The sequence below is a fragment of the Rosa chinensis genome, chromosome 3 (assembly GCF_002994745.2).
Source record: "Rosa chinensis cultivar Old Blush chromosome 3, RchiOBHm-V2, whole genome shotgun sequence".
In the NCBI taxonomy this organism is placed as follows: Eukaryota; Viridiplantae; Streptophyta; class Magnoliopsida; order Rosales; family Rosaceae; genus Rosa; species Rosa chinensis.
In genome coordinates, this window is record NC_037090.1 from 8737319 (window position 1) to 8809407 (window position 72089).

At 38.2% G+C, this 72089-nt stretch overlaps 5 protein-coding genes across 21 annotated transcripts in view; 2 read left to right on the top strand and 3 right to left on the bottom strand.

Annotated features, from left to right (window-relative positions):
- Window positions 1–11200: 11200 nt before the first annotated feature.
- LOC112195256 (protein DETOXIFICATION 53) lies at window positions 11201–15362 on the bottom strand. 2 transcript variants are annotated; one of them, XM_024335628.2, is made up of 3 exons: window positions 15235–15362; window positions 14804–15046; window positions 11201–12761 (listed from the first exon to the last, which is right to left on the bottom strand). In XM_024335628.2, the coding sequence occupies exons 2-3, from the start codon at window positions 15032–15034 to the stop codon at window positions 11340–11342; spliced, it is 1653 nt and encodes a 550-aa protein (XP_024191396.1). In that variant the 5' UTR covers window positions 15035–15046; window positions 15235–15362; the 3' UTR covers window positions 11201–11339. The 2 variants fall into 2 exon arrangements, with proteins under 2 accessions (XP_024191396.1, XP_040371790.1); XM_040515856.1 differs by lacking the exon at window positions 15235–15362 and having other exon boundaries at window positions 14804–15102.
- A 10029-nt stretch (window positions 15363–25391) lies between these two features.
- LOC112191870 lies at window positions 25392–31491 on the bottom strand. 16 transcript variants are annotated; one of them, XR_005807798.1, is made up of 8 exons: window positions 31098–31491; window positions 30166–30316; window positions 28557–28739; window positions 27992–28104; window positions 27577–27736; window positions 27260–27366; window positions 26638–26705; window positions 25392–25657 (listed from the first exon to the last, which is right to left on the bottom strand). XR_005807798.1 is itself a non-coding variant. In XM_024331342.2 (4 exons), exons 1-4 carry the CDS (start codon window positions 31109–31111, stop codon window positions 28058–28060), a joined length of 381 nt encoding a protein of 126 aa, XP_024187110.1. In that variant the 5' UTR covers window positions 31112–31491; the 3' UTR covers window positions 27744–28057. The 16 variants fall into 16 exon arrangements, 3 of the variants coding, with proteins under 3 accessions (XP_024187110.1, XP_040371799.1, XP_040371800.1); XR_005807791.1 differs by having other exon boundaries at window positions 25392–26514; XR_005807795.1 differs by adding an exon at window positions 26409–26514 and having other exon boundaries at window positions 26638–27366.
- A 16525-nt stretch (window positions 31492–48016) lies between these two features.
- On the top strand, window positions 48017–48619 carry LOC112194059. The gene has a single exon (XM_024334321.1). It carries the CDS (start codon window positions 48017–48019, stop codon window positions 48617–48619), a length of 603 nt encoding a protein of 200 aa, XP_024190089.1.
- Window positions 48620–59713: 11094 nt separating this feature from the next.
- Window positions 59714–62980, bottom strand: LOC112192827. Its single transcript, XM_024332711.2, has 9 exons — window positions 62758–62980; window positions 62597–62659; window positions 62446–62501; window positions 61988–62081; window positions 61770–61830; window positions 61367–61448; window positions 60654–60709; window positions 60393–60456; window positions 59714–60252 (listed from the first exon to the last, which is right to left on the bottom strand). The coding sequence occupies exons 1-9, from the start codon at window positions 62890–62892 to the stop codon at window positions 60189–60191; spliced, it is 675 nt and encodes a 224-aa protein (XP_024188479.1). The 5' UTR covers window positions 62893–62980; the 3' UTR covers window positions 59714–60188.
- A 3589-nt stretch (window positions 62981–66569) lies between these two features.
- The window catches only part of LOC112192453, a 5960-nt gene continuing 440 nt past the window's right edge, over window positions 66570–72089 (top strand). The window contains exons 1-8 of the mRNA XM_024332207.2: window positions 66570–67223; window positions 67683–67868; window positions 69072–69164; window positions 69416–69598; window positions 69677–69779; window positions 69860–70045; window positions 70294–71465; window positions 71623–72020. Coding sequence (XP_024187975.1) covers window positions 66984–67223; window positions 67683–67868; window positions 69072–69164; window positions 69416–69598; window positions 69677–69779; window positions 69860–70045; window positions 70294–71465; window positions 71623–72020 — 2561 coding nt within the window. The 5' untranslated portion in view covers window positions 66570–66983. The remainder of the gene's footprint in view (window positions 67224–67682; window positions 67869–69071; window positions 69165–69415; window positions 69599–69676; window positions 69780–69859; window positions 70046–70293; window positions 71466–71622; window positions 72021–72089) is intronic.

Here is a 72089-nt window from a genome sequence, read left to right on the forward strand (position 1 = left end):
TTCCTCTGCTTCTTTCTTCTTCTTCAAGCTTTTCTTCTTCAAGCTTTCATGACATCAAGAGCCAGGTTCGATCAGGATCTGCTTTGTTTTTTGGCGACCTAATATTACATTTCCCAGTATTCTATTCTACTTATTGAGTACTTTTTCATCTGCAATTTAGCTGGGTAATCTCATTCACTCTGTTCATCTAGATCTGGAAATTTTGACATCACATTGTTGAAGATTTGTTCTAGTTTACTGGTGTATCATTTCTCTGAAGCTGTGTCACTATATTTGCTACTTGATATCTCTGGAAAGTTTGTTACCATGATGATGATGAAGTTAAAACCCCAGATCTGATAGAAATTGTTGATGTTCATGCTCGATACTGATAATTACGGATACTCAGTTTATGATTTATGCTACTCAAGTGGTCTAAGTTGATTATTGCTGCTCTAGTTAATTTGGAGCTCTGTATGTTACTGCTACAAATTTGATTCAATTCTCTTGCATCGAAGCCTTGCTTTCACATTTAAGTAGTTGTTCATCAATTTTTTTTGTTTATAAAATTGCTAAATCTGGAAATTATAGTCTCAAACCCTAAATCTTGCAATCGAAACTCGGTTTTGTGCTGTGATACTAATTGAATTCTCGATATATCCTACTGTGCGAAATTTTTCATCAAAACCTTAAAATTCAAGATGTTCAGATTATCATCAAGGACACCAATCAAGGTTTCAACTTGCTCTTCGTGGAAATCAGAATTATGGTTTGATTGAAGACTAACCTTCTTGAAATTTTGGGATAATTCTCTTTGATTATGCATTTGGGGTTTGTTGGATCAATTGGTTTTCAATGAAGATAATAATGAGAAATCTCCTCTTCTGTGGTTGACAAAGGATGAAGTTTGCTGATATTTGATTCTTGGGATGCATTTGATTTTTGGAATAGCTAAAGACCGATGCATCACATAGAGCATAGTTTGCGAGCATCATAACCTTCACATAAGGATGTTTTTCGCTGCCCATAGTTCTTTGCATGATGGAAAGCCTTTTTTAGTACAGTGTCATCATCCTCTCGTTCCAAAAAAAAGACTGATTATTGCTTGCTAGCAGAGATCTCTTCAATTATTATCTGAAGTTTGTTGTCTCTCATTGATCTTGTCTTAATCACTTGAAGGAGAGACATTGGTACTTTTCTTACCCTTTAGTCATGAATTGTTACAATCAACCACTCATCTATATGCTTTCAAGCATTTACAACTTACAGCCTGTGAAACTGGATGATAGCAATTACCTTGTATGGTTATTTCAAATGCAAAATATGCTCAAAAGTCTTGGTTTAGAGGGATATATTGATGGTTCATGTTCTTGTCCGCCTCAATTATTAGTATCTGATGATGGGATAAATGCTGGAGTTACAAGGGAGTTTCAAGAATGGGAAAAGAATGATAAAGCATTGATGACTCTTATCTCTGCCACTTTATCTAGTGAAGCATTATCATTTGTGGTTGGAAGCCATAATTCATGTGAAGTTTGGAAAAATTTGAGAGTAAGATATGGTGTCTCTTCTAGATCAGCCGCTATGCAACTCCAAACAAACCTGTATGTAATTCAGAAAGGTAATGACACAATAGACAAGTATTTTCAGCGTATCAAGGACATTACTGATCAATTAGCTTATGTTGGCCTTCATATTCCCAATGAAGAGATTATTATCATTGTTGTCGATCAATGGTCTTCGCTCTGAGTACATGACTATCAAAATCGTGATCAAAGCTCAGATCACAACTATGTCAATGAACATATTGCATTCTCTTTTACTTGATGAGGAGTCTACTATAGATCAATCTCTAAAGTCTACGCAGGTTCCTTGCTCAACAACTATTGTTACAGGGAATGATGATCAATCTAAAAAGCCTATACATGTTCCTCACTCAACAGAAATTGTTACGGGGAATGATTATTGTCACAATAAAAATGCCGCAATGCCTATACAGGTTCCTTACACAGTTGCAATGGTTCCTACATACTTGGCTTCTGGTATAACACAATAACATGGTGGTCTTCAATCACAAGTCAATACTGGACTTGCTACCTCTAATCGTGAAGTGTAGTATAATAAGAGGTTCTTTCAACCCTACAATGGCTTTCATTCTGAGTTTCTTAATGGTTTACCTAAAAGGGGTGGACAGAGAGATAAGTTCAATCTAGGTGGTGGCATGTACTCACATAGAAGTTCTCAGGGTTTTGGTACCTATGGTAACTTTGGTATTTTTGCTCCATATCAGTATCATCATAACTATGCATACCGGAATTCAAATACTGGTTATGTGAAATCTAGAGGATTTATTAATCGGCGTGGAAACTTACACAATTTTATCATTGATGGTGGATTTCAAAGCAACAACAGTACTCTTGACAATTCTAGAAATGGTTGCAGTGGTCAATTAGGACAAGCTGGTGGATTTTGCAACTTCAATAACAGATTCACTCAAAGTGTTTCATCTTCTTGTGAAGTTTGCCAAATATGCTCACAACTTGGACATCTCGCTAAAAGTTGTCCCCAAAGGTCTGCTCCTTGGCAAGTTGTTGCAATTGGTTTTTCTTTACAATGTCAAATTTGCTTTAAGAGGGGTCACAGTGCAGCAGAATGTTTCCATAGGCATCACTATGTTTTTCAACCCCAAATTTATGCGAAACATCAGTCTATGACTACTTACTCCTCTTAACCCAAGTCATTATCCATTGCTGCTCAACCAAGTCCTTGTATGTCCATGCCACTCATTCCTCCTGGTTGAAGCATCTGGTCACAAAAGTCTCTGTCCTTCGCATCATCCTTACTCTTTGCAGCAGCTTGATGCTCCAAATCTCCTATCAAGCTGAGGGTGTTAACAGAAAATAGTAAAAATTTATAGCCTTCTTACCAAATATACTGCTATTGTACACGTGTCCAAAGCTATATAATCCTACTGCTTGTAACCTTTTACTATATTCGATCAATACAACAGCATAGCCTCGCTATTTTCCTCTGCTTCTTTCTTCTTCTTCAAGCTTTCAGAAACTTCTCTGACATTTGTCTAAATCATCATTTAACACAAATCACTTCTCTTTACAAAACCTCGCAAAATGAAATGAAAGATCAATATTTTATTCCTTCATGACTTGAGTTTTGGTCTTTCATGTATGCATTGCTAACGAGTACTTAGTCTGCTGATAAGACATTTTTCTGCAACAAATACCCAATCGATATCTCCAATTGTTATGAAAACAAAAATTAGGAAGCTAAACTCTCAATTTTGAAATTCACAATTTAAGATCCGTCCATCAAAAAATGAATAGTCAAATAAAAAATTTAAGTTATTAACTAGTTGTTATCAAGCAAACATGAGAACACAATCAATCAATAATTAAGCAAATTGTGAAAGGAGTCGGCTTTTTCTCTCTCTGCTAGGGTTTCTCTCTGGCTGAGAATTTGACTGAGTTTTTGTGTGATGACAGCGGTGTCATCTAGGATGTCGTTACTGGAAGGAGTGGCAGAGGCCGTAAGCTTTCTTGGGGGCTACGAAGCAATCCAGGACCCTTTCTTTTACCTGTGTGGCCACTTTCTCTCTCCGAAGAAACCCATTGTGATCTCGTCACTCGCAGTGGTAGTCTCTGGGATATGGGGGCTTAAGGAGCGGATCTTGATCTGGGAGGAGGGAGATGGAGTCTTTGTCTTCCAATTCAAGGATGAGGAGGTGAAGAACCATGTCCTTAATGGCAGACCATGGTTTTACAATAGCTCGATGTTGGTGCTGGCAGATTACGACGGTATCAGTTCGTTGGAGGCGGTGTCTCTCTAGCATCTGGAGGTTTGGGTAGCGGTGAAGGGGCTGTGAATGGCCATGAGGAATGAGCGTGCTCTAAACCTCCTCAAAAATGATTTGGGGGTTTTGGTTCGGGTGGATATGACGGCAGTGCAGCTCAAGGATTCGGTCCAGAGGGTCCAGGTGATCCACGATGTACGCAGGAGAATTTGGGCCCGATGGCTATATAGCTTTTCGTCGGAGGTTTCGGTTCATTTAGAATTCCGGTATCAAAAGTGTCATGGCATATGTTCGGAGTGCGGGTTTTTTGGCCATGGAGGTGGGGTGTTACGTCCCAAACATAAATTTATTGGTTTACTAATCATTTAGGAGGTAAACATGCTTTACTTTCAGTTTTTACTTCGTTTCGATATTTTTAGTGGCCCTAAAAGGTTGACTTTTTGTTCGGTCAGTTTTTGAGAAAATTTTCTTCATGAAAGTTGTAGAGGACTTTAAACTGCGGGCATGTATATGTGGTACGTAAAAATCGGATGTATGCGAAAGTTATGAGTGAAATACGGAAGTTACTGTTTATGATAAATGGGTTATAATATTGAAATTTTACTGTGGTAGGTTTCCAAATCCGGAAACCCACCTTTCTCTCTCCTCTCCCCCGAGCTCTCTCCCTTTCCTTTCGGTCTTCTTCTTCTTCCCCTCAATTCACCGCCTTTAGGCCACCAACCGGTGTGTAACCGACCATCACAGGAGCGCCTCTTCCTCCTCTACACCCTAGTGACCATGGGTTATGGCGATTTGGCCAGTAAACCCCAAATCAAAGCAAAAATTATCACTATTGCAGTTGGAAGTTTTCCGGAGATTCCTCTATTTTCGGCTATCCCCGACCATCAAACCGGGTCTAGTAGGAGCGCCTTGAGCCATTGACCAATTGCCCTTAAGCTATTAGCTCCAATTCACAGCGTGGAGGATGCATCGAAGAAATTTTCGATTCTAGGGTTTGGAATTTATGGGTTTCTCTTCACCGGCCAGTTTCGACTTTTTCAAGGTAAAATTGAAACTTATTGTAGTTGAGAAAAATGTTTGCCTTGTTGAGATATTGTTACACATGAAATTTGGTGACCGGAGGTGGAGGTGGCCCAAGCGCCGCCACTGTGGGTGGCGCGTGGTAGTGTGTGTGGTAGGTTTTTAACTTCGGTTGTTTAGCTAGATAATTATTTGTGCGTTGTAGATTCTGTGAATGTGTTTTTGGGTAGAATTGGAGAAGCGTGGATATCGATTTCGATTTTTCCAAAGTGTGGAATTTGTTAATTGAATTATGAAAAATCCGTTCATTGGATTTTTCTTGATTCTGCCCTAAAATCCTTAAATTAATGAATCGACGTTAGTGGTGAAGATTGGAGGTTTTGGGGCATAAAGGCAATGATAGGTTTTTGTTTTTAATTACTGTGAATTTAATTTTCTGTCCTGTAATTATTGGTTTACAAACGTTATATTGTACATGACGTGAGGGGGATTCCCACGAGGAGGGTTTGGATCGACGGCAGGCTTAGCCGTATACTGTGAGTGGACGTTTGATTTTAAATAATGCATGCAATTATTTTTCTTAAGCAAGAATTTGTTTAAATTTATCAATTTAATTATTGAGCATTTTAATTTGGTTTTTCTTATTTGACATATGACTTGGACTTTTGAATTGAGATTTATTATGCTCAATTTGAGGCTTATAGTTTATATCGAAAATTTTGGTTGAGTTATTATTCCAAGGTAATTTTTAGAAAGAGAAGTTTTAAATACACACCCCTAATTACTTAATACACACTCCATACTTAATACACCACCCATTTAATTTCTCATTCTAATAATTTACTAAATACACAACCCAAAGTACCTAAAATACCCTTAATCTCAAAAATCATGAAATATCCTACTTTTTGACTATATTAAGGTTACTATTTAATATGATTAGTATATTCTAGTATATTGACATTTTATAAATGACCATATTGATTACTTGTGTTAGTTATTGAGAAATCCATAAAGATTTATTATTTATCTCTTTAAATAGATGCATATAAATAGGCTTTGTGTTATTTGAGCTCTCATCCATCAAACACCATGTTAATCAAGCATAAAATTATGAGTTGAACATTCAACCAAAACTATACCAGTAGTTTCTCCATAGTGGCAGAACTTAATAGTTGTCATTAGAGGGGCCAAACAAATTAACAATTACAAAGTTTTTTCACCTGTGATGTTTTATATTAGAAAATAAATTGATTAATCATAACTCTTAGAACAAAAAAGGAAATTAACTAAAAATGGGAGTAAAGCGATATGTTTTAAAAATATTTAATGCCATTGATTTTGAAATTCTAAATATTATGGTCTCTAACCTCATCTAATTACAATTTATTTAAGGAAAAATTAAATTAGATAGTTTCTAACTTTATTCTTGTATTAAATTGGGAGGCCATGTATAGAAATTTGTTGTGTTTATCTAACTATTATATGTAAATAGAATAATATAAGGAAAATATGACTATTTTTTCTTCTTCTAATGCATAGATGTCTGTTTTGGTAATTTAACCTACCTACAAAATCTAATTTGAAATATAAAATAATAGGGATGTGTATTAAGTGATTAGGCGTGTGTATTTAAAATTTCTCTTTTAGAAATTTTTATTATTAATTGATTAGCAATTCTTGAGATTTTAAGAGAAATTCGGAAATGGTATTCTTCGAGAGAATTATGTATATTTTATTTCCGCTTAATTATTTTTGAATTGTGAATATTTTTGGGTGTGCGGGGTCACACCATTAGCTTTTATACTTCTAATTTCCGATTTTGTTTCATGGTTTTAACCCACCATACCTGGGTCGATATATTTTTATTGCTAGCTAGCCTATTAGTACTCCTCCCCGCTTACTATGTGTTTGGGGGTGAGTTGAGCAAAGAGCATGGGATGCTCAAGAGTGTGGGACACTCCGACCCGAGCCTGGGAGGCTTCCTTTTTATAGTATGGTGATAACGGTTTCCCCATATTCTTTAATTATCTTTGACTAGCGGGGCTAGTCATGTTTTTCCTTAACTAGCGGGGCTGGCTTGGCTTTGCGAGATTCTTGATTTTAAGGATAAATGTCTTTACCATTTTTTCATGCATTGGACTTTCAAAGGAATACATGTGGGAAAGTATGAAATTTCTTTTATGTTAATTACTTATTCTTTTATCCACTCACACTAACGTTTTATTACTTACTTTCCTCTGGGCCCTTTGATTTTAAATGCCCAGTTCGCAGGGTAGCTATCGGGCTTAGGAGTTGAGGCTTAGCACCATCACTGCTATCCATCATTTGAAGGTTACTAGCCAACCTACTTTGTGTATTATATTTTATTGTCTTTAGACTGCTCTGATAACCGTGAAACTTTTGTATTATTGGTTGAAACTTTGAGTGGTTGTGAACTTGTTACATCTAGACAATTTGTAAATCTAAATTATGGAGTTGAAGCAGGGTGGCTCTTTGAGTTTAAGATTAATTGTTTAGAAGAATAATTTTGTTTCAACAAGTTTTGGGTTGTCCACTTTTAGGGGAAGTTCTGTCGACTTTTCCCAAAAAGTGGGCCCCGCAGGTCCATCTTGGAGTTTAGGGGGAAATACCGGGGTGGGTCCTGACATGGGTTTTATGATAAGGGCTTGTGACTGTGGCGCAGGCGGGTCCGGCACCGGTGGAGAGCCTACTAGTTACTGCGGTGGGGACGAAGCTGACTGGGAAGGTGCAGGTGCAGCATGGGTCTGAGCAGAATGGCTTGGTGTTGCCGGAAGCGGAGCTAGCGGTGAGGCAGGCCAGCTTGGAGGCGGCCCCGACTCTTTCAACGGGAAACCCTAAATTGAATTTAGGGTTGACCGTTAGGTTAGGTTTGACTGGGTTGAAGGAAGTTGGGCCAGGTTTTGTGACGGATTATGGGCCCATTACTGAGGGCTGGAGTCCAACTACTGCATTGAGTGTGCGCAAGACTCGCAACATTAAGCTGATCCAAGATGGGAAGCGACTCTGTTTTTTTTAGGGGGTTTGGTGGAGATTCATGTTACTACTGTTGAGAAGGCTCCAATGAAAAAAGGTCGTCCTCGTGGTCAATGAAACAAACCCAAGCACGTGAGTGTGGCTCATATTACTAAGGAGTTGGAGGAGGTTCCCTTACCCCATGAGGGTTAGGGAGGGTTTCTTTTTTATTGCTTTGAATAAGAGAGTGTCTGCTTGGCCCTTGCTCCATGTTCCTTGCCCTTGATCGTTGCAGTTGCTAGTTGATAAGTAGCAATGTACACCATGAGGGTCTTAGGCGTCAACGCTCGTCATATTGGTTGCTTTGATTTAGGGTTGGTTTGCTGTAGGGGTTTTTAGTTTAGCTTTTTCTTTTTCAGGTTGTTTTCTTGTTTTTCCTATTTTTGCTTTGCGTTGTGCAGACTATCTTGTGCATTGAGATGTATTATGAGGGATTTTCAAATCCTTCTACCTTAACCGAGTGAGGTCGTTAATATTATTAATGAAACATGATTCCGTTGCCCTTAAAAAAAAAAAAACATGAGAACACAATCAAAATTTAAATTTCGTAACAATAGTGAAATGGATTTGTTATCAAGCAAACATGAGAACACAATCAAAATTTAAATTTCATAATAATAGTGAAATAGATTTGTTATCGAGCAAACATCAGAACACAATCAAAATTTAAATTTCGTAACAATAATGAAAGTGGATGTATGATTTCTTATTTAAATAATTCCTTCAGGACACCTGAGAAATAAATTAATAGATTGGATCATGTTAGTTTTTGCATAATGAACAGTAGAGCTTCTACCCCAGTGGGAACTTGGAAGGGATTGTTGATAAATGCCATTCACGTACATCTAGGAGTTAGGACTTGCCACTTGGGACAGTGCATCTTCTCGGAATTCCATCTCATTTTCTCGACTTCAACTTCTTGTACTTCTTTACCAAAAAAGTAGTTCTTGTACTACTGCTTTTTTGTTTTTTTAACATTCTTGTACTTGTCTACCAAACAAATTTTATGATCAGATTCAACTTCTTCTTCTTCTTCTTTTCTTCTGGCCAAAATACATTTCAACTTCTGGTACATCTCAATATTTGTTACCAGTTTTGAAAAAAAAGAAGAAAAAAAGAACAGCCTCGGCTTTCAAACCGAACCTTTTGATATTGTTAGGTTGAATTGTTGATCGAAAACCTCATCACAAAATATATATATACATATATATAAGCAACGTTATTCGATTTTAATCACACAAGATTTTGATTATGAAACAAAAAAATAAAAGTGGATAATAAGGCTCCGTTTGGGATTGAGTTTTTTTGACTAAATCCTGCTTTTTCTCACCATTTATGACTCATAGCATGTTTGGTAACTATTTTAAATCTGCGTTCATTTAACAATCGAGGCCTAAAACAGCAAAAATCAGAAGCAGCAGAGGACCTGCTTTTTCATATTTGCGTTTTGTGAAGTGAATCGAATAATCGGTACCTTGATGAAATTCCAGAAACATCCCAACTGAATTCAAAAATTTACCTCAGAATTTCCCGTTCTCTTCTTCTGGGTTTCTTGCGATTTTTTGCTCTCTTTTCAGCTCCTCACCCCCTTGCCTTCATTGCTCTCTCTCTTCACAACTTTTCACTTCTCCTTTGATAAAGCAGTCGTTAGGAATGGTAGAACGCAAGTAGGTCTCGCATATGGTGCCATATTAATAATCAATTTGCTCATGTTCATTCTTCCCCTCTTTCTTCAAATCTAGGTTTTTGCCAATTTATTTCTTAAAATTAGTCATGAATTTGCGAAATGTTTCTTATTTTTGTTCACTGCAGTCCTCTCAGGCCTAGTAAAGTAATCATCATCTCAATTCTTTTGGTACAATTTTCTATGCTTCTTCCATCAAAGTATAGGAGTGGGTTTACCCAGAATTGAGGTTTCCCAGAATTGGGTTTAATCTATTGTTCCATACGAGTAAGATTACCCAGAATTATTATATCCTTGATATAAGCATGTTTATCAAAAATGAAAAATAAGTAAAATGATCGATGTCCATTTTAGAAATTTTATGCTTTTAACATAAACTTTACCAAACACTCTTGCAGTACTTTTTTTTCACTTTAACACTTTTAAATATATGATTTACCAAACACTACACTGAGGTTTTTGCCAGTGGATTATTTCTACAACTGAGTTATTTTAAAGCTAAGTATTCCTACCGCAATACCAAACTAAGCCTAAGTAAACTAAATTCATCATAATATATATATATATATATATATATATATTTTATCCAGAGCGAGGTCTCACTTTGTAATTTCAGAGTGAGGTTAGGGTTTAGGGTCACTTTTTGGTCTCATATCTACATCTCGACCGTTCAGTTTTTAGGTACTAATGTATAGATCATCTATGCAAAATTTCAGCTAAATTGATGATCTTTGAGGTATCTAACTCACTTAAACCAGTGGATGAACTGAATCTGTCCAACCTAAATTGAACTAGCTTTAAGGCAGTTATTAATGCCTTAACGATCATCAATTTAGTTGAAATTTTGCAGAGATGATCTATACATAAGTGGCTAAAACCTGAACGGTCGATATGTGGAAATGCGACCGAAAAGTGACCATAAACCTTAACCTCGCTATGAAATTTCAGAGCAAAGCATAGCTCGAGATAGGATCTTATATATATTTTTTTTTTTTTTGGTTTTTTCTTTTTGTAGATTTGTTCATGAGGGGGAAGTTTCCCTCTCTTTTATTTCGTGGTTAATTGTGTTTTATCTCTTGGACGATGTTTTATTCTTCTTTATTTTAATAAATTGAGTTGGGGGACGGGCGGTGGGTTCCCAGAGTGGGGCAGACCCTTCACCTTCGGGTTTGAGGGTGGGACTTGTGCCCTACATTGTCTGTCTCCGAGGAACTAATATCGCCTAATCCCTTTCTCTTAAAAAAAAAAAAAAAAAAAAAAAAAAAAGGATCTTATATATATATATATATATATAGACACACAATCAATGTTATTCGATTTTAACCACACATGATTTTGATTATAAATAAAAATAAAAGTGGATAATAAGTAACCAGTTCTTCTCGTTATGTGTTGGTGTAATTCCAAAAAGAAGCACTAAAATATAATTTATTTAGCATCACTCTTCTTTGGTGTGTTCATAAACAATTTTGGAGGTATGAAATTGAAAAAGGCCGTTACTTTTAAATATTTGAGTGGAGTGGCTGCAGGCCGACTTTGGTGAGTATTAATTTAAGACGCTCAGAGATAACTAGCTAATTAATATACAGCTAGTCATCTGTTATTTCTGAAACTCTCCAGCAGGAACAAACTACTGGGAACCATGAAGCTAGCAAAAATGATATATTGACAGTACATTGATAAAATAATGACCAAGTAATTTGAATTTTTTCTTTTCTTTCCAATGCCGTAAACAAAAAAAAATTGCGATTTCTTGACCGAAAGACTAATTTGTACTTGGTTAACTATGTAAATTATCCTCTGAAATTTGGGTCATGTCAGCTCAGAGATAGAAGGAGTTAGCGGGCCACTTTCTTCATCATCGTTCTCTTCAATATTAGTCTCTACTACAGCCAGAGTAAGCTCCTCAGCTCTTCTAGTTTGGTGCTTCCAATCTGTGTGAACCAGTGTGTACACCATCATACAAACACAAGAAGCCTGTGCTGATAGTAACCCAAGCCACAGCCCCAAAAACCCAACTTCATATGTAAAAGTTGCAATAATAGCAACTGGCAATCCAATAAGGTAAAATGAATACAAGTTAATTCTCGCTCCAAGCTTAGGTCGTGCAGTACCTGTCAAGACTCCACATGCAGCTGTTTGAGGAGTGTTGCCAAGTTCACATAGCCCCAAGATTGGAAGTGCCGTTGAAATCAGTTCAAGAATTTGTGGTTCATTTGTGAACATAGTCCCCCACACATTTCTCACAGAAGTCATGAAAACAAATGCGAAGAGCCCAAAAGCAAACGCGACAAGAAGACCGATTAGGGCAGCCCATCGGGCTCGGCTGGGTTGGCCCGCCCCCAAGGAATGTCCAACCCTAGTTGACAAGGCGGCACTTAACGAAATTGGAAAGATGTATAACATTCCGGTTGTTTGAATTAGGATACCCATTGCTGCAACACTAGCTTGTGGGTTACTCAAAATGCCACAGAGGAACAACATAATTTCATACCACCACCATTCCAAGCACACTGAAACGCAACTGGGTAGTGCTAAACTTAGCAACGGTCTCCATCCTTGAAATGTAGAGACAATTGTGAGCCCACTCCAAGGTTTCAATGCTCTATTTGAGATAGCTAGATAAATCACCAATCCCACATTCAAATTCCAAGTGTTCCAAGCAAGTCCCAAAGCAACACCTTCCACCCCCAAATTCAAGTAAGAGACTAAAAAATAGTTGATGGGTAAGTGCATGAGGGCCGAGAAACATGCAGCTAAAGTAAGTGGGGCGGTAAGGCCTTGAGTTCTTAAGAAGACTCTCAATGGGTTGAGGTGAGCTTGAGCTAGCAATTCAGGGATTGAGCAAACCATGTAAACCCTAGCAACTCTTGTAATCTGTGGGTCTTGACCTAACCATAGGAAAATTGGCTCAATATTGAGCCAAGCGAATGAGATGGGTATGGAAACTAATAGAAGGAGACAAAGGGTTTTCTGGAAGGTTTGGCTGAGAACTGTCCATCTTTGAGCTCCATAAGCTTGGCAACAGATTGGGTCCATACCAGTACATAGCCCTCTGAGGATTGAGATGCCTGTAATATTCCCAAACCCAAGTGCTAATGAGCCTCCGGCCAACTCTGCTTTTCCAAGACGACCTAAGAAGAGCATTGAAATTACAGACCTTGAATATATAAGTAGGGATGTTATCACTATTGGACCTCCAATCTTTATCAGCGACCGTAACTCTTCTCCTATCTACAAGGATTCAACAATATGAACAGAAAGTAAGAAAACTGGAATTGCATTACTGAAACTCAGAGAAGTTGGGGGAATTTTTCAACGTCTTGCATTTTATTTTATCTCTAATCACATGCAATTACCATAAAATTGTGATACATGTGACATTCAATTTCAAGAAATAAATTGACTGTAAAACTTTAGAGTAAATAGACATTCCTTCCAATTTAGAGGCATCAAAAGAGTAAAAAAAACTCAAATAACAAGTGAGTTTTGTATTATGGTTACTCTTCTTGAAATAGTACACCTATAAGTTGAATCTTTGATCTAAGTTTAAATCATTCTTTCATTTTTCTGTTTACCGTTGTGCTTTTGCAAGAGAGGTTTTGACACTCTTGGTTGCGGCCGCTTGGCAAGGTCCGCTCACCAATCATAATTCATCTTTTTAATTTTGTACTTATAATATCTCTAAAATTCGGATTCAAATTTGCTCACCATTTTTATTTTGTGGTAATATCACCACCCAATTAAAATTTGTCACGTCATGTAGAATTAATTTAATACTTAAAATTTATTTGTTTAATAAAATATTATGATTAACTATAATTATATTTTATAACACATAACAGTTTTATATTGAGTAGTGGTATCACCGTCAAAGTATTGGTGGTGAGCAAATTTGAATCCCTAAAATTCTAGTGAAACTTTAAAACTACCATTCCCACCTTATTCCTGTGCTCCTTTTAGTTATACCATCCACGTGGCGTAACAACTATTCTGAAGTTCTTTCCGTGCATTCTTTTTTGTATTTTTTTTTTCTCAATGACATGTAATAAATAAGCTAAAAAAAAATTGTATTATGGTTCTACCTCGTGGAAAACAATAATTCCAGTCACTGCTATAAGTCTGAAGGACCCAACATAATGTATACATTATTTTTGCTATTTGGCAATCAACTTTTGGGACTTTTTATTCATTAGAAAAACTGCAAGTGGCAAAAGGTGAAGTGGTAAGGTATCTAACAAAAAATTCAGAGCATCGGTTTGTCTTGCAAAGTTAAAAGCGAAGCTAATAAAAAAAAATGTCAACGTGCGCCAAAATAATATGGGGTTGCCATATAATTGATTCTATTTGGTGCAGACTGCAGACTTTTTTTTATCATATCTCCCATGAATTGGTTTTTGTTTTTGTCAAAGTGTTTGAAATTGTGAATATATAGGAAAAGAAAATGTCCATAAGGATTAGTTTTAGTACGTTGTCTAAGTTGGAAATCTAAATTCATTAATGAAGCAAAGAAAGCAATTGGAGCTGGCCTAGCTACATTCAATACCTGAATTTATGTAAGTAAACAAAGTCCTTAACAGAGTAAACTAATTTTTTTTTTAATAACTTAAAGTTATCATGCAATTAAAGTGGGACTTAGATGAATGCAAACAGTAACAAGAAAAGAAAAAAAAAAACACATATTGTTTTCAATAAGATACCTAAGAACCCATTTTAAAATATATGCATATATATAACTTACTTTCCCAAATGAGAGTGAATCTAAAAGTTGTGTTTACACAAAATGACATGAAGAAGCTAGTCGTTTCCCTTAAACTGAGTACTTACGAGCTGAATAATATGCAAAGCCCCAGTTGAATTCCTTCTGACTTCTAGTACTGAAATTTGTCAAAAGAGAGTATTTTACTCAAAATCATTTGTTACCTCCATTAATATTCCTAGCACGTCATTAATGTCATAATGAAATTAAAAATCAATAACCAAAACAAAACAGACCATTCCCATCGTATTGCCTATGAGTTACATGACATGATGTTCGAGACCCCAGAAACTTAAGCTTTCACTGCACCCTACACCATGCAAACTAAGAAAGAAATGAAGAAGTTTGAGGTTGCGAAAAAAGAACCTCCAATTTTTCGAGACTTGATACCATATTAGGAAATTCTTAACCCAAAACCTTAAGTTATCGGAAAAGAGGCGTCCACCAATGTTGCATGTGTGTGAAAGAGGGAGAAAGAGTTGGGGTTGGGGGGGGGGGGTTGTTGGGTCAAAAGTACCTCGGTTAGTGGCAGCCGTCCGAGAAGCCCATTTGTGGGAAGCTGCTGCTGTAGCCGTTGACGGAGGTTTTGTACGAAGCTAGTGCTGCTGCTGCGGCCACCTTCGCTTCTATCTGACCTCATTGTCATGTACTCTTCTTCATTGTTATAGTCTCCTCCTCCATCTAGCTTCGGAATCAGAGGGTCGTGACCATTTATAATTCCTCGAGATTCAGTACCAGGAAGGCACATGTTTATCCGACTCTGCAAAGGGACACAGATCAAAAAACAAACCATTTGAAGTACGACCACGGACCACTTCCAGACATCAGATAACGTATTAATTACTACTCTTTCTCATCTTGAATTTCATATATTCATACTGCTGCATAGCCATTCCTAAGTCATGTGGTCGAAGTTTTAATTTTAAAAAATGAGGTATGATTACAGACCTTGGTATTTCAGAGGCCCAAAGCTGTATGCTGTCTGCCACTTTTGGGAAGCCGGCCCTGTTGGTCTTTTGCAGCCACTTCTCTCTCCGCCCTCGGATTATTATCGCAAAGAAGATGGAGGAACTATAACGATAAAATGGCGGTGCATTGAAACATGTAGCGAACAAAGCTTTGAATTATATAGTAGTATGAGAAATAGTTTAAGCATGCGCAGTAAGCCAGTACTATGTCCACCCAAATTTTGGCTGTATCCAAGAAATTCTATTATCACATTAATCATGTAATTAAATACTAAACTGGGTTGGTTAGTGTATATATAGCAGACTGATATGCTCAATATGCTCAATGATATACATAAACTAAAGTCTCTGTAAATAAGAGGGTTTCTAATTTCTTTAATTATCAAGTATCAACTAAACAAAATGTACAAGACAATGCTGCAGCACTGAAATATATAAATTATGATCCAAGATTGTCAATCGCTAATTAAGCAGCTACAAATGGTTCATTTATTACTTAAGCAGCTATTCAATTCAAACTCCAACTTAACAGGGTTGGGAATGAGGTGTTATATGTGTTCAAGTAATTAGTATTCGTGTCCGGATCACCAAATAATACTAGGAAATAACAAGTTTTTTTTTTTTTTTTACAAAAAGAGGTCAGCCCATTATATATATTCAGCAAGCAGTATAAAAATAAAACACCCCCATGGGGTGGACAAAAAGAATCGTTCATTAGGGAACCCTAAAACATATTCTAAAACAAGAATAAGACCCAGGAAACCCCCTAATATACCCACCTTTTAGGAAATCCACGCACCATTATTTCAAACAAAAACCTAGATACTCCGAAGCAGGTAAATTAAAATGATCCTCAGAGCAACTGGTTTTTGTGACCTAAGAAAAAATTAAGCAGTACTCTGGGCCATAGAGACCCAATCCATGCAACCCCCTAGCGAAGAGGTAGTCCAAGCCTTGTATAACCTCAATCCAAGCCCAAGAATGAGGCCCACAGTCCAGTTCGAGGCCCAAATGGCCCAAACACTCCAAGCCATCAACTAAATAGGAAACCCTAGAATCCCTAGTTTCCATGCAGTCCACCACGTTGCTGACCAAAGTGTCGCCGTTACGAACACAGACTCCTGCTCCGCCCCACGGAGGACGCCCTCTGCCAGCCCATTATAGTTAGTCACACCTTCACCAGCACCGCAGCCAAGTGTCGTTGGAGACCCATCACAACCACCAACACTCGAAAAAGAAAACCTACTTCAACCGCAGTCAAACCAGTCCGCCTTAAGAGCTCAAAAAAGGGTCTCGTCGGCATCCCATTTCTGACTTGCAGCCAAAAGGATCCAATCAAATCCACCCTTCGACATCCAGTACAGTTCCAATCTAACTCTATCAGCAGCAACCCAACCCCGAATAAAGTAATCGGGATCCAACCGCTTATCCCCAATCCTCAACTTCCAACATCTCAGATGCGGCGGCCCGTCAAAGACTTCACCACCCCAGCCTAACAGTAAAAGCCAGTCAGCCTGCTCAAAGGCACTAGCAAAAATCATCCTTGGGTTCACCGAAACCCCAATACCAGGGAACAAGAAGAGGAGGAGAAGCAGCAAGCCAAAGCCTACAGTTTTATCCATGAAAATGGAGAAGATGTAGGAGGTACGGACGGCGGCTCTTAAAATTCCTAGCAGAGCTAGCGCTAGAAAATAACAAGTTGGTTAGCTTTTAACATTTTCAGTTTATTTATATATTTGATACAATTATATGATTAAACGATGTATATTCAAAGTTAATTCTTACATGACTAACTAAATGTATTATATTAATCTTATGTTTTCACACATGATTATATAGTTAGAATTACGAAACTAAATGTAGAAATTAAATATGTTAATTGTTATGAACTTACGAATTGTTCTTTTGAAAATACTTGCATAATTTGGAGAGCACTTTTATCTAGTGTGCTCAAATTGTTAAATACACATGACCTAACTATGACCTAATTTTAATTCATGGAAAAAAATTATCTCTCGGTACTTGGTAGTTAGTAGTTACGTACAAAGTAAGTAAATAAGTTCATGTGGCATTAGGTCTGCTTGCACCATTTTAGTACCTAGGGACAAATCGAGATTTTTTTTTTATGACAAAATAAAAGTTACAAAACAAAACCACGACACATTCCCCTTCTCAGCTGATCTAAATGGAACGCTGGAGACATAGAAAGGGGAATACAAGAAAACCAAACGTCAGGACAATCATTATTATAAGCAAGAGAAGCTAAGTGATCAGCAACGAAGTTTGCCTCACGATAGATGTGTATGAAGATGATATCTTGGAAGTTTGAAGCCAAGCTTCTGAAATCCTTAAGCAACACTTGAATTCTCCAAGGAACACTTGCTTTCCCAGCAACACAGTCAATAAGAAGCTTTGAATCTCCTTCAACAATAATATGTGTAATCTTCTGAAGAAAAGCTGTATGCAAACCTTCACGAAGAGTCAACTAAAATATTAGTACAACCAAGCTGCAATGAAATGGACAGACCGAGATTTTTGATCAGGTCGTGAACAATAAAACAAATTACATGTGTTTAATCAGGTTAATTAATGTGAATAATCTCCATAACATGCATGCACCATTTAACCTTTAAAGCAATTAGCTAGGGCCTAGTTCTTGTCGTAACACGATAATTATAAACATCACAAAAGTCAAAATGCCATAATTAAGTTTTTTGTTTTTCTTCCACTTTAATATGTAAATAATATGGTATATATATACAAGATCATCACTAGACAATGGTTAGGCAACTGGCGATACAATATCATAGATATTTATAGTTATGCGACCTTGGAAGGCGTTTTATTTATCTTAAGCGAGAATTATTCCACTTTGCTTAAGGTTAAATAAAGCTAAAGGCACCTACCCGCATAGAGGGACAGAAATTAGGACACTTATACTTCCAAATAATGGGACATTCCCCTCTACCAATAAGGTTGAGAAATTTGTGTAGAACGAGTTGCACTATTGAATATTTTATTATTTTCCGAACAATTCTTGTCATTTTTGAAGTTTATTTAGGTATGAATTAATAAATTAATATACCGGTATCAACTTAGTATTAAGGACCCTAATTGGTGCATAGAATAATTTCAGTTAGTTAGATTTAAGATTTTCGTCAAAAAATGTGAAAGAGCGCTCAAACAAGTACTACAATCATTCATATATTTTCTCACGTTTTTTAAATCACACAATTCTTGTCATTTTTGAAGTTTATTTAGGTATGAATTAACAAATTAATATACCGGTATCAACTTAGTATTAAGGACCCTAATTGGTGCATAGAATAATTTCAGTTAGTTATATTTAAGATTTTCGTCAAAAAATGTGAAAGAGCGCTCAAACAAGTACTACAATCATTCATATATTTTCTCACGTTTTTTAAATCACACAATTAACTTGAGAAAATATCTGACATTAGAGTAAGTTCACCCGTTGGGTCACCAAGTCACTTACTATTCACTACTTTTTATGTTTATTTCCACCATCTGGGTCACGGGCACAGTTTCCAAACTAACCTAGTGACCTGCAAACTAATACGGTGACCCAGATTAGTTTGGAAACTGTGCCGTGACCTAAAAGGTGGAAACAAACACTAAAAAATATTAAATAGTAACTGACACAATGACCTAACGGGTGAACTTATGGTGGGAATATCATATAGTGATAACTTTAAACCGTAGCTTTACTTCTCAACAACTTTTTGTATAAGGCTATAAAGCATTTGTCTTCAAAAGTTCAAAGTTAAATTTCATACTCTTGCCTCTTGGTCACTCAATGGGCCATTTCAATGCTTTACAACAAAGGCTCCACCACAAAGCAACGGGTTTTAGATCCTTCTTAGCTGTGCCATATACAGTTTCTTTTCTATTTGGGGATTCATTTGACTGCACTGACTAAAATTGGAACAAAATTTTCTTTTCAACTTCAAGTCATTTCTCTTTTTCTGACTTCATTTTTTATATATATCAATTCTATTTAATATACTTCTTCCACTTAATGGGCAGCACCATGGTTAGTGAACAATAAAAATCATTAAGTGGAACACTAAGAGGCAATCTGTCCTTTCAAATTAAAGCTTTTCAATGCTTTAAACCTTTTTAGTACTCTCAAATCAAACTTAATTAAGACAGAATCATATTGGCAGCTTTTAAAGTAATATTTATTGATAATGCACCAATTAGTCTCTATATTTCCTTGGACATGGACATATTTCCTTTCTTTCCACTTGGACATGCATGTCTTCCCTTTCTTTGGTCTCTTTTTTTTCTTTTTTAGTAAGATATTTAATTAGCACTAAACTGTCCACTAAGAAAGCTTTACAAAACTAATAATATTGATGCCTAGCTAGTACGTAGTTCATTAACTATCTGCGTTTAACTTTTCGCCTTGTCATTGGTTCTCATAACTTCAATTATTTGTGGTTGCTGAACAAAATGATGGATGTCCATGCCCATGTCTCCTTTCCCCACACATTTACCTGAATTTTTAGGTTCAAAAAAAGAGTTCCAAGTCTATTAGTTAATTAGTTGTTTTCAGAGAGACAGCTGCAATACGACATTCAATTGGTCTGAGGTCAATCCTCATTATAAGAAACATATATAATGCAAAACAGGCCATGCAAGGGTCAATTATGATGTCAACAGGTCTTATTGCGTCCCTTTAATGTTAATTAGGCAGATTGGACCACGAGAGATTATTGATCAGTATAAGCTATCGTAGCAACCATGTGAGTATGTGACAGAAAGCCATGCTTATTGTCATCTTGATATGACAAGTACTGGCTTGTTCTTATCATGCTCCACGGAACTTTCTTATACAGGATTTGGGAGGAAAAATCCGAAACGGAGCGGGGATATGGATGAGAAATTTTTCTGTCACCTTAAAATGGGAAATGAGATGACGAAGATGGGGACTGATTGCGGGAATAGGATGGTAACCAGAAATGGGGTCAAAGAAAAGGCAAGATGAATTCTAAGTGTGAAAAATAATCTCAAGTAATAGTAATATTGGAGTATTAGCTTCCAAGCCAGACTTCGACTTGAATTGATTCTTGTCTGGTACTCACATCTATATGGTTAGGTCCTTGAAAAAATTACTAATTAGTTTTATCTTATTATTGATGGTGCTTTACAGCCGAAAGCTAGCTAATCCATCTCCACCGCCTTTGGCTTCAACTTGGAAGCTAATGAAATTAATGAGCTCGGAACCTAAACCCTAATAACTCAAAACTTGATAGGTTCATGCATTTCAAAGGATGCGCATTGCAACTTTAGCCATTTGTCATATAATTAATTAAATTACTTAATTTTATGTGCAATTACAAGGGAAAGGTTGATGCATAGGTTAAGTAAACCGTACACTGGTTAAGAAAGAAAGGCAAGCGTGATATCTGAGAATCACATAGCACGTTGCCAATCCGTTGGGACCAGCACAAATGGAGACCCTTCACTGGTACGAAGATGCCCGATCGAACCAACCAAAGCTTCAGCATATGGACTTCACCAGTTTTGAAACACCAGAAATCAGTTTGTCATGAAGTTCAGCTTCACTATATACTTTGGAATTAAATCTATGAAGTTTGGTGGTTTCTTTTTCTTTCTTTTTGTGTTTTGGATTGGATATGCGCGTGTAGTAGTACTTAAGTAACTTTGGTTCATGAAAAGGAGTAGTCTGAGGCAATAATTTAGCAGACCATGAAATAGTTATATTATCATTGTACTTGAAAAGGAAGAGAACACGTTGAAACAAGGTAATTAATCTCCAATTTGGATTCTATGTAATAATGCATAGCACTATTTGGTACAAGTTACAACCATTGGTTGATTGTACTGCTAGCTCTTATGATGGCGGAGGAAAATCTATAATATCTACATCTACATACGTACATTAATCTATATTATCACAGCTGGTTAGAAGTAATTAAGTTAAAGTGTGTAACAAGTTCAATGTGAATCTCAATATTTCCATTTCAAATGGTTTCTCTTCATATATCATGCAGGTCTGAAAAATGCACTTCGATCTGACATTAGGGTTTTGGCAACTATGAGGTTCTAGTGTCAACCTGGATATATAAGATGCAGTGCCTCGCCCGTAATGCCCTCAGCATTGGGGAGTAGATCCGGTCAAATGGGGGTAAGTGTAGACATTAGACAATCATAAATATATATATATATATATATATATATATATATATATATATATATACCTTCCCAGTAGTCCACTCTTTAACCAGTTTAACATTAAAGTAGATAACAAGATTTCTAATTAATTAGCATATCAGATATTTTTGCATTCCAGACATGCATCCACGTATTTTGCTCTGGCTCATTCAGAATCTACGAACTATGGGCTGGGATAACAGAAGCTGAAGCACTGAACTCATATATAGTCATTTTTCTATTCTTTGCTGTACCGTGAATCTTAGTAGTGGGAACCAACCAATCCAGAGTATATACGTTGATATGCTAATTAAGATTCAAGCCTAATGAAAACAAAGCTGAGACTCTGAGAGACAACCCTAAACGCTGCCTTGTAGTCACACGGCAACATCTGTTTATGTCAAAATATGGGGTACCGATGATACATCCATCCTTGATTTTGACTGCCATTAATTAAGGTGTTAATTCTTATCCATCAACAACGAAAAAACAAATCGACAAAAAAAAAGGTATTACTTCTTTATGTATAAAATTATGTAGTGGCAGCATTCAGGCAAAAATTAATATATGGGTCCAAACTAGGAGAATTCGAGAGATCCACAGACTCTTACTAAAGACTAATTTTAATGGACATTAAAATCAGAATCACAAAGAAAAGATGCATGGGAGAAGAAGGAACGCCAATCTTCCATGTTGTATCAATCAAAGCACTCTTATTTTCACTGTGTGCAAAGTTGCAAGCCATGGATGTTACATGAACTTGGAACATGCAACACTGTATAAAAATTAATATATATTTGGGACTACGTACTATCGTAATGCCTTTATTTATCATAGTAATAAGGTGGGTAACCCATCTTGGGTTAAACTTCCCTCAATATCATTAACTTCGACGAGTCCAAGTTTTTTTTGTTGTTGAACGTAGCATTATTTGTGGCCATAATCATGGGTTATAATAGTACATGGACAACTACTTTAACCCTCAATATCATTAACTTCGACGAGTCCATGCTTTTTTTGTTGTTGAACGTAGCATTATTTGTGGCCATAATCATGGGTTATAATAGTACATAAACAACTACTCCAATGAAAAAAGATGAGCACTGATTAGTCTATACTAAAACAAAAGACATTTTGCCTTATAGGCAATCTAGTCTACTTGTCTCAATATGTTGGGCAGACAATTGTGGTACGATGGAGATAAACACATCTACAAAGACTCATAGAAGAGCTCTCGGCCTCCCGCTAGCATAAACTGAAAGAAACAAAATTAGAAAATCACCCCAATAGATGGGCCTTTAGCCCAAGCCCATATATTGGAGAAGGAATAGGCCCATGAAAGAGCTCAAAAGTCCGCTGCACTCTTAGGCCTCTTAAGGACGCTGGGCACCCCAAGAACTATGGGCACCCAAACCCTTGGAACCCAAAAACCCACACGAGGAACCAGACCTGCAGCGCCGCCATCTTCCTCAGCCAAATTCCAATGCTAGCATCACACCTCCGATTGACATGACAAAACCATATCCAAACCACTCAAACCCCATCGGCTCCACTAGTAACACCACCCTACCAGGTAAACCTGTAAATAGATAGGATTTTGATCCGGATCCGTGGTTATTGAACGTGTTTGGATTGAAAATTTGATCTTTTGATCCGTTAATTTAATGGATAAACAAGGATTTAGGTTGATTCGATCCTTTAATGATCCAGTCTGTTTTCATAATAATAAAAGGGTGCAGCTATTGCCACCCTATCATTTTCTTTGTTCACCCTATTTGCTCATTACACCTTACATTTTAATTTCAATTACTAAATTTACTTATCCGACCCATTTATATATCTTTCCAGGAATATCCTTATATGACATATCCAATTAAAAAAGAAATTTTGTTTAATTAAAAAAAATCATTTAATTTATATCAATTAAAAAAACTAAAATATATTAAAGTTTCCTGATAAAATCATAATTTGATTTTTTTTCATTTTTTTAATTTTTTTTTAATTTTTGCATTCAGTTTCAATGTTCGTCTATTTCAATCCATATCAAAACATTAGTAAGTTGCCAACTATGAGCAATGAATAAGAGATTTTTTTTTCATGTTTTAAATTTTTTACTTTTGGTGCTCATAAAGGGTATTGCAAAGATTTTGATGAAGTTAACACTAATGTTTTTATGAATTGAATAACAAATTAACGATTAGGAGGCAACAAAAAGACAAAAAGAAAATAGTAATAAATTCAAATTTGGGTGAGGAAGATGAAGATTAATGTTATCCGATGAGAAATTAATTAAGTAGTTTTGTACTTAATTAATTGGTTATGTATATAGTTTTCCTTACATATTTAAATTTTAGAAAATTAGTGATTAATTGGTTATGTATATAGTTTTCCTTACATATTTAAATTTTAGAAAATTAGTGTACTTATTAGTTATTTTGTATTTAGGTAATACAGTCTATCAATAATTCAAATATTTGTAGGGTGAACAAAGAAAATGGTATGGTGGCAATAGCCACACCCTAATAAAATATTATTTTTATCAATATATTATTATTTTTTAAAATATAAAATATTAAGAATACTTTAGAAATTTAGTATTTTAGTTACCTTAGTTTATCGTTCTAGGGAATATTTTGATAACGTAATTCAACTCATGTTGTTTTAATATTTTATGAGGTATCATGATAAAAAATTAATATTACTATTTAAAATTAAAAAATATAATGGCAGAAATATCACTTTGGTCATTGAACTATGGCTCGCTCGACACTTTGGTCATCCAACTTTTAAAAACTTCATTTTGGTCATCGAACTATATCATCTCATATCACTTTGGTCATTCCGTCTGTTTTCTCTGTTAACTCTAAGGGTATTTTGGAGATTTAAAGGTTTACTCGCCATTTTTATAACTTAATCCAACTTTTCCCGCCTAAACATAAAACTTCATCCAATTTTGCCAACTTTTCCCTCCTTTGATAATTCCTTGATTTATTAAATCAATATTTTTCTTCCTCTTATATTCCCTCACTTTGAATCATTCCACTACTACACAAAGTGAATCAGACAACAGTCAAAAGCCTGTTGTCTGAATGAAAATGGAGATGTTGTAAACTGGCGTGTTGTCTGATCTCCCCCATCAGACAACATTCTTTTTTAATCGTCTCTCTGGTCATTCACACAACATGTGTATCTAAATATGTGTTGTCTAAATTTACCAAATTTCGATTCATGACAGTAGTCTGTTGTCGGGTATGAACTCAGACAACAGCTTACTGCAAGGGTGTTGAGTGAAATTCACCAAACACAACAATCTTTCCAAGCTGGTGTTGTCTCCTAAATATCTTCAACGACAATATTGCACGAGACTTGATGTGTGAAGTAAACATCAAACAAGCATTTTCGATTACCAGATGTCGTGTCAAATGCATTACAAATATCAATTTGCTCGAAATGGTGTTGTCTTGCATGAACCTCAGACTACACTTCCGATTACCTTATGTTGTCTGCATCTTATCTAAGATAACAATTATCTGGATTTCGGTGTTGTCTGAAATTCAATTCGTATGACAATCTCTTGGATGCATGTGTTGTACCGGATGAATTTCAGACCACACATTTTATTTTTCTTGTTGTCTGAATTAATGTTATAAAACAAGTTTGAGGATGCTAATGTTGTCTGAATGTTATTTAAGATAACATTTGATGTTGATGAATTTGTTGTCTTGAATGAACCTCAGACCACACTTTGCTAGACGCCGATGTTGTCTGAATAGCTTTAAGATGACAAGTTGCTAGATAAAAATGTTGTCTAAATTTTCCTCAGACAATGTGTTATGTCTTTTTGGACTTGTGTTGTGTGATATTTTGCATTACAACAGTTACTAATCCTATATATGTTGTTGGAATTGAATTTGCCCAATTGATATGGAAATAGACTGATATGAAATTCGAAGTTCCAATTTCATTTACCACATTCTCATACATCATTCTCACAAATCTTACATTATCAATTCAAAGTACTAGCATCAACTCATGTCCAACCAAATCTAAAGAACAAGGTCTCAACTGAACTAAAAAAATATATGGGTACCCAAGTACCAAGTACAATGCTTACATATATGTCTTGACCACAAACTTTGTCCACTCATTTCTAACCACATCCATATCTTCTTGGCATATGCTTCTTTGCCTCTTCTTTCCCACTGAAACAAAAGGGTTTGCACTTAGTAATGGACAAAATTGCAGAAAAGAATCTATAATTGTCATTGAGCATTATGTATTCTGGCCAACCTTGAAATTTTTTGTAATTTGAGCATTACATATATGCCACTTGGTAAATGACAACCAAAATTTCAATAACCATAATCCAAGCAACCAATAGCAACCAAAATTAAATATATGACATTTACCAAAACACATGCAAAACAACAACAACCAAATTTTCGAGCAACCAAAATTTCAAGCACTTTGGACTTTCCTAACATAATCCAAGCAACCAACATCAACCAAAATGATATATATACAAATTCACCAAAAGACATGTAAAACGATAGCAACCAAAATCAGAAGGTAAAGGCAAACAGCAGTCTATCTCCACTATGAATTTTTTTCAATCAAATACACACATGCAAATACCTCAATTTAACTTTTCAGTTTCATGAGCAGAACCAAAAGCAGGAACAACCAAGTCCAAGAGACTTGAAAATTTCAGAAACTTTATCATGCACCAAACCCCCAAAATCTTCCTTCCAAACACAGTTTGCCTTCCAGAATATCACAGCATACCAAAACAACTAGCCCTGACCAATTTTTCGATATTTAAAAGAACACAAAATAAGGTACCAAACAAGGAATAAAACAACTTTCTCCGCTAAACAATTAGGCAACTGGACATAGATATAAGAACTAGATAAATGGTTTTCAAAACTAGTTGGTAAAGTCAGATTGCAAGACCTTTTAAAATCCAAGAGCGATAATAGCAGAGTGCCCAAACTCCCAAAAATAAGTGCTAGGAGAAATCAGAACATGGTTCACTGAACAATCGCTTACTCTTACGAGTCTAAACATAAAAAAAAGTTAAAAAAAAACATTAAAAAAAAAGAAGCATAATTTCAGATATAAAAGTAAATCCAAAGTAATTGTTAATCTAATCTGTCTCCTTCTTGTTGGTTTCAATTTTTACCAAGTTCAAAAGATATTTGAAGGTGCACTTGAGACTGATTAATTCGACTCCAAGCTCGCAATCTGCTCCTATATCATCTCAAATTCAAAGTAGTTTAATGCAGTGATATATAGTTAGTAACACCCATTATCACCAGAAGCTCCATATTCATATCAATTTTTAAACAACAAAATGAAAAGAGAAGTTCCACATAAACATATGCTTGTCTATGTGAAGGAGCAGAAAGATGCCAATATATGAAAAATGACACAATTAAACCCAATTAAACCAATAGTCCAATAGAAAGATGATAATGTCTTTGCTTTACACTCTTTTATCATTACTGTTTTGATTTAATTGGGATGCTTATTTATGTTCGTCTTCTTTCTGTTACATCTTCACCTTTACCAATAGAGTGTATTGGACTACAATCTCACCAAATTTATCTTCACATATATATCTAGACATTATTCTCTGTGCAACAGTTCATCAATGTACAACACCAAGACTACAATTTCATACATTATGATGAAAAAGAATTCAAATTGAATTTCCCATTCCTTCATCGTTTTGCTCAATTTTTTTGGTAATCAAATAGATAGATGCATGCTAATGAACTCAAAAGAAAAAGGAAGAAAAGAACCTGATTAAGGTATTTGTTTGAATCAGATAAGGCTGCCCACTCCTATTCACCAAGAACTCAAAACCTAGCTCACCTCTGGTTGGCCTTGCTCCATTTTCAGTGCACACCTGCAGCACCATTTTTAACAGTTTCAAAAACATATATTATACCGTAAAATGCAAGTACACAATTGTACAACCACTGAAATAGGCGTATGATTTACTTCTACAAAAGAATGCAGTATTTTATTTTAATGGGGCCTTCATTTACATAGCATTCATTGTATGATCATAACCCAATTGAGTAAAAACATGAAAATTTAGGAGCTACTGACATACCCAATCCACCAAGAGTCTCCCCCTTCGTCTATAGACCGTCTTTAGGATTCAATTTTGAAGAACCCCCAATCAATTACAAATGCGACTCATAGAAACAGTAGTGTTTCTTTATTACAACGCTGCCAAGGAGCTTCTCCTCCTTCTCCAGCATCTCAAGTGTCTACACCATTAAAAAAACAAAAATTCAGCAGAAAAATGATTCTAATACCAGATAAAAATTCAAACTAAGGCTAAAATGATTCTAATAGCAGATAAAAATTCAAACAACTGAATATGGGAATATCATTCTCTTAAATAAGTTGTACTAAAAGGTTTGTTAGAAAAAGTCTGAACTCAGGAAGATTTGATATCTTTGAATGTTTAGTATAAAATGAAATAATGTCTACAAAGTTAGTTAGTGGTGGGTGGTACATACTTGCATATTGATCGGAGACTGAATGACTTCATCCCTTCAACAATTTTCAACATGTCCACGATAAGCCTAATATAGCTTTCTCTTTCTCGGGTATCCTCCCTGAAAACTCAGGCCTGGGGGTTTCAAAGCCACAACAATTTCATGTAGTGGTAATCATATATAAACTCTAGCATATCATATCTGCAAATTTTATATTAGATCAAAGAATCAAAACCCCAAATTTTACATTAAAATTGGGAAATCGATTAAATAGGGTTTAGAGTTTAGATAAATGTTTGCAGACTAAACATCTCTTTTCTATTTGTTCCCAACCCAATCTTTCTCTCTGAGAGTGTCAAAAAAGTTTGGTTCTCGGAGCTATTGAAAAGCTAGAGCATAGACTACAAAAGAAAACCAAATTACATACATGAAGAATTGAATCAGATAAGTATCAATTAACAAAAGAAAGAAATAACAAAAACTTTCGCTTTCACAGATTGTAAAAGTCGAGAAATTGATAATTGTTGCTAAAAACGTGAAAACAAATGACTAATAAAAGGAAATGACTTCAGCTATATCAACTTACCAAGTGTTTGCTGCTGCTGATTTGATGGCTGAGTGTGATCTTCTGTAACAATGGGAGTCGCTCCCACAATCTTGGCAACTTTTGCTGAAAGCTCCTTGTCTTCTTGACATGCTCTCTGTATCTATTAAGTTCAACATCAAGCTTCTTGATCTTCTCATCCACTGTATCGCCCCTTTTATTAATCTATTTGTTTGTTTGCAAATAAACCAACAGCTTTAGCACAGAATATACCAATCTAAAGCTAAAACGCCTAAACAAGAAATCCCACTGGTCATTGAATGACCTAGAATTCAGTAATTGATTAATCATATACAGGATAGATCCTTGCTTTCCCTTCTTTTCTATTCTCTCTGGTGTCCTATCAAATCTAATTTATTTAGATCTTTTATCGTAAGTTCTTCTTGATTTAGTTTTGCCACATTAAACTTTTACCTTCTACTTTAACTTGTACATGTAGTCACAGATACCTCATTGGCAGACACTGTATATACTCTGAAGCTAATTTCTTGCTTCTCATGATCAAAATGTGCCAGTGATATGTTCCAGTTTATCTTTTCAGTTCGTAACTTCTGTCAATTTTACAATTACCCTTTCCATTATGAAGATGCATGGCTCTTGTGTGTACATGCCCAAGATTCTAACTGCAAAAGTCCAGCAATTACAATTCATGGAAATTTCCTTATAATTTATTTGGTTCTATCTCACAATGATATCAATAGCTTGTCTCCATTCTATTGTTACATAATTCCCTTTTAATGATTCTAATGTCTTTTACCCTTAAATTGTATAAAAGAATTATCTTTTGGTACTTCTAAAATAGGCAGTTGATATGTTCTGCTAATCCATGACTCATCTTTTCATTACTTTTCCATGGTACTAGTTTGGTGACAACTAACAAGTGACTCTTTGATCAGACCAGGAAAAAATAAATAAATAAAAGGACAAGTGACTCTTTGATCAGACTGGAAAAAAGGACAAGTGACTCTTTGGAAGTGTCTACATCATCCCCACTCTATGTCTTCCTGTACATCTTCGTACTTTCAATATCCCTATAGCGCCAACTTCTCACCTAATTCTCACTAAAAGATATCATTTAGATGCAACTTCAACAATAAAATTTCTGTCCCTTCTTCAATCAGCTCTTAAGAACAGTCGCACATTAAATGCTTTTATACCATAATCCTTCCAAGGAACTGGAGAAAACCATGCTACCCAAGAAAAACAAATGGGAACCAGTGGCGATGCCGAGTTGGGAGTTCTATTAGCCTAAATGTGATTACATGTTTTAGTGTTTTAAGAATGATTATGTGGGAATAGGTGAGTAGATGATACTCTACTACAACAAATGAAGTTCTTTGATTGGCTCTTTTTTCATACCTTACCTGAAACAAGCTGTTAATGAACAGAGCCCTGGTGCAGAATTAAAATTTTAAAGGATGCATTCTCAAAAAACTTTTCTCACATATAAAAAGACCATAGATAGATAGATAGATAGATATTCAAGCGAAAGTGGGAAATGCAAATAGGTAATAGAATTCCATCCAAGTGGTTTTCAAGAAATTTATGTAAGTGATTACAGAAATTGAACATATGTCAACTGAATACTTACATAAAAGATTTGTATGAGTCCATGACGTAAGAAGGAATAAAATTCCCAAATGACAGCAAATGAGCAGAATTCTTGAGAACTAGATTCTGGACACATATCAGGCAATATCCAGTATAGAGCCGGGATGATGAACGAGTTAAGGATAATTATGCTGCACAGAAACCGTTTGAGAAATATAAATTCCAAGACTCAAACATGTATGATTTAAAATGATGTGTCCAGTGAAACACTTAAAACCTGCTTATGAATACCTTTTCACTTTACAAATGACTTGACAGAGCTCATAATAGGAAAGGAATAACTCAGGCAACCAAATACATGTATCTATTAAAGCTTGACAGATTCCACATTACTAGCTAAAAGATCCCAACTTGAGCAGGAAAAAAAAACATTTATTGATAGAAGAGACCAAGCACTCCATGACATGAAAATCCTTGATAGGTTGATTGGTTCATCCAAAGCATAGTATCTGACAAAAAATTAATATATCACCATGCTAGTCCATTTCATGCAAACAAGACCCTTCTTAATCAATGTGATATTGGAAAAACAGCCAGCAGAATGTAATGTAACATTATAAGAATTCGAGACAGAAAAATAACAAATAACTCAATGTGATCTTGACATGCTCTCTGTATCTATTAAGTTCAACATCAAGCTTCTTGATCTTCTCATCCACTGTATCGCCCCTTTTATTAATCTATTTGTTTGTTTGCAAATAAACCAACAGCTTTAGCACAGAATATACCAATCTAAAGCTAAAACGCCTAAACAAGAAATCCCACTGGTCATTGAATGACCTAGAATTAAGCCCAGAACCATTTAAGCCCCAACAGTAATACAAACACAGAAGGAAGCTTATCAATCGCTGATTAAAGTAACCAACAATAGCCCCAGGGCATAAACAGAAAGAGAGAGAGAAGAGAACGAACCCTATTGGAGGCATCTCCAATAGAAGAAGGAGGCTCTTTATATTTCTTGACACTGACACCGGCAGCGATAGTGAGAGAGATCCCGAGACCGGCGGCGATAGTGAGAGAGATCTTGGTGGCGGCGATGGCTTCTCAAGATAATTGAAATCGACTTCGAGCTGAGGCGGCGGAGAGAGTAAACTACCGGACCAAGTAGCGACTTTGAGCTGGACCGGCGGAGAGAGAGAGAGAGAGTGAGAGCGAAAGTGAGAGGTGAGAGCGAGAGCGAGAGAGATTGGGACTAAGAGTGAGAGTGAGAGCGAGAGTGTATCGATTTCACTCTCGATAGGCTGGTGAGATGGTAAGAGTGAAAGGGAGGGAGAATGACCTAATTTTTTTCAACTTAGGAGGGAAGTTTTTTGTTTTGATACGACTAAGGGAGGGAATTGAGCAGATAGGGATTTGTGTTTTGGCTAGAAAATAAATGTAAATTAAATTTTTTTTTTTTTTTTTCTGATTTCTTAGACAACATATGTCCTAGTAAGTGTTGTCTTAAAGTTGTCAATTTCACCAAATTCCAATTGATTACAATGTGTTGGCTGAGTTTGAGAACAGACAACAAATATAACTAACATGTCGTCTGACTAACTCAGACGACACCAAAATGTCGTATGTCGTCTGTTACATGTCGTCTGATTCACTTTGTGTAGTAGTGTTCTCTGACTCGATTATTTTTCTTTGATGTATGCTTTGATTACTGATAATGAATGCGTGAATAAAAGAAGGGAAAAGTTGGAAAAATTGGATGAAGTTTTATGTTTAGGCGGGGAAAATTGGATTAAGTTATAAAATGGCCGGTAAAATATTTCATCACCAAAATACTCCTGGAGTTAACAGAGAAAACGGAGAAAACTGACAGAATGACCAAAGTGATATACAGTGATATAGTTCGATGACCAAAATGAAGTTTTTAAAAGTTAGATGACCAAAGTGTCGAGCGACCCATAGTTCAATGACCAAAGTGATATTTCTCCCAAATGTAATTATAAGGGAAAAATTTGGTAAGTGGACATGAACTATGGACCACTACGAATTTCAGTACATAAATTTCCAAAACATAAATTTTGGTACATGAGGTTTAAAAACTGATCAGTTAGCATACACGACGTCAATGACGCCGTTAGTTTGGTGCCAGATGGCCGTATTTGAAGGGGTAAAATGGTCTGTACGGCATGGCCGTATTTGAAGGGGTAAAATGGTCTGTACGGCATTTTCCCTCCAACCTACAACCTACACTCCTTGCATATATTTTTCCCGCCAAAATTCTGATAAAGTCTGCAACTAACCATACTCTTGTTTAAAAATGGACTATTAGTAGTGGTGAAAATGAAAAAAAAAATGGCAATAATAGGAATGAAATTACTTAGTTAATGGTTCAACTGTGCATGACATAGAAATTCCAAATAATGGAAAGCAATTGTTCATACTACCCCCTACTACAGATTTTCCAAAAACGACCTGTTACACAAAAGCTTATGGCATTTGTCCTATAACAAAAGAAAACAAATGCCACATTAACAGGTGGTGTTTCTTGCCATAACTACCAAGCTTGGTTCCTAAAACACAGAATTCATGGTTTCCACAAAGCCCTCTGCAGTTTCAGTTTTTGAGGTTGAACAGATGCAGCAGCAAGTCTGGGTGACTTTCTTGGCTTAATTCTCCTTGCAGGCAACTTGTACCTCTTCCTTGACCCTCCAGCACTTGCTGATGATGTCTCATTCACTGGTTCAGCCTAGGAAATGATGAAATAGATAGTTGAATAACAACAGTTCGTATAAAATGATGCAACCAAACCAGCTAACCTATTATTTCACATAATCACAATGACCAACAATAACCAACAATAACCATCCAACAAAATTTACCTGAGAAGCACTCTGCCCAACTGTGGTCATGTTTTGAGAAAGGTTTCCATTCCTATCAGGCCCTCCGGAATCAATATTGAGATTGAGATTGACATTAACCCGAAAATTAATATTTTGGTTGACATTGTCATTAACCAGATTTGGCTGCACAGATGATGCTTGAGAATATGCATTGTCCTGAATTGATTCTTCAGTTGGCAAAGGTGGTGCATCTCTAATTTGATCATCATCATGAGGTTGTTCTTGCAATGGAGGTTGAACTCCAGGTTCTGCAGCTTCATCCACAGTTTGAGGCTCAGTATGATCTTGGTGACCTTCGTCATTGACACCCTTAATGTTGAGCATACAAACATTAACTTAGCACAGTTCAAAACATTAACTTTCATCAATATTGCGAACCATACCTCGTTTCTTCTTTCACAAGTCCTCCTGTTGTGACCTTTCATGTGACATCTCCCACATGTTATCTGAGAATAGTAGCTCTTCGACAACCTTTCACTTCTAGCTGGAGGAGGTTCCTCACCTGAAAATGAAGGCAATTTCCAGTAAATAACCCAACAAACTAACTGAAAATGTACTTGCAATTAATAAAAACAAAAGTTCAAAAATCACATTAGCCAAAATCACATTAGCCACCTGGTTCCTTTGTTCTTTTTGTTTTGGGCCTCCCTGGTTGCCTCCTATATAGTGGAGGTGCTATTGCCCTTTGAATCAACTCCCATTCAGCAACACCTGCAATGGGATTGATGACCACCTCATATGCTTCCATATATCTCTTTTGAGTATACCATTCTGAAACATAATCATCCAGGCTCCTTCCTTTGCTGTAAATTGCAGCAATTGCATGGCCACAGGGCAGTCCACTTAAATTCCATCTTCTGCAGGTGCATGACATGGTGTCCAGCTGCACAGAATGCTGACTCACAACTCCACTCTGGCAAACAACACCCCTTCCTTGTATTTCAAACCTCATGTCACTAGACTCAAGTGCTCTGTATTCATGGCTCCAAACTGCATTTTTCTTTAACAACTTCTCAATTCTAGGCCCTACGTTGCACCTCCACTTAGCAGCAGAATTCCTCCTATGGTTTAACCTCACCATCAGTGCTTTCCTAATGTCCTCCAAACATGGAAGAATTGGTTTTTTCCTTGCATCTAAGACACTCTTATTGAATGACTCACTGTGGTTGTTCAGAAGGATGTCACACTTAATCTGATCCTTAAAGTGTGACCTAGACCAATGGCAAGCTGGCCTGTCAACACACCACTTCCAAGCCAAGAAAGATGCCTCCTGCAATTCCTCCATTGCCTTGTCATACTGAGACATAGTATTAGCTCGTGCCACTGCCCAGAGAAGTTGCTTTAAAGCCAATCCAGTGTGGCCATCTCCCTTGAAGTTGTTGTGCAAGTGTCGTACGCAATGCCTATGCTCAGAGTTGGGAAAGAGGTCCTTGATTGCCTGCTCCAGTCCCTTTTGCTTATCTGAAATGAATGCATAATGCACTGAAGAGTATATCTGGAGGTCCTCTCTCAAGAATGTTAGAAACCAGGTCCAAGAATCCCTTGTTTCTTGCTCTACAATTGCATACGCAATCGGGTACATGCCATTGTTGCCATCGATCCCTACTGCAGACAACAACTGGCCCTTGTGCACACCCTTTAAATGACATCCATCAAGACCTATGATAGGTCTGCAACCTGCTCTCCATCCCTTCTTCAAAGCTTCGAAACAAATATAAATCCTTTTAAACCTCGTAACTTCACCTTGTAGCTCAGTCTGGATCCAGACAGAAGTTCCTGGATTTCTTTTCTTCAGCTCATTCGCATAACTCTCCAGAAGATTATACTGCTCTTCATATGTCCCCTGTGCCTTCTGCATTGCCATTCGTTTAGCTCTGTATGCCATCTGGTAGCCAATATCCATTCCAAAATCCCTATTAACTGCATTTTGGATTCCCTCTCTTGACCAGTTCCCATCTGCCATGAACTGGTCCATGTATTCATTTGCAATGAATGGTGCGTGGCAGTGATAAACTCTACCCTCTAGTGATGAACACTCATGTACTGGCCTGTAAACCTTGATCATTACTTGAGCTGTCTTTTCCTTCGGTGAACTTGCATATAGCCAAAATGGGCACCCTGGTGAGGTCCTGCACCTTACAAGGACTTTGTCTTTGGTATTCCTCTCAAACCTCAGCTCCTTCCTTGTTAAAACAGCATGCTTTCTAACCGCATTCTTAAAAACTACCGAGTTTGGGAACACCATTCCCAACTGAAATCTTGGGTTCCTCATGTCAATTTTTGGGTTGAACTCCACCCAATCAGAAAACCTCTTCCTGCAACCCACTTTGTAAGGGCCAACATCTTCACCCTCACTATCAGACCCATGAATACTTGGAAATCCATCTGATCCATCATCCTCCACATCACTTATATTCCCTTCAAACCCCATATCTTCAAACTCCCCTACCAAACTTGGATCACCATCCACATTTCTCCCAAAGTCAACTTCATCTTCCTCATCCAACAGCTCATAGTCACTATCAACAATCCCATCATAATTAGGGTCATCAGAATCAGACGACTCATAGCTAAAGTCTCCATCTGGAACTGCATAAGAGCAACCTTCATTCCCCCTTGTTGAATACCTCCTTGCCTCTGCCTTTTTAGGTCTCATTTGTTTCTTCTTCGGTGCCTCAACCACTTTTTGCTTCCCTTTATCCCTTGCAGAGTTGGAATTCACCCTGGAGGATGTTTGAACATATTGAGCTTGAGGCTTCTGATTGGCTTCAGGCTCCCTAATTGATATCCCAGCAGCTGGCCTCCCAAAACCTGCATCCCTTCTTGTATGGGTGCTTGACACATTTCTTGGCCTAGAAGCTCTTGACACTGTCACCGAACTATGCATCCCAACTGTTGTTAACCCCTCTTGTTGGCCCATCCTGCCAACATCTTCGCCCAGCACTATCCCATCTTGTTGGCCCCTCATATAATCCTCTTGGCCCATAGTTGGCCCTTCCTCATTGTTGATGACCATATTTGCTTCCTCATTTCCCTCTGCTGGGTCCAAGTCTCCATCTTCAATTGCTGATAATGGCAGATCCTCAATGAAATTGCTGAAATAAAGAAGGTGGTCCACATCACTAGCATAACCATCCAACTCCCAATCTTGGAAATGCCTCCATCCACCCAGACAAACAATATATACATCCAGTATCCTAGTATTACTGGGAACAAACTGCACCATATCCATTGCATCCAAATCAGTCACTATTGGTAGGTACCCACTTCCATCTTCACTCCCAGGAATCCTATACCAATACATGATCGGACCTCCAATATAACCAAGATCATTCGCCCAATAGTTGAATCCTGTAACAGATATTTTATCCGGATCAACTCCATCCACAAACACAGGATCTTCACTCCCCCTATACTGCCTATTGATACCTCCATTACTGTAAAACCTTCCGCCGTGATGAATCTTCACAGTAAACAAACTGGGATCTGGAAAAAACAAAAGAATTTTATATCAGATTATATCCTTCACACTAATCACACCAACTGTTCACACCAACAGTAATCCAATCAGATCAAACAAACCCATTATACTTTCTTTTTTTTTTAAATAAAGAGGCATGCTTTAAATTCTTAATCCAAAACAGAAATTCCCATAACGGACAAAGCACTAGTTCACAACAAACTAAAAAAAAAAAAGCATAGCAAATTAGACATAGTTCCTAATCCAAAAATAAACCCAATTTGTAGGCCAGTCTTTCTAGAAAACCAATCTTCATATCATCAACATTCAAAACAAAGCCTACCCTCACCGTACATCTTGTTGTTTTTCATTCATGACTATCATCTTTACTAGTTCCACTAAGGTTATCACTTTTCACTAAAATTGAGAGCACTCTCCAGCTCCCATATCATTATAAAGATATGTTCAAAACAAAATGCACCCTTATGTCGCAGTTCAACTGCTAGTATATACATTTCCAAACAAAATGCACCCTCAAGTACCTAGAACTTGCATCAAGAAAATGTGAACAAAAGCATAAAAAAGCAGGTCAGTATGAGCCTGGGGATTTATCCACGGCCTCACTAAAAAGCTTGCATTCTCTAACAACTAAACAAACTAACATAATTGAAATCAACATCACTTCAGTTCCCGGGACCTAGAGCCACAATGTCATTTGTGGAACCAAAGTAATCATATCCTGCCAACATGACCAAACCAGATCCTTCCAAATAAACTCAAATCTAAACCCTACTGTAATCATTCTTAAACAAACCCCTAACATCAATCAGCCAAAATATCAACCAAATTAACACAGAAACAACATTTGAACCAATTAACCACGATATCAAAACAACTTATGCAGCAAATCTAAATAAACAGACATGCTTTAAATTCTTAATCCAGAACAGAAATTCCCATAAAGGACAAAGCACTAGTTCACAACAAACTCAAAAAAAAAGCATAGCAAATTAGACATGGTTCCTAATCCAAAAAAAAAACCCAATGTACTATAACATCAAAACCGTTGCGGCGGCGAAAAACCGGCAACCGGCCACCATTTCCTAGTACCTCATGGGGCCGTACCCGATCGGCGCAGTCTGGAGATCAGAGGGATCCACCTTCTTGACTCCGGGAATATCCGCCATGCCGAGAGCAGTGAGCATGTCGAGGGTCACCTTGTCGACGGCGATCTCGTCGGTCTTCATGGCGGACTCGTCGGGGACAAAGTCCATGCGGCGCTCGCGCTCCTCCTCCTGGAGCTTGAGGGAGATGACGCGGACGGGGCCCTTCTGGATGCGATTCATGAGATGGGTCGAGAATCCGGCGATCTTGTTGCGGAGGCGTCGACGGGATTTTTGCAGATCCTCCAGGACCTTCTTGTTCGTGTGGAAGTCGAGGTAGGGTTTGAGAGGAGAGTTTGAGAGGAGAGGAGAGTTTGAGAGGAGAGGGACGGCTATGTGTGTGTGCGCGTGAGGTAGGGTTTGAGAGGAGAGTTTGAGAGGAGAGGGACGGCTATGTGTGTGGCAAACCCATTATACATACTGTTTCCTTTTTTTAATGTCAGTAAGGGACTTCCATTAGTGCTAACAAATACATTCACATGCCAAATCGGGTCAACAGATTCATTTACTTCAACACCAGTTCACACCCACCAACCAGAAACCCTAATTTTGAATACTGTATTCAATTCCCAACCAATTTCAACCATTTTCACCGACAAAAAGGGATTTTTTCAATAAAAAAGGCAGAACAAGACAAAAAAATGGGATAAACAAACAGTGCCCACAAACCATAGCCAGTCAATATTAAACTCTGATAAACAAAGAAGAAATATTTTTTTACCACAATCAAACACCCTTAAATTGCGGCAAAAGCATCAAAAGCAAACAAAAGCATCAAAAGCAAACAGATCTATTAAAGGAAATAATTTATCCATACCTCCATATCTTGCTGGATCTCCATCCAATCGGAAATACCTCCAGTATTGTGCCATTCACTCCACTCCACTTTTTCCTATTCTTTCTGATAAGATTCTGATTCCCTTTACCCTTAACTGTCCTTATTCACTCAGAGTATTAGCTGTTGCTGTGCTTTCCCTTTCTCTGAGCTGTGGCTGTCAAAGGGATAAAAGAGAGAGAGAGAAACGAGTTGACTATCGTGGACTACATGTCCTTATATACGACAGCTGACCAAGTCGAAGGGATAAGGGTTTTCAAACTAAAAAACCAATTTTACCCTTCATTATGTGCGTAATGGCACGACGTCTGACGGAGTCATTGACGTCGTGTACGTATATTGGGTCGGGCTTTATATTTGATGTACCAAAGTTTATGTTTCAGAAATTTATGTACTGAAATTCGTAGTGGGCCTTAATTCGGGTACTATTCATGATTTTTTCCCTAATTATAAACATATCGGATATCCGTTAATCTGGCGGATTTGGATTTGGATTCACCAAACTTGTAACCATGCCAAAACCATGTGCATAACTAAAACCAAACCCATCTCCAAATCGATAACATAGTTTTGCTCCATCCAGTAACTAAACAGAACACAACTTAATCGGCGATCTGGGTTTCACTATGGCAGCAGTTATGCGTATTGCAGGCACCAATAAACAGGTTTGCCATAGCTTGAAACACTCCGACATTGTCTGGTGATGCAGGAGTGTTTCGAGCGGAAGATCAATCCACTGGATCAACATCGTCTTAACCCACTAAAAGGCTGAAGGAAGCAAATGGCTCATCGACTGAGGTCGACGTTGGGCTATGGCTGTCGGATATATGGTTGATGTGGTTGATCCCTTATCAAATCTGTGCAATCCCTCACCATGACGGCTAGGATTTGATTAAAAACGGAGCAGTCGCTCTTTTCATTAGACGCATATGTACCCAAATAATTTTATGATCTCAAGTTGGCCCTCCATATATTGTGACATTGCCATATGATATACTCGATTGAGTCTCGATGTATACCATACCATAAGTCCGTAACACGGTCTTGAATTAATTCCAAGTTCCTTTTTTTTTTTAATAGGATTTGATGTTATTAGATATCAAAGCCATGAAAACAGGCCAGAGTCTAACAGAACTTACATAAGAAAACCCGGGACAAACTGGATAATCTATCTAAGCCACTCTTAACTCATTAAAGTCTAAAGGGACGCTTGCTGAATAGCAAGCCTAAACTAAGCAAGAGTAGTCTCGCTCTCTAAGGAAGAAATATTCATCTAGTCTAATTTGCCAATCACACAATTGTGGCACAAATATCAACTAGAAACATCTTAGAAAAGCCTATAGAAATTACCCCTACTTCAAAAGGCTTGAGTTCAGAATGTCTTTATCTTGGATACCCTAAGCAAGTACTTTTTCCTTCCCCTTAGGGTCGGAACTAGCACTTGCCTCAGGCTCTGCAGCATCCAATAACCTCGGCAACAGGTTGGTCTTCACGCTTTTCTTGGAAATCTGCAGGCTCGAAGTGAGCCTAGGCCCAATAGCCCAAGCCTAAGCCCGAGCTAAGTGAAGTGAAGCCCATTCATGCTGCCTAGCCATCACCGCCACTGCGGCCGCAGATAGCAGGGTCTCCCGCGGTCGACCTTTCCACCAAACCATCTCGTCGTCAATCAAATGACCCACCAAATTTGTTGATCTGCCTTGCTCTTCAACCGCTATGCTGCCTTGACACCGCAAGGAGCTAAGCGCTTATCCAATCAAAGCTAGCCTCCCACCTGCTGCACGACCTCGACGCGAGACGCACCTGGACTCCTATGTCAAGCGCCACTCGGTCCAATAGCTCGACTCCGGCCTCCCACCTACCGCACAATCTCTATTTGCTTCTTAACGTCGATCCCGAACACGCCTCAGAAAACGTGTCCACTCACACCACCGCCTCTCAGAAAGGAGACGCTGTACTGCTGCTAGACTGACGGATTGCCGCCGCCGCTCTATCTTCTCAACCCTAGGGTTGCTAGTTCACAAATACATATTCATTGGTAATTCCAAGTTCCTTTGTAACTAGGGATTAGTGTAATAATCAAAAACCAACTATTTATCAAATTTTTAATATCAATTTGTATGGCAACGTCCTACTCTAATATGAATCTGACATATTGTTTGCAACATCATAATCCATTGATTTAGCTAGCTCACAAATTGTGATCTCCTTGAAAACCTAAAAGCTATTAAAAGGACATCCGTTTAGTCGGCGACCCTCGCAAGTAATTTTGCAAGAGAATCGAAGATGGTGTTCATTACCACGTCAGACACTATAGCTAGTATTCCGGATTTCATTTGGTTTATTTGATTAATTAATCTCCAAGCTAAAAGCTCGAATAGGAAAGTAGCTAGGAAACCATTAGAATTTAGGATTTCCTCATATGAGATATCTATATATAGTTCTTCATTTCTTCAAGTCTTAGCCTAAAATACTTTCCGCTCTAGCTTTAATAATATTCCCTCTTTTAGGTTAGCTTCTTTGACTACTGGTAGTCATGGGTTTACTGAAGTCTCTGCGTCAGAAGATCTCAAGAAAGCTCTGTTTTTGCCAAAGCAAGTCCAGCAGTGACTCGAACAACTTCAAGAGACTTGACGATCCTGCTGAAAACAAAACCTGCCAAACTCAGGAAGGATGCGTAGTGTACATCGGTGAACAGAAGCTGAGATGTGAAATTCCGCTGCAATATCTATCTTTTAAGAAATTCCAAGATTTGATTCTAGAACCGTTGGGAGGCGATCTTGAATTCGTGAAGAATGAAGGACCTATCGAGCTTCCGGATTGCACCACTAAGTTGTAACATCAGGTATTTTTTTTTTTTTTTTTTTTTTTTTGAGAATAGGAAAATTCATTAATAACCAAACATATTACATTGAATATGAGTAACCATATGTGGTATCAAACCACAACACCCCTTCCAAACTAGAACCATAGTGGCGGAACTGCCAAAAGACCGACCTCTGTGAGCCAAAAAAGCCCAACATCCAACCACCTAATTCGCCCTTGCATTCGGGCTACCATGGGTAGCAGCCAACCTCTAGTGTAAAGATACAACCCTACCACCAATATGATGATGAATCGCAACACCCTCTCAAGCACCGTGTCCCAAAACCGCCAGACCACGTGCGAGGGTAATTCATCATCACATCGATAACCAGCCGGCACGGCCACCAGACCGAGCCATAGAGATGGCACTACAGTACAACCAAGATACCAAAACAATGGCATCGACGCAACCTGAAAACACCCAAACCCCCGCTCAACAGAGGGGGGACTTATTCTAAAACAAAGAACAACAGAAACCAAATAACAACAAACCAAATTGAAAAACAGTAACAAACACCAAAGAGGACCGAAAACAGTGGCCCGGCCCAAGACCCCCATCCCCCCGCAAAGGCCAAACACTGCAGACAACCACACACGCCGCCGGCTAACCCCATCGCCACCAAAACGCCGCCCTGCAGCAACAAGCCGCCGCGCCGAAGCCTTCCATTGCAGCACAGCCATGTCACTCTAGAACCAGCCCCAACACCAGGCAGCCCACCTCAGAACGAATCCAGACCAGATCGGATCCAGAACCCATTCGAGATCACCACTGCCCCGATCCGAATTGAATCGCCACAACCACAACCCGATCGATGACGCCAGAGCCCGCCACCGGAAAGACGAAGCATGACGCTGCAGCACCACAGCCTCCGCCCCGGATCCGAGAATGACAGATCGAGATCGATCCGTACCGCCCGAAAACGGAGAAGCAACCACTCTCCCAGGACCACACCGCTGTCCCAACAGCCCCCAACACCTTCGAACCATCAATCCTCTCCCGGGCCAGAACGCAGAGGCCGGATTGCCTGCCGTGTTCGGCCGGGAGAGAAACACCCACCCTCCGGTTTTTCCTTTTTTTCCTAGGCGCGTGAAGCGCGTTCTATCCTCACTCTAATTCTATTAGTGGACTTTCAAAAATATCAATGAGTGTTTTTGAATCGCCTTCGTAACATCAGGTATTGGACGAGGCTAAATAAAGAATACTACAGTACTAAGATTGAGAGCCACTAGCTAGGGCTCAGAGCCTCAGATGATTTCAGAACTTAGTTTGCATCGATCTTTTTTTTTTTTTGTGTAATTGAATCAACTAGTGCTCCATCATAATCTTTCATGGATCCTTTTTGTTATATATATGAGCAAGGATGACGTACATACACAATTTTTTTTCTATTACAAAAATAACAACAAGAGTCACAAATAAGTTGATTAATCTAGGATCTTGATTTCTTTTTTGCCAGAATGAAGAGATTTTTGCCCATTGACCTTAATTTTTGGGATTTTTTTTCCCATTTACCCCATTAAGATTTTTTAATTCCCCCTTACCTATAAAGACTCTAATAAGGTCTTGCTTAATATCCCATTAATTTTTTTTAAAGATTATTTTACCCTCACCACTTTGTTATGTAGAGAGAGAGAGAGAGAGAGAGAGAGAGAAGCCATAGGAGACTTCGCCGGATTCCGGTTTCCACCCACCATACTTCTCTGAAAATCTCGCCGGAGGTCCCTAAAAAGATCGTTGGAAATCTCATAAGTTGCCAAAAAGATTTATTACCCCCAAATAGACCTGTATTGCCCCCCGATAAACCTCTATTAACCCCCCCCCCCACCCCCAATAAAGGTCTATTGGGGGGCAATAGAGGTTTATGAAACCTCGTCAAAAGTCCCCAAAGAGGTTGTCAAAGATCTCATATGGGGCCGGAGAGGTTTATTACCCCCCAATAGAAATTTTGGTTGTTGGAATGAGAACTAATATCCCTAAAATTAGATAGATAAAACTTTGATTAAGGAAAAAAAAACGAAGAGATTACATCAATTCAAAACATTTATTTACCCCCTAATAACCCTGTATTGCCCTCCGATAAAACCTTTTTTTTTTCCCTTTCCTTCTAGGCCTTCTGCCACCATTTTACAAAAAAAAAAAAAAAAAGATTTGGGCCACCCAGAAAATGCTCTGGGCACCCACGTCGTCTTCTTCTCCCTTCATTGCGCCGGCTACAGCTGCTCTTTCTCCTTCTTCTCCTTCCGAACATATTCTTGAAGCCGAGCACAACTTCTCGCTGTTCAAGAAGGAGACTGGTTCAGGGAATATCTGAACCACACCACTAGCCCACGGTTGAGTTGGCCGAACATGAAGACACCAGGGATCCCGGCTTCAAAATTCCTTGAAATAGGACCCGAATCTAGCCAGAAATGACTGTTTTGCGGTGGGCTGTCGTGGAATTGAGGCGAAAGAGGCACGTCCTCGGGGCCATAATCTCTGGCGACAGCAGAAAGCTGAAGAAGTTGCGGTTCCAGACCTTGATCGTCAGCGAGAACGAGAAGTCTAGGGTGAGCTTCTCCGACGAGTTAGACTCTGACTTGGTTGAGTTGGATCCGGCCGGGTCAAAGGAGATGAGGAAGAACACAGCGGTGGAGAGGGGGAGGAAAGCGATGGTGGTGGATATATAGAAGCGCAAGTCTTTAGGTCGGCGGAGAGAGAGAGAGAGAGAGAGAGAGAGAGAGAGAGAGAGAGAGAGAGAGATGGCATTGATGTAGTTTTTTAATTAGGTTGAGGTCAAAATTGTTATTTCACTTTAAATTGTGTTAGTAGGAATAAAAATCTGTTGTTGGGGTAAGAGATAATTTTTATCAATTTTAGTGTTTTGGATCAAAGACACTATTTATGAATCTTTTTTTCTTGATCGATAATAATCAAAAACGTGTATCTATATATATATATATATATATATATATATATGTGATTAATAATGGCATGGGGCTGTAGCTAATTCCAATGGGTAGTCTAAACGTACATTACCCCCTTTGCCCAAAAACAGTGCATATTAAAATTAAATTCATACTCTCATGTCAAGTACCTAAACACTAAACGGTAAACACCCGTGTAAAATGTTCTACGTACGTTTATTTTTATTTTTTTGTCGATAATGAAATTTCATTAGGCCACGAGGGCAAGGCAAGGGGATACAAAGCACACGAACCAAGGAAAAGCCAGAAGGCAGAGGCCTTAAGTCTAGCTACAAGGGGGCCCTGGAAGGCCATCACTTCTTAGAATGGAAATCAAGGAGGTTGGAGGCCTATTGGCCTAATCCTGATAGCACAACCTCAGTTTGGCAAGCTTGGCCGCTGAATCAGCATTATCTTCACGAGGGATCCAATGCCAATTGATCCCAGGTAAACAAAGTTTTCAGGTGAGACACCTTGTTGATCATGTGAGATATTCTCCAATTTGGGGAGGATGAGGAATTGTTGAGAACGTTGAAGACCTCTTGACAGTCACCTTCTAGAATAATATTTTGGAGCTTTAAGAATGCAGCAAGCTGGAGGCCTTTAACCACTGCCTCAGCCTCGACTTCAACAGCTGTATTGTGGCAGCCAAGAATGTTAGCTCCAACAATTGCTTGGCCCCTGTGGGTTCTTGATAATCACCCCAATCCCGCTTTTGTGATTATTGCCATCCCAAGCTTCGTCTACATTAACTTTTAAATACATTTATTGTTTTAAGTGATTGGTTTCAAGCAATCATTTATGAGTGTGCTTGTGTTTTCATTCACATTTGCATTCACACAGTAGATGAAGTATATGTTAATTTTTTTTTTTAGTAGAGCTAGAGATACCAAATATTCATACGAAATTCATATACCGAATGATGTGGCAAGTGCCAACTCATCAAAGAAATTGCTAACATGGATTTTCCCTATAATTTTTTTCTTTATCAAAAAATAAAAAATCAAGCAAATCCAAAGCCATTGCAAAGTCCCATGGCCACTATCCTCATCCAGAGGAGATCATTTACCATCGGATGTTGTAGATCTGGTTGGTTTGGTGAGTTTTGTTCAATTACACAAATGAAAGCATCACTAGGTTTCAATTAACTGCACTGCAAACATAGCACGATCTCCAATTTTTGGCATTGCATATAATCCAATATCTAATTGATTTTTTAATTCAAGCCTTTAAAGTTCAAATCTCATAAGGAGAAATCATGAAAAGAGAGGTGGTAAGAGAAGGAGAAAGGAACTTTGTAAGTTTGGGTGGCATATAATTAATTCATGAATTCATATGAGAACAAAGTCAAGAGTTATAGCACTCTTTGATGGCTCCCATCAGGAATGGCGAAGCATGAGGAGATGTTCAAATCCATAAGGAAGAAGATAATGGTCTATGTTTATTCTTATCTTTTTATTTGTTTTTTTTTTATTTTTTTTTAGGAGAAGTATAAATTGTATTATTTCTATATCATCACTATCTTAGAGCAAGTTCACCCGTAGTCGAGAAATGTCAAGGCGTCGACCAGTCAAGAAACTGTTCACTACCACTGGACATGGGTTTCCACCCGTTCCGTTTCTTGACCAGTCAGTTTTACTGTTCATTGATTTTTCTTACATAAATGAAAAAAGGGAAATTACTAGTCCCTCATGTACTTTTTGGGATTCGACAGTTCAGTCCATGCTATTCCAATTTTTACAGATAACTCCTCACACATTCAAATTTCACACAATTTGGTCCAAAATGAACATTTTACCCTCACTTCCTCTTTATATATATATATATATATATATATATCTAACACACACACACACCAAGCACACATATATACATATATCTACATATACATATACATACACACACACACACACACACACACACACACACACACACACACACACACATATATACATATAAATATATATAAAAAGAGAGAGAAGAATAAAAATATACACACACACATTTACATATATATATACATACATACATATATACTCACACATATATATACATATATATATATATATATATATATATATATATACAGAGAGAGAAGAATAAAAAATACACACACACACATATATATAAAAAAGAGAGAGAGAGAAGAATAAAATATAAAATAAAAAAAATAAGTGAGGGGTAAAATGGTCATTTTGGACCAAATTGTGTGAAATTTGAATGTTTGGGGAGTTATCTGTTAAAATTGGAATAGCATGGACTGAACTGTCAAATCCCAAAAAGTACAGGGGGACCAGTAATTTCCCCAATGAAAAACTAGGAATAAGTACAATACAACGTTATTTAGTTTTTGTACGAGAAATTCGGTTTCTAATCGATTTTTATTTTCGAAACAAACGTTTTTAAGGGGGTCGTGAAAATTGACTTTTTATACTTTCGGAATTTGGGAAAACTTCCTTCATGAAAATCGTAGAGCTCGTCGATACAATCTCGTGCATATATGGAACGCAATATTCGGAGTTTTTATGAATTTTTGAAATCTAGAAATTTTCTATAAATATAAAAAAAAAAATTCTGTTTTGTTTCAATGGACGAAATTTTTTCTTTTTTCATTTCCCCCCTCTGATTCTCTCTCCCTCTCGCGCGCCTCCAGACCTGGTGGGTTTCGTCCGACCCGACCCGCCTTGTTCTCCCTCTTCCGGCGTCCTCTGTCCATTGACCCAGCTCCCCCGAGGTCGCCTCACCTCGTACGACCGCTCAATGGCGTTAGCCCGCCCAGACGCTGCCCCCAGGCCGAGATCGAAGCAACCCCAGGTGGAGCAAATCGTCCTCCGGTGACAAACGCCTCCTCTCTTCCGCGTCTCTCTCTGCACGCACGCATGGATGAGTTGCGGCACCACGCGTCAGACGCTTGTCCTCCAGTTCTGTCGATCAGCGCGTCTCCTTCTCCACTCATCTAGTGATGTCACCCACGTTTCCTAGCTGGGCCGAGCTGGCAGACGTCTTAGCTGGGCAAGGAATTAGTCAGGGCCTTGACTAAATTCTTGGCTTCGGTCAAGAAAGGCTAACTTTTGGCTGGGCAGAATACCTCCGGTGGAAACCTGATTTTCCCCTCCATGGTCACCACATCAGCTTTTCCTAGCTGGTGACCAGTCAAGAAGCAACGGGTGGAGTTGCTCTTAGAAGCAAACATAGCATGTGCCACATCATTTGGTAATAATATTTGGTATCTCAAGCATTTTTGTTTTTTTTTTATAGGTATCAAACTCCACATCCTCAAATAATTTCGAAGTTGGTGTATATTATAGAGAGAAAAAGGCAAATCTTAATCACAAAAACTTGTCATTTATCATTGAACAAGAAATTTTAAGCGCCTTTGTCATTGCCACCTTTAGTAATTAGATGATGTATAGTCTTTTCCTATTCAGTGATAATGCAAATACGCAGCTTGCATAATATCGGAATGTATTTAATTATAATCCAAAGACTTACCAAAATTACTCAGATTTGATTCTGCGTGCATTCCAACGTATTATTGCTTACTGATTAAGCTGATTAATTACTCGGGACCTCGGGTCTCTTCAATACGTCACCGTGTCCCAATCCATCGTATAAACTCTATCCTAATCCCTATTTAACAGATGTAAGTGCCTCTTACTTTCTTCTATATTCTCTGGTCTCATACCATTGTATCCTTTCTCTTTCTAATACTCTCTGCATCTCTGGAAATCATGGTCGGGAAGTGTTGTTGTATCGTGATTGGCCTAATTTTCGGACTTTTTGTTTTGGCCGGCGTCTCCATTTTAGTGTACTTTCTCGTAATTGCCAAGAGCATACATAATGCGCTGGTCCATTATGAGGTCACTGATGCCTCCCTGACCAAGTTCGACCTCACCGCCAATAACACCTTCCTCGACTACAACCTTACCCTCAAACTAAACCTTGAAAACCGTAGCCCCTTGGATTACAACTTCGACCTATTGGAGGCCGTGCCGGTTTTCAAGAGCCAAAACCTAAATGACATGACCAATCTTTCGAAGCCTTTCTACCTAGAACACAAGACCAATGTGACATTCCCGGCATTGTTTGCCGGGAACCACTCGGTGGCCCTCGGGGCTCAGGAGGCTTTTGATTTCGGGAAAGCTGATGTCTTTGATATTGTTTTGAAGATTAACAGTGAGTATTGGGCTAAGAGTGATTCGAAGAAGGTTAGTCTTAAGCAGGAGATGGCATGCTACTTGAAGGTCCCTCTGAATTCCAACGGAACAAATGGTGGTGAGAGTTTTCAGATTACCAAGTGCGAGAAAACTGAACTCGACATTAACAAGGACTAGATTCGCTGTATTTCTTTGTGTTTTTCTTCAGTTTGAAATTAATAAAGGAAGGGATTTTGTTCTACGTACATATTATTTTTCTTTAACTAATTAATCTCCTTTTTATTGCTTTATTATTACCATTTAGAGCTATTGACCATTAAGGTAACCAGGCAAATAACCATTTAAATCTGTGCCAAATAAATATACATACAAAACGCGTTTTGCCTAATAAATATATATTGATTTTCACGCATAAACATAAATTTCTAAGCGAAAGATTTTGAGTTTAATTTTCGTGACTGTACCATCATTATATAATAAAAAATAATAAACGAACAATTTGTTTTAGGGAAACGATATTTGAGAGGAAATCGCCGTGTATTCTCATTGATAATAGGGGTCTCTTTCTATAGAGGATTACAACGCATAGAATCTGAATTGTTCAAGGAAAGATAATCATACATTGAATAGATATCTCTAAGATATTCTCCGAGATTCTCTCTAATTAAAACTCTATTACCACTAGGTCAAGTAACCTAGAGTTTGGGTCAGACACACAAATAGAGATTTACTTGAACACTCCCCCGTGTGTCGCCCAAAACGTGGTGCTCCTCTCGTTGCCTCATTAAAAACCTTGTCGAGTAACAAAAACCCTGTCGAGTAACAAAAACCCAGTGGGACAAAAATAACCTCGGTCGAGGGAGAAAAAGAGCACAACACACCCTTCACGTTTCGAGACCATACGTGTAGACATCTCCCCCTGATGTCTAAATCTCCCCCTGATGACTACGGTCATGGGAGATTGGATAACTTCCATAAACGATGCTACCAACACGTTTCTCGAAAGTGGAATTTAGGCAATGACTTAGTGAGCAAGCCTGCCACACTGTCCTCAGACTGAATCTAGTTCAAATTGATCTTGAGGAGAGTCTGTTGTTGCTAATTATGCTTGTTGTTGTCCATTTTGATGTAGCCTTGTTTTATTTGTTCAAAACAAATAGCATTATCCTAAATGCTGGTAGGCTCATATGTGGTAGACTTTAAACTACAATTGTTCGAACATGCGTAATTATGGATCCAATCCATATACATTCACAAACCACTTCGTGAAGAGAGAGATTCTCTGCATTGTTCAAAGATATAGCGGCTAAGATCCATTCTGTATACCTCCAAGATATCACGGTCTTCACCCATGGTGAACACTTAACCAGTTTGGGAATGACCTTTGTATGGGTAAGACAGATACCCAACATCAGCAAAACCTTCCAAAACACTTGTGTCGTTTTGGGATGGGGATAGTGGACGCAGGCCAGTGTTGGCGGCGTTCCAGGTGTGTGATGGGTCTGAATCTATCATCTCTCTGTAAGGATAGAACAAGCTCATATCAATCGTACATCTAAAGTACTGAAAGATATCTTTTACACCAATCAAATGGCGTCGCGTTGGCGCACAGCTATACCTAGCTAACAAGTTTACAACATATGAGATGTCCGGTCTTGTGCATTGGGATAAGTACAATAATGCGCATATTGTACTCATGTAAGACACTGCTGCCTCTAGCACATCTTCGTCATCATCCTTCAGACGGAGAGGATCATTTTCAGGATCAAGACTACGAACGATCATGGGGGTGCTTGAAGGCTTGATCTTGTCAAAATGCCTAAGCATCTATCAACACGATGCTCAAGTTCCAAACCGAGGCATAATCGTGTTCTCCCTAAATCCTTCATCTCAAACTCGGATTTTAAGTGTTCAGCGATTTCCCTGAACTCTTTTAGGGCTTCCAATGAAGATCATGTCCAACATGAACCGCGATAGAATCCGAAACTTGTTATGGAAACGCGCGGGCATATCCCTTCCCAATCAAGTAGTCACTTTAGTAAGCGTTTCAACCTCTTTGTAAACCGCTCCGTGGTCTAGAGAGACTTGACTTGGGTAAATGAAGTTCACCATAAATCTTCATGTATATTCCGTATCGAGATCCCCATAGAGATACGTAGTGACCACATTTGCAAGCTGCATGTTCAATTACTCGGAAACTACCAAACTGACAGGGTAGTGAAGTGCAATGACATCCATTACGAGAGAATATGTCTCATCGTAGTCGATTCCATGGCGTTTTGTGAGAAGCCTTGCGCCATAAGGCGAGATTTCCATCTCTTTTTCTCATAACGCTTTCTAACGAAGACCCATTAGTCAATAGGTTTTATGTTAGGAGGTGTTGGCATCACTAGCTAGAAAACCTTCCTCTTCGTTAGAGAATCCATCTTAACCTAGATCGTATCTTTCCATTTGGGCTAAATTTCTCTACGTTGGCATTTATTCATCAACGGACCGTGGTTTGATATCATCTGACTCAACAAACTCATGTGCAACGAAATTAGCAAGTACATCATCAGTTATGATGGAGTTTCTATCCCATGGCTCAGGTACACTAGTGTAGTTTTCATAGAGCTCTATATTCTCAAGAATATGTTCTGACGTTGAGGCGTCCCCCAATGATAACCATAACCCTGAAGATACTCATGAGACGGATTCTGAGTCTTGATGATCAAAGGATTGGAATGTGCCAAAGTATCTTTCGAACTCATGGGCCTCCCACACATCCTAACTAGGGCCATGGCCAATAACGCTAGAGTGCCCCTAACGATGGGAAGATTGTCTCCTCAAAGTGACATCCGCAAATCTTGCGGTAAGGAGATCGCCTAGCAAGGGCATTAAGTGGCGGACGATTGTTGGAATCTCAAATCCAATGTAGTTGCCCACCCATCATAGTGCACTGTGGCGGTGCAATTGACACAAAAATGGCTCACTCAAATGTACGTAAGTACGATACTCGTACCCAGTCACTAGCTGTAACGCAGAGGTAGATTGAGTGGCGGTGGGTTGTAGACGAATTAGCATAGCTGCATGTGATATTGGATCACCCTAAGAGGATATAAGGAGATTGGTGTGCATTACCAATGTCCTGACTACCATCGTAATAGTTTCCACGAGACTATTTGGGTGTGTACATGAGAATATGATGTCCAACATCAGTCCCAATGCAATACCCATCGAAAGTCTTCGATGTAAACTCTCTAGCATCGTCAAGTCCAATTGATGGAATAGGATGATCTGGGGAGTGAGCCCGTTGTTGTATGATATGTGCTAGGAGTGTCGCATAAATAGGTTTTATGTTAGGAGGTGTTGGCATCACCGGCTCAAAGACCTTTCTTATTCGTTAGAGAATCCAACTTAACTTGGATCGCATCTTTCCATTTAGACCAAATCTCTTTACGTTGGCATTCATTCATCAACGAAGAGTGGTTCGATATCATCGGACTCAACAAACTCATGCGCAATGGAATGTGCAACTACATCAACAATTATGATGGAGTTTATATCCCACGTCTCATGTACACCCGTGTAATTTTCATAGAGCTCTATATTCTCAGGAATAGGTTCTAACGTTAAGGTGTCCCCCAACGATAACCCTAACACGGAAGATGCTCATGAGACTGATTTTGAGTATCGATGATCAAAGGATTGGAATGTGCCAAAGTATCCTTCGAACTCACGGGCCTCCCACGCATCCTAACTGGGACCATGGCCTACAACGCCAAAGTGCCATTCTCTATGGCGTTGGCGCCATGCCTACCTCCGTGTAGGGTGGCGCTACGTCCTCTTGTAGAGACGTCAATCCTTGCAGGCATGTTTGCAACATATTTGTGTGATCTAGTCACTTTAACGAGGATTGAGATGAGACATAGTGGGGGCAGACTACGATAATTCATGTCGTTCATGTTAAACATTCGTGTTCTGATCTCCCCTTAACAACTGAAAGACTGTCTCATCAAAGTGACAACCTGCAAATCTAGTGGTAATGAGATCGCCTGGTAAGGGCATTAAGTGGTGGACGATTGTTGGAGTCTCAAATCCAACCTAGTTGCCCATTCGTCTATAAGGACCCATCATAGAGAACTGTGGCGGTGCAACTGGCACATAAATAGCACACTCAAATATGCGTAAGTACAATGCTTGTACCCAGTCACTCGCTGTAACGCAGAGGTAGATTGAGTGGTGGTTGGTCGTAGACGAATTAGCATAATTGCATGCGATATTGTATCACCCCAAGCGGATGTAAGGAGATTGGTGGGCGTTACCAATGTCCGGAATACCATCGTAGTCGTTTCCGCGAGACCATTTGGGTATGTACATGAGAATATGATGTCCAACATCAGTCCTGTTGCAATAACCATCGAAAGTCTTCGATGTAAACTCTCTAGCAATGTCAAATCCAATTTTTTCAATAGGATGATCAGGGGAATGAGCCCGTTGTCATATGGTATGTGCTAGGAGTATAGCATAAGCAGCATTACAAGTGGACAATGGCACAACACATGACCAGCGTGTTTGCGTGTCAACCAACATCATGAGATATTTAAACGTCCCAAGTTGGTTGAATCAGTCCACAGAATCCCCACGGATTCTATGTATTTTCATATCCTTTGCATAGGATGGTCTTAGTCCTAATTCTCCTAAGGAATGACTTTTGTAAAACGAGCGAGAGGCTTTTGAAGCAACTAATGAGAATTTTGGTTAGGCATGAGCGTCTGAAATTCTATTTGAAGCAAGTTGGTGATTGCAGCATCACCTGGGGCACCATCATTATGATGAACGCTATCCATGGTGTCATGAATAAGGACTGTGCCAGCCCTAGGCTGGTGGTGGACGGAGGCTGTGCCCTAGGCAGCAGTATCGGTCACACTTAGTCCAGAGATAAACTTTTGATTCATGCTTCATTTCGCTCGATAGAAAAGATGTCTATGTGAAGTCTTTAGTAGTCGGATCATCATATCATGACCAGGATGACCTATCCTGTCGTGACAAAGCCAATATGTGTCTAAATCCAAGAGATCTTCTCTCATAACTTTATTGGATTTAATTGCTCGAATAGTGACATAAAGTTCACTAGAAAGATACTTAAACTTCTCTAAGATGTGTTTGCAATCATTAGAGGTATTGCAAAGGAAATCATTTTCGTTCTCTACATGCGTTTTCACATGGAATCCGTTGGTAATTCATAGGTGTGATTTGCCCTAGGAGCGTAGAGAGTTTTTGCGACAGTAATCAAGGTGCCATTTGGCAAAGGGAACTTGGGCTATTCTATGTCCTTGAATTAATATTGATGACCCAGCCATCATAGTCACAAAAGTAATATGCTCAGAATCAAAATTAAGTCATCATGAGAAGAACTCGAAATTTTATTCATAAGCCAACAGAGTTACATCATTGTCTCTTTGACCAAAGAAAATAAATGGTAATCGTCTAACTTCTTTCCGTAATTCCAAAATAAATGTGACCAGGTGAGTAGAGAGATGTCGGTGGAGCAAGACTCGCTTAAGTACCTCTAATCTCATAACCTTCCTAGACATCACACTTACTCTGGGTGAGCTTACTTTGAAGAAAAACTAAACCATTGGCATTTACTACAAAGTATATGGCAATTGCCTATTACATCTCTTGGAAAAATAAAGACTCAGACAAAATTGGCTATCTATTGATCCCAGCCAGATTTCTACTTTTTAACCCTTCACTCTAGATCATCTTCTTGATCTTCTTGTTCCACATAGTGAGCATCTCTTGTTTCACAATGTACTTTGTAGGCGGTGACAATTTCTTCACGAGCTCTACAAATGTGTGCCCAATGATTAGACACTCCATATCGAGAACATACATCTCTTTGCTCAAACTCCATTGATTGAGGCGCTCTCAAAGCGTCATTTAGATGACTCTTAGTGTTGGTGGCGCCACCAACATGGCCAGAGGCGTTGCTCCCCCTCTCTATCCATGTTGACCTCTTCGGTTCCGTGTTCGCCTATTTTGGCGGTTACCTTTCCAAATAGAGCGATTATATATATGGACCAGAATGTCCAAATGTATCCCTAAGATTAGGGTTTCGCTCTTGGCACCTTCTCTTTGGGGCGCGACTATAATTGGATTCTAGAATATGCTATGTTCCCACGGATCTCTAATTATAGTTCTTCACAAGGATGTTGTCATGCTTTTCTGCGACATTCATAGCTCTAATGAGCTCATGAAACCTTGTGATCCGTCTTGCAGTAACATCGATTTGATAGTTCTTAGCAACCATTAATGCAGAGACGGGGAAGGTAGAGAGAGTCTTCTCAATCAACATCGCATTTGTGATTTCTTTACCACATAATTCCATTAAGGATTGAATGCGAAGTGCTTCCGAGTTATAGTCAAGAACTGACTTGAAATCACATAAGCGGGGGATATGTCATCTCACTTTTAGGTCAGGAAGCATGGAGTCACGGACGTTGCCAAATCTTTCTTCGAGTGAGACCCACAGCCTTCTGGGGTCTTTTTCATTCATACACTCATACTAGAGCGAATCATCCTTATGACGAGTCATTAGGAAGATGGTTTTCGCCTTATTTGCCTCTAAGGCTACTCTATTTGCTTCCAAAGCTTGAGCTTGCTCAACATTTAGCACGTCCTGGCAAGGCTCGAGAATCGTATCCAGGATTCCATCTGCCATGAGATGTTGGCGGACATCACGAACCTACCTGTGATATCCAGAGCCAGTTGTTCCCAATGGAGCAGAGTCCAATTTGTTCTGGTTACTCATCCTAAAAGAGAACAAGAAATTTGGGTTAGTTTCAGAGCGAAAAAAGCTACCACGAAAACATACATAATTTACGAGCGTAGTCGATTCCAAGAAATTAGGAATTTCCGAGCGTAGTCGCTTCCAAGATATTTGATTACAAGAGGGAATTGATTAGATTGAAACAATGATGTTTGTGGTCGATTGTTTTATCTCAACAAACTCTAAGTTTGGAGGACTCTACAAGCTCTAAGCTTGGAGTGAGCACGAACCCCCACAGTTCGGCTTTTGATCTCCCCTATGAAGAAGAAATAGGGTTAGAAGAAGGGAGGTTGCAAGTCCCTGACAAAAGAAGAGAAAAATAATAAAAACTTCAAAAACAGGAATTTTTAGAAAATTTTACCTCTCAGGATTGTAGAACGTATTTGGTCCTTGTCGTAGGATTTGGAGACGAGCTTTAGTCCTAGTGCAAGCAAGCAAACTTGTAGGATTTCAGCGTGGTCGCGGGGTCACAGGGCGGAGTTACGAGGGTCACGGAATCACTGAGTCGCGGGGTCACAGGTTAGCAGAGTCTAGGTCGCTGGGTCGCAAAGTCGCGGATTCAAGAAGTCACGAGGTTCTCTGAGTCGAGGTCGCGGGGTCGCGGATTCGCTAAGTCACGAGAGCTCGACAGATCTTGGCAGGGGCTATTGTGGGACAGCTGCAAGGATGCTGCGGGGCCGCTCAGAGCTGCTGTAGGGCCGCTCAGCGCTACTGCAGGGCTACTGCGGGGCCTCTCGATGCTGTTGTAAGGAAGGCGAGCGTGCGCTGGGAAAGGCGAGTATTTGCGGAGGCAAAAGGCAAGCAAGGCTTGCGAGTGCTGCAGGGGCAGTGGATGCAGAGCTCGCACGCTTGGAGCAGCGAGCGCAGGGGGGGTGTAGGAGCTGCCGGGGCAGCGAGCGAGTGTAGAGCTGTGGGGGCAGTAGATGCAAGGTGTGCTCGCGGGATCTATGTGTCACAGTGTCGCGAGGTCGCGGCTGCAGGGCCGCTGCAGTTTTTTTAGGGTTTCAGGGTTAGGGCTTCGTGCTGATAACGTGTTTTAAGGAAACGATATTTGAGAGAAAATCGTTGTGTATTCTCTTTAATAATATAGGCCTCTTTATATAGATGATTACAATGCATAGAATCTGAATTGTACAAGGAAAGATAATCATACATTGAATGGATATCTCTAAGATATTCTCCGAGATTCTCTCTAATTAAAACCCTATTACCACTTGGTCAAGTAACCTAGAGTTTGGGCCAGACACGCAAATAGGGATTTACTTGAACACAAGTGACATAATTAATTTATTAAATAAAAATATGATTGTTATTGGGGAATCAGGCACAATCACAAAATTGAGGACATGATGCAGGTTGTTTACTTGTTCTTCAAGATATTTTCAAGTTTGTTTTCTCATTTGTATTTTCAGGGTTTAACAATTTGAAGTTTAAGGGGGTGTATTCAATCTAGATTTTAAATTATTCTATTTGACTTTTTATAATCCGTGGATTCTGTAGAATCCACGGATACAGAATCCACGGATTATTATAACTCCAGATAGATTTGTACATATTCTAATATATTGTATTAGCAAAATTTGTTTGGATTTTGATAAGTTCATATACTTCAAATATTTTCTTTTATGCCTTGAATAAAATTCAACTTTTGCACCACATATTGGTGATTGGATATATCGTGCCTCTCTTAGAATTTGCTTTCATTCCTAGCCTCCTCGTCAAGCTTCCTAGATGTAAAAATAAGAGTGCATGTACCTGGTTGAATATTCTTGCATATGTATTAACTAGTTTCATCACCTCAGTTGTGTTTATTAACCCCGTAACCCCAAAAACAAAAGAAGAGAAAGAGAAGAAAACATAAACATGAAGAGAGTCGAGAGTTTTTTCTCTCGAAAACCTAGCGCCACTTCTTTTCGGCGGCTTCCAGGGAGGCTATCCCCTCTACCAAATCGCTCCAATTTTCGCTTTGAGGAACCGAAGGCCACCTTGTGCTTGGCTGCTCTCGTTGCTTGCCTCTGGTTCAAGTTGTGCCCGTGGCAGGGATGTTGCAGTGATCAAGGGAGGAGATCCGGGTTTGGGCTCTGGCGGCACGTTCCTTCTTACAGTGATTGGAGGATATTTGATGGCAGTACTGGGTTGTTTGTTGCGGTAGTGCAGAGGGGTGTGGGACTACTAGTTGCACCGGCGATGTGGTCAGCGATGGTTTTGATACCCAAGTCGATGGCTTGGCTGATCGGATCCTTAATTCAGGGAGGCTGTTGGCGTGTCCTTCGATGGCTTTGCTGGAAGCAGATGAAGCTGAGGGTAGCTGACGGACGGTGGCCATGTCTGGGTGCCCGGCTCTGGGTGCCCATATCAGATCTTGCTTTCAGAAGATTGGGCTGGGCTGCTGTGGCCTACTTCATTTTTCTGTTAGGTCAGATTTCTTTATGGGCTTGGATTTGGGACCCTGGAGACTTGGGCATGATGTTTGGTTTGATTGCACTATTTAGTGTCTCTCGGCCTAGCATCTGTATTATGGTCTTCTGCTATTTAAGTTTGGCTTCTCTAGGCGTACACCAATTGAGGTCTCTAGGCGGCTGTAATTGCTAATACAAGAATTTAGATAGTTTGGACTTGAGTTCATATGATTAGGCTCAGTAAGTGAGTGTATGTGTTAACAGTGAGGGTCACCTGTCGTTTGCTCGGTAGCTTGTGCCATTTATGAGTTTGGTATGAGACAGCATCTGATGTACATGCTTTCTGGCCATGGATAAATTAATGAAGTTATCTATTTACTCAACAACAACAAAAAATTAACCCCGTAACCCCCCTTTTTAACCATCTTGAATTTAAACACACAAAGGCAAAGCTACTTAAATTTACTTCATAAGGAACTCGAGTATTCTAACCAATCTAAATGTTCTCCTACAAGCACAATGTAACATTTAATTACGATAATCTGTGATAAGTACTATGAGACCTTCTATCAACATAATTGACCAACTTAATTGGATGCTACCCATCCAACAAATCAAAGAGAAAGGAGTAGTATTCTAATAGGTGATGTTTGTTTTAATAGCTACCCTATACAAGCTTACCAGACTATTGAGTATTAAGCCAAGTAAATGACAAAAAGACAACAATAGACCACAAACATCTTAAGATGTCGAGAAACAAAAGATCAGTTCCCTTTGCCTTTTTTTTTTTTTCGTATCATAGGAAATTAATAATATATCTAAAAAGTGAAAAGTAAATGAAACTTATCTATACGATTGTTCAATCAGGAAAAAGATGCGATAACTTCATGGACTTTTGAAGTCTCATTATGTAAAAATTTGTACAAATAAAATAGAGACTTGTGTGGTATTTGGTAAAAGGAAGATATCATAAATAATTACATATAGGAACACATGAGTGACAGGACTTCACAGGGGAAGCCCTCTTTTAAGACGTGTGGTATGATTCACAGAGGAGACCACCATTGTACTCTTGTACTCCATTATTCAAGAAATAATGATAATTAACATAGAAAAAAACAAACTCCAGAGTCCAGAACCAATAATTCATACTTCAAGTCCTATAGTCATCCATAAATAGACCTCAAAATAATGAAAGAATGAGAATTTATCTGATATATCAAGTACCTGGCCAAAAGCAAAGATTTAAACTTTTAAAGAATCCAACACAAATAGGTATTGAACAAGTGAGGCCCAATGTCAAAATAGTGAATCCCTTTGAAATCCCAGTTCACCTTCGTCAATGGTCTCTGCCACTTTCTTAATCCCTTCCCACATTCAAAAAGAGAGAATTAACAAGATTGGAAAAGAAGACGGCCCCTTGGCTGTGAGAACGCAATAGAAACATACATGAGGAGTTGACGATGATGTGGCAAGAGTGGTTGGCCACCCAAGCAGAGGTACCCCTAACATCGTCTAAGGCTGTAGATATAGTTCATCGTCAGTTCATCTTCTACGTACTGTTTTTTATCTAGGAGAGAAAAAGAAAGATGTCACAATCTCACGTCTAGAGGCCGGATTTCTTATAGAGTTTGATATTTATACCAAACACTCTAGAATCCTTCACAATCCATCATCTAATAGAATCCTTAAAAGTCATTGGAGTTTTGAATACCATCAGAATTAGAATGACTTTTTAAAATATTCATTGAATGTTAAAAGACTTTTTAAAACCCGAATTGAATACCTATATACTTTTAAAATCCAAAACAATCTAATAGACTCTTGATTGAACACCCCCCCAAAAAAAAAAAACTTTTGTTTTAGTTAGATTTGCATGACTATTTGTATTGAAACTTGAAAGTGTAAAATTTGAAACGCATCGAATATTCAACATACAACTATTCAATGCGCTTCCAAGTCCAGATATGATCTTATCCACCTCCAACTTCGTCATTCAACACTATGAGCTCTTCAACATGACTACATGAGTAGTGTCAACACTGGAAACTACCCAGAGATCATCAAGAATATTGAACCTTATAATTATCTCACATCAACTCGCTTGATCTGGACGGATCAACCGGTGATGTTAAGTGTCACCCTTTGATGAATTTACTACAGCATTATCAAAGAAACCACAATTAAAAACCATCTGCTTAGCATTGTGAACTGTCTTCCCTAAGATACATCTGTGAGAGTTTACAGATATGTTTGTAACAGTACCAGATCAATCTAGACTATTTAAAAACCACCCTGACCTTTTCAAAAAAAAAAAAAAAACACTGACTAGGTTTAACTCTGTCCAAGTCTCCAGGATTTGGGTTTCATTCTGCTGACTTCTACATAGCTTGGATTTCACTCTTCTTGAGCGAATTCAGGTAATAAGATGCATTCACTGTGACATACCTCCTCCCCCAACCAAATTCATTTCTCTATAACATTGAGTTGTAGATGCAGACATGTAGTGAAAGCTTTCGAGGGTTTCTATATATCATTCAACCTTTGCCACACCTCCAGCAGGCATGTTGCTTTCTGCAACTCTCTCCATCACAAACCTGTATAACAAAATGCTTTGCATTCACAGGGAAACAGGTTAGTCAAAGCATTAATATCCACACCAACAGTGACTGAAATTTTGGTACTTTGTGAAGTTTAGTTTCTAGTCAACAAAATACCCAAATATTTTAAGATTTACCTCGCAAATTTGTCCCGTGATGATTGCAAGACGTATATTGAGAGAATAAAAGAGAGTGTGAGACCTGTTGGATGCATGAACATAAGTAGCTATTGTGTCAGAAAAGCTCTACATCTATACGCCACTCATCAAATTTATGTACTGCTCATTACTGGGTTGAACACTCAAAGATATTATATGCTCTCTAAACTGTCAGGTTGAATATGGGATCAAGAATCATTAGGGACAAATTACTCAATTAGATCAAACACAGATTCTAACCTGATCCAAATAGTACGTAAAATCCAGAAGCCACGTCTATCTCTGATTGTTCCTCCCTGTATGCACACATAAAAATAATCTCACAATTTAAGGCTAGTCCAAAATCTGGATTCATAGGATTTATTCAAACCATAATTGAAATAAAGCTCGAAAATTTTCTTTAAAGTTAATAATATATAATTTAAATTACTAAAAAAAACTTGTACTTATTTGACATCTATACCATCCTAGCATATGAGTACAACAGCATGCAGATAATCACATTTATTAACTGAAGACCACAAGGGTAACATCATAATCTACCAAACAGCTACCCTGAATGGTTCAGCAGGACTGTCCAACAATATCTATAACCATCATCTACATCAACACACAGGTGTCGAAGGATCTTCCAGAGACACAATAACTTTACCCAAGCCCTCAATTTACAAGGAAAGAAAGGTATATAATTTACACAAAGTCAAAGCATAAGAATGCTATACATAAAGAATATGTTGGTTTTGTGAGAAGGAATTGAATGAAAGATAAAGTATAAATCCTATTTATGCCATACATAAAGAAAATCTATTGGAGGAGGAAGCAAATACAAGAAATCATGAATCCTATAGGAATAAGAATTGTCTCTTCTTCTTTTCCCTTTATCCAGCAGATAGTTTTGTCGACTATAAAATCAAATCTAATTAGCAAACGGTAAAAGATAAGTCAATACTAACCATGTATATCTGACCAGCACATGCTTTGGCCAGTTCTGTGGATCCCAAAATTGTTTACGAATATCTGGATGAATTTCTACATCTGCACAGGAGCACACGACATAAGAATCCAACTATGAAATGAACCGTTCAAGCCAGATAAAAGTTAAATCGTACAATTATTTGTGCCTTTCCTTTTCCAAAGTTTAACAATGACAGTAGGGAGTTCTATTCCTCTGGTAAAACAAGTGATAGGGACTATGATTCATTTCTGGACTGACCCAAGTGGTGAAGGTAATTCGCTTAAAACAAGATAAATAAATAAAAAAGAAAGACAAGCCCTTCCAAGTGTCCTGCTGAATTCATTATGAAAAGCAAAAATTATTAAGCCATATTGAAGAATGAGCGAAATGGCAGTACATACAGTGGTGAGGCATATCCACAACTTTAGCGGTGACACCATGCAAATCACTTCCGGAGTATCTCTGTATTGCATAACAGATTACTCAGATAAAAAAATTACAGATACGTCTCACTATATTCTCTTTGCTTAAAAGGATGGCATAGCACATGTCAAAAAAAAAAAAAAAGAAGAGGATGGCACAGTAAATTAATGTTGAAATCCTCATAAACAGGACATACCAAATGCACATCAATCATTGGAACCTCTGAGCTTTTACGATTTATCAGATAAAGCCATGGAATCAAAAACTTTTCTCTCCCAACTTGAAATGATCTGCATGAAAATCGGTAAGGCTTAGGAAATGTCATAACTATCAATTCCAAAAGACCATAATTTAAATAATCTACAAAAGCAAAAATTACAATCGAAGGCTTCTTTCTAAAGCTTCTCCTCAGTCTCAATGCAATACAGCTTAGCAAAACCAAGTCATAAAAAAAAAAAAAAAATTAAAAACCCAATTTTCCATATAAATCAAAACCTTTAAAAGAAATGCTTAGAAAAATTATTAGTCTTTATAACATTGTAGACTTCAGTTTTTCCACATTCAACCCTAAAGCACAGGTTACACTAAGTTGTACTGAAAACTTCAAAGCTCGAAATTGTTGAACTTTATAATCAGCATTACTTATATACTCACATTTTGTAGGCATCAGCGCCAGTGTAACCCATCGGCTTCCCAATAGGAACCAACACCTACAAATTCACACACAACAACAATAAACCAAACCCATAAACCCCAAAATCAAACCCTAATTTGCTGAAACAAAAATAAAATCGAAGAGCTTTACCTCACGATTCACAGCGAAGATTGGGCAATGTCGACCGATCATGTCGTGCCAGTCGGTTTTCATCTGAAAAATATCAAATTCAACCCAAACCCATTAAAATTGAGCCCTAATTGAATCTAGGGTTTCACAGAGAGAAGAAGAAGAAGAGAGAGAGTACGCACAGAGTGGTACAGGCCCATCTTGCTCATGGGGACGGTGTCACCTGCTCTGTAAGCAACAGAGAAACTGGGGATGGATAAAGACAAGAGAATCAGAAGCAATTGAGAGAGAATCAATCTCCCTCCGATTCCCGCCATCACTCTCTGTGATTTCTACCGCTCTGAAATTCTAAAGGTTCGAAATTTCGAGTTGAAGACTCGAGCTTGGAGACGAAGTGGTTGTGAACAGAAATGTCAACCGGGTCGGGGTCATTTTGTTCAGGCCCAATAATCAAAGGTGGGCCGGGTTGTCCTAACTTTTGCCTCAGTTTCGTGATGAGTGCGTGAAATTTAGGTCCAAGAGAGTGTGATGAGTGCCTTTAATTAAGATCAATTTAGCTTTTTTGTCCTAGGGTTTGTTCTTGTAATTTTCCTCTCTCTTCTAACCAAAAAAAATAAAAAATTTCTCGCTCGTCCATCTAAGCGAGATTATTTGTAACAAAATTAATAATAGTTGATCTCATCTACTCTCCTTTAAAAATTTTGTTCTAACAACAACGAGATACTTAACTATTAGTTAACTTATTGAAGTAGTATTTCTTTGTATTCGGTGCCTAGCTTCTTTATCAATTGGGAAAACGCTCCGAATGCAAAGATACTTTTCCCAACACGTTACATATGCTAAATGACTAATTGAAGTGTATTTATATCGTTTGCATGATGTATGATGAATATAAGAAATATCATTAGAATATGTCCATAAATATCTATAGAATTCATTAGATAGTTATCCAATTGTTGAAATGATAGTGCGGAGTTGGAATCTTGGAAGTAATCATTGTCCACATCGATCGTACTTCCCAAACAACGTGGTTAAGCATTTGGATCAAATTGCTTACAATTAATAAATCCATTGTTGAACCTTGAAGGTAACTATCTATTCATTATTTAGGAATCCATCTTCTGCACTTCTCTTCCTATGTAGACCCTTGATAGGGCATCCTAGATTCTATTTGTGTCCCTTCTTCTAGTCACTGTTTGGTTCGGTAAATAGTTTAGAAATCGAGACCATTAATGTCGACACATGATACTTGATTGTTTGTCAACAATAGGGTTTCATTTGGGTCTATATGATTTAGATTGTTTTTACTTCTAAGTTTTACTTGAATTGAAGCCAACAAATAGGAACGCTGGTTATCTCCCCCTTCTACCTTTTCTTTTCAACCTTCCCCACTCAACAAATGACACGTGGATTCCACTACCACTTTAAACTCTATATTTATCGCATTGATTCATTGAATAACTAATTCTATTTTTTCCATGTCTGCCATTTAGGCCATTACAATCTTTTTATATATTTTTTTGCATTTATAACTTTTTACTGAGTTTTTTGTTTTCTTTTATGAGTTTCATGAAATTTTGTTTTTCCAATGAATCCCTAGTACCAACTCACAATAAAATTTTCATAAAAAAATATATATATATATATATATATATATATATATATATTAAACTGGAAATTATTCTATGAATCCTCCCCCTATATTAAACTCCCAGATTGTGCCCCAAATTATTTCTCTCTCTCTCTCTCTCTCTCTCTCTCTCTCAATATTCTTTAGTTTCCTATCAATTTTGTTTTTAGATCTCCATTTCATAATCAGAGTTTTTAATTTTATCTTTTGTTAAAATATTGATCTGGTTTGATTCTGCACTTGTGCTTGATCCTTCTATTCTTTTTTGAGTTTAGTTTAGTTCTTTTTTCTTTTCAATTTTTAAAAAATAATATGTTGTCGATCTTGTTCATATTTTACATTCTGCCCATAGTTTGCAAAATATATTTCCCCCACCGAAGGAATGAAATTGAATGAAGATTAAAAAATGGGAATGGATTTAAGAGTGGATGCTACAGAAATAGAAAGAGATAAAGAAAGATTTGATTGGACGAAGATTATAAATGGGGAATGGGTTTCATAATGGATGCTAGAGAAATAAAAAGAAATAAGGAAAGATTTGAGAGAAAGGGAAGATAGGTAACCCAGAAAGAAAAGAAAAAAAACCACAACCCAAATTCTCAAAATAACAATTAAAAAAATGTCAAATTAATTAAGAAAAAAAGAAATGCAAAATAAATCAAACATCCTACAAAGTCAAAGTAAAATATAGAAAGAAAAAACAAAATGTAAGACATTTATTAGAAGGGCAAACATGAAAAAAAAATAGAATTAGTTATTTAATGTAATAAATATTGAGTTTAAAGTGGTAGTGGAATCCGCATGTAATTTATTGAGTGAGAAAGGTTGAAAGGGGAAGGTAGCTAACATTTCTCACATAATATATGGGTGCAAATTTGTAACCATAAAAGTGATACATATATAGTTTGGCATGTTTTTTTTTTCCTTTATCTGTAGAGAAGTTTTATATACACATCCCTATTTACTAGATACACACCCATAATTTTTTTTCCCCATCATATTCCTTAACTTCCTCTTCTGCCTTCTTTCTTATTAGGAAACTTTTATTTACACATATCTATTTACATGTTTTTATCCAATTTTCATTTTAAACTTCATCTTTTAAAACAATTAAAAGCACCACATCAATTCATTAAATCGACCACCGTCCACCTCGTTCTCGCATCACCTCTACCATACCACCCACCTTTGATGTTGCAAGTTGTTCAGATTGTTGAATGAAATTGAATGGAATAGAGTCCATCTTTAGGTTTCAATCTTCATATATAAATAATAGGATGTATCCTCAAACTTTTGCCTGAAAAACAGTTCAGTCCCTCGCCTTTTAAATTAAACTAGATAGTCCTTATTCTCTCTAATTCTCACACAATAGGTCCTCAACAGACCTAAATTGACTATTATACCCTCATTCATCTTTTTTTTCAATTTTTTTTAATTGTTCTCTATCTCTTTTAATTTTCCTTTCTTTTTTGTTTCTTCTTCTTCTCCTCCTCCTCTTAAAAAAAAACAGAGAGAGACGGAGAGAGAGAGAGAGAGAGAGATAGAGAGAGAAAAGAAGGAAAAAAAAAGGATTAAAAAAATAAAAAGAGAGAAAAAAAGAGAGAGGAAAAAAAAAGGAAGTTAGGGGTATAATAGTCATTTTGGACTTGTTGTGTGAGAATACGAGAGAATAAGGACTAACTTGTTTAATTTAAAAGGTGAGGGACTGAACTGTTTTATGGAGCAAAGTACAGAGAGTAACAAATATTTAACCCTAAATAATATGTTTGATAGATTATTAAACAAATGTTGACAACAACAAGTACACCCTAAATTCCTCACTCTATTAATTGTGTTTGTATGATAGTTTGATTATAGTTGTGAAAGTCAATTGTATATTTGCTCCTTTAGCCTCACTCCAGAACCTTTGCGTTCTCACCTTCTTTGAAACTAGAAGAACATGAAGTGAGTGATGGCCGTACATGGAATGTCATATAAATTGTATTAGGTTTTCAGTATCAAGTAATTAGATATGTGTAAATAAATTTTTCTTAATTAAAAAAGGGTAGAAGAGGTAGTTTAAAGAAGAATATGGAAAAACAAAAATTAGGGGGTGTGTATCTAATAAATACGGATGTTTTCTCTTATCTCTACTCAAGATAGCAAAGTAAAATCAACCGACTTAGACCCATACATTGATTTTAAATTAGCAAAATTCAGTCTGCGATCTCTCTATCAAATTTCTATCCTAAATTTCCTCATTCTATTTTGGTCGTTGTTCATCTCTCTTCCAAGTTCCACCGCCGTCTCTCACGTTCAACTAGTCAGATTAACATGGGGAGTAAAATGAACACCGTTTCCTCTCAATAGTGTAAGAAAAACAAAAGAGTAGCGGTGGGAACGAAAGAAAAACACAACAACGACGGATGCGTTTCTGTGTTTTGTAGGCACAAAAAGAAAAGAAAAAAGAAATTATAGGAAGAATCCGAAAATATTAATACCAACATAAAATCGACAACCCACTTAGTAAGCAGTTTGGGATTTTTTTTTCAGAACCAAAAAAAAGAAAAGAAAAAAAAAACCACTGCATCTTCCACCCGGAAATCCCCAAGTCGTTTCATTCTAATCACCCCGCCGTTTTGTCCCAAACCGCCCAACCTCTGATCGCCGGAGATCAAAGCCCCATTCCGCCTTCCCCCAACTCGATTCCTCGCCGTCGTAAATGCCTATTCGATGGGCTGCCGCCGCGTGAGGGAAATTCCTTGTTTTTTTTTGTTCGAGAAATTCTAAAAAAATTTGATGGGCGATCTTAGGCCTTGGTCGCCTGAGCCAAACGGCGTCGTTTCGGAGGAGAGGCTGACCTCGTCTTCTTCGTCCGTGTTTTCAATTTCAACCAATCAGAGGGAGTACTGGCGGAGAGCGGAGGAGGCGACGCAGGGGGTTATAGCTCAGGTCCAGCCTACTCACGTCTCCGAGCGGAGAAGGAAGGCCGTCATTGATTACGTCCAGAGGCTCATTGGAGGTTGTCTTGTTTGCAAGGTCAGCATTCATACCTATACACACCATGCCCCTTATATCTCAATTTCAACTTGAATTTAGTGAAAAACCCTATGTTTTTCTGTGAATGGAAGAGCTCGTTTTTCGTGTGGTGATGAAAATGTGCCTTGAATTTTGGCTTTTAAGTATAGCTTGTCCGCTGCCGAAAGCTTGGACGACTTTGATTTTGAGTCTGTAATTATACAGTTGATTGAATCGCAATTAGTTTGCAGCTCATGGAGTTACGTTTTACTGTGAATTGAATTGATAGAGTGACTGTATGATTACGCAACCAACTTGGCCTATCGGGTTTGGGTAGTGTCTGTTTGAGAGATTAGTGTGCTTGTAGGTTTGTTCTGATCAGATTATTTGGGTTTTGTTGTCATTCCACATTATGGTTTGGTACCGAATTCTGAGATGCTGTGACAATGTCAAAGTTACGAAAGTTGAAATTCGTTTCAGGTGTTCCCGTTTGGATCAGTACCTCTGAAGACGTATCTCCCGGATGGAGATATTGATCTGACTGCTTTTGGTGGTCTAAATAGTGAGGAGTCACTGGCCAATGATGTCTGTGCTGTTCTTGAAAGTGAAGGTCACAATATGGCTGCTGAGTTTGTGGTGAAGGATGTGCAGTTAATTCGGGCTGAGGTTTGTAGGTTTTACCCTGTGTCATATTAGATATCATTGGTTGTGTAAGTGGTCTCATTTGTTTATTTGCTTAAACGCATCCATCAATTTTATTTTTGCTATGCAGTTTTATTTAAGTTTATCCATGAATAAATCTTTTCTTCCCAAAATCGATGGGAATACCCTGGGGGAAACTATTCACATTAATGGTGCTTAAAGAATTTTGGTTATTATGGCAGGAAGAAACCATAAACAAAAGAAAAGGGAAAAAGATAAAACAGTCTGCACTTACTCGCTTTGACTTGCACCCTTTGGTTCATATTTATAGTTTGTGTGCACCGTCTAGATGCACACAACATGGATCAAACAGTGAGGCCCTCGTCTAATCCCTGATCCCCTTGCATGAAATGTCATAAAGCTCATCATATTTAATTGAGACTTTCTATTAGGGATGTTGTGAGAATGGACCAATTAACAATGTAGAGACTAGAGAGGATGGATGAAACGTGAAATTTCTTACATAGGCAAACCTTATAGCGAGACCATGTTTGCTGGCTTATTATTGCTTGCCTGGCTTTTCTCTGGCATACCTTTCTTTCCATAAGATAGGTGGCTTTGGTATCTAGCTAAGAGAATATGTTAATTGGTTGTTATGTGAGTGGAGTAAGGAGGGGATATGTTCAGAATTTACTGTAGTAGCATAAGGACATTAATTGGTTTAAACGAGTGAGTTGAGAGCTGATCAGAGTTTTTTTTTTCGCTTGGTGTCAGTGTTCTTTTATGTGGGTATTCTGATGGAGCAGTCATACTGCTTCACAGCATCCATTTTAGCTGTTATGTTATCACAACTGTATGTGATTCAACAATCTTTTGACATAATTTCACATCTGCTGCATACAAATAAAGCCCTGCAAATACAATATTTTAAGAGGTGTAAATTTGTTCATACATTTTCTATTTCATATAATTAGTTATCTTCAAACCTACTGACTTAACTACATGGATTTTAACTACTAAACAATCGGTATAACTTAGTATTCATGGTATCACTTAGTATTCATGTCCATTAAAAATTTCTGTTTCATCGCTAGTATGTCCTTTAATTGCTTTTCCTGTAAACCTTTAGGAAATGCGTGTGTGTTTATGAGATTATTCTTTGTTTCTATTCATATTTACTTAATTTTAGTTGTCCTCAGTAAAGAATTTTGTGTTTTCTGGCGGCAGGTTAAGCTTGTAAAGTGCCTTGTGCAAAATATTGTGGTTGATATATCCTTCAATCAGTTAGGAGGGCTATGTACGTTATGCTTTCTGGAGCAGGTAGTCTTCCACTAAAGCTGAGTTGTATTAGTCCAGTTTTGCTACATATGATTGAATGAGTCACCAGATTTGGTTCATGTAAATGAACTTTCCGGGGAAGCTTTGGTTTATCAGATGCAATTTTTTTTTTTTTTTCAAGTCTATTACAGCAAGCAAAAATATTGGACTTTGGTTCTCTTGCTCATTTGTGATTTTGGAATTTTCTGTTTTCTTTTTTTTCTTGATCATCTTCCTGGTGCTGTACCATACAGGTTGATCGCCTCATTGGCAAAGATCATCTCTTTAAACGTAGTATCATACTGATTAAGGCTTGGTGCTATTATGAGAGTCGAATTCTTGGTGCCCATCACGGTTTGATATCTACATATGGTTTGGAGACCTTAGTTCTTTTTATCTTCCATCTATTCCATACATCTCTGAATGGTCCTCTAGCGGTGAGTGCTTGAAGGATTTAACACTAGTATTTGCCACATGTCCGTGGTGTAAATCTAACACATTTTCAATGTTAATAGGTCCTGTATAAATTCTTGGACTACTTCAGTAAATTTGATTGGGACAACTATTGTATCAGCTTGAATGGTCCAGTTCCCATATCCTCACTTCCTGAACTCTTGGGTGAGCAGCATCTATTTGCATTTATGCCATTCTATATAGGTATAGGTATTTGATTGCGATTCTTATGGTCATATTTGCAGCTGAGACGCCAGATAATGGTGGGGGTGATCTGTTGCTCAGTAGCGAATTTCTCAGGAGTTGTGTGGATAGGTTCTCAGTTCCTTCAAGGGGATATGAGACAAATTATAGAACTTTCCAGCCAAAGCATCTTAATATAGTTGATCCACTTAAAGAAAATAACAACCTTGGCAGAAGTGTGAGTAAAGGTGAACTTCATTTCTCTATAGTCCTCTTTGGTTTTGCTATTTACTGGGAATGATATGTTGAAGTTGTTGAACTAGTATGTAAAACAAGTAGGAATCCTCCCTCTATTATATTTACTTTTCAACTTCGTTATCAGAAATGGTTCTTCAAGCCTTGTGATGTTGCAGTTGAGAAATATTGGCTTTTCCGTATTTCTCTCCTGGTGGTCACATGTTCTGTTGACTACTATAACCTGCATTCCTATATACAGGAAACTTTTACCGAATAAGGAGCGCTTTCACATATGGTGCTCGAAAACTAGGGCGCATCCTTTCCCAGCCAGAAGAGAACACTGATGATGAGATTAGAAAGTTCTTCTCAAACACATTGGACAGGCATGGAAGTGGACAGAGGCCGGATGTCCAAGATCCTATTCCATCATCCAGATATGATGGGTTTGGTTCTGCATTGGGTTCAGAGTTGCAAGAAGATAAAGCAGTTTATGAATCCGAATCTGCTTATTCAACCGGCTTGGTTGGGGATTCTGGGTTAAATCATGAGGGATCTTGGGATGGTGGAGATACAAATATTAATGTACCTGGTCAAGTTACAAATGGTCCACCCAAAAGTGATACAGAGTTAGTATCCCCAACAATGTTTACGGAAATAGAGGGTTCCTCAAACGGAATTGCTGTTTCGGAGTGCCGCCTAGTTGGGGATGCAAAAGACCTAGCTACCTCCAGATTTCATGACCTTACAATTTCAAATGATGCTCAGAAACCATCCCCGTCCAAAGGTGAGATGAGTATGTCTCCTTTGGGTAAAACACAACTTGCACCTCATCTTTATTTCTCTCACTCATCAATGGGAAATGGGAACGTTAGTAATGGAGATGAAGATCACGAACTGCCAGAAAGCTTTGGATCAGCTGAGAATGGGGTTGGTAACCAGGATGAGAATCAATCAGCTTGTAATCAGGAGTCTTTGGCTCCTGTTGGACAAAAGCACCAACTTTCACGCTTGCATTCCATTGTGGGTTCATCTGAAGACTTTTATCCTAGTTATTCTGGTTATCGGATGCCAATTAGCACTACTGGAAGTCCTGAAACTTCTAACCCTTTGTCTGATCTCAGTGGGGAATATGATAGTCACTTACATAACCTACATGATGGCCGTTCATGCTATTATGCATACGAGCTCAATGCAGTCCATCATCCCGTGCAGCCTCCAATGCCCTCACAGTACCAGAGAAGTAAGTCATGGGATTTAAGTCGACAGTCTGTGCAGCTCAGACAGAATGCATTTTCACCAATGAGTCCCAATGGTGTTGTCCCTAGACAAGCATTTTACCATATGAACCCACCAATGCTACCTAATGGTGCTGGGTTTGGTATGGAGGAGATGCCAAAACCACGAGGAACTGGAACATACTTTCCCAATACGGTATACTCATTCTAACCCTAATGGTTTTTGAAATCTGAATTTACTTTGGTTAGGTTTTCTGGTCAACCTGGTGTTAGTTTGCAGTTTCTCTTCCCTGATAATTGTTTCAGTTGGTGGGCCTTCTCATCTAAGTGCTTTGGTGCACAAAATTTTGCAGAACCATTACAGAGATAGGCCCATGACAACAAGGGGAAGAAATCAAGTACCAGTGAGGTCTCCTCGTAACAATGGCCATGCCATGATACCACCTCCAGAAAATAATTTTCCTGACAGAAACAGTCGTGAGCTATCACAAGCCCAAATGCCTCTTCAAAAAGGTGGGGGAAAGTTTGGTTCTCCAGATAGCCCCACCAACTCCCCTCGAATGAAAGCATATCCCAATGCCAATGGGTCAATACATCCTTCTGATCGAATTGTAGAATTTGGGTCAGTTGAGCATTTGCCATTAGAGGCACCGCCCAGTGGCAGGCAAACAAACTCGGGATCATCATCCAGTCAAAATTCCAGTGTTGGCCAAGCCTCAACAAACTCGGAATTGGGTACAGATCAAGATAGGTATGGCAAATTCATTGGCTTTTCAAGTTTTTTATCTACTTCTAGCAAACTCAGATACGACTCTGTTCA

Bases quoted from the DNA above. Each gene is read 5' to 3' on its own strand.
- LOC112195256 (XM_040515856.1), bottom strand. From the start codon at position 15,079: ATGGTTTGTTTTTTGATCTGTGTCCCTTTGCAGAGTCGGATAAACATG. The intron at 12,762-14,803 runs GTACTTTTGACC...GAATCCTTGTAG, and splicing joins GACGGCTGCCACTAACCGAG to ATAGGAGAAGAGTTACGGTC.
- LOC112191870 (XM_024331342.2), bottom strand. The intron at 28,740-30,165 runs GTAAGTATTCAG...ACAAACAAATAG, and splicing joins GACTCATACAAATCTTTTAT to ATTAATAAAAGGGGCGATAC. The intron at 28,091-28,556 runs GTAAGTTGATAT...CTGAGTTTTCAG, and splicing joins TCAGCAGCAGCAAACACTTG to GGAGGATACCCGAGAAAGAG.
- LOC112194059 (XM_024334321.1), top strand. From the start codon at position 48,017: ATGGTCGGGAAGTGTTGTTGTATCGTGATTGGCCTAATTTTCGGACTT.
- LOC112192827 (XM_024332711.2), bottom strand. From the start codon at position 62,892: ATGGCGGGAATCGGAGGGAGATTGATTCTCTCTCAATTGCTTCTGATT. The intron at 60,710-61,366 runs GTTAGTATTGAC...GTGTGCATACAG, and splicing joins GTGCTGGTCAGATATACATG to GGAGGAACAATCAGAGATAG. The intron at 60,253-60,392 runs GTAAATCTTAAA...TTTGTTATACAG, and splicing joins TCACGGGACAAATTTGCGAG to GTTTGTGATGGAGAGAGTTG.